Consider the following 56,459-nt stretch of genomic DNA (forward strand, 5'->3'; position numbering starts at 1 on the left):
AGTCAAAGAAAATTATCTGGGGATTATTATGTTCCTAATGACTGTACAAATAACACCAATTGTGGTGTGCTTAAAGGTGAATAATGACACTGGCTTTGTAAGGACAGAGGTAAACATTTTTCTTTATTGTTCTTTGGCCCAGGGGAATTTAAAAGTGCCTTCCCTGTAATTAAACGTATGTAAGCATATGTCTTCATATAAACCATGGTCAAGATGATAATTACAGAATTTCTAATTGGACTTGGGGACTAAAACTTTGGTTCAATGAGAAACTTTTATTTTGATTTGGTTGTATTTTGTCAAGGGGGGCAACGTGGTGGCTAGCGGTGCAGCCCCATAGCTCCAGGGGTCCTGGGTTTGAGTGACAGCTCGGGGGCCTGTCTGTTTGGAGTTTGCATGTTCTCTCTGTGCCCATGTGGGTTTCCTCCAGGCACTCCAGTTTCCTCCCACCGTCCAAAGACATACAGGTTAGGTTAACTGGCCATGCTAAATATGTGTATGTGTGTGTGTGTTGCCCAGCAATGGCCTGGCATCCCATTCTGGGTGAATTCATGCCTTGTGCCCTATGCCTGCCAGGATCAGCTCCAGCTTCCCCCACAACCCTCACCAGGATAAGCGGTTTAAAAAATGGATGGATGGATGGAAGTATTTTGTCAAGGAACCTTTCATCATCACTAGATTTTTAGAGGTGCAAAAGAGTGTGGGTCATCTGTGACATGCTTCTGTTTCCCCTCTAATTCCTCAGCCCAGGGTGAGATGGTTATTCACACTTATGGGCAGATCACAAAATAACTCTTGTTCCGTATCTGATGTGATATGACTTGCTTTACGGTTTGCTGAAATCAACTGTTTGGCTTCCATATTAACAGATTGGGCCTGCTAAGCAGCCGATATGCACTATTTGCTCTATAAAGGCAAGTCAGCACAATGAAAGACCACAAAAACGCAAGATGCAAGACTTCATAACAGAGGTGATATAAAAGAGACCGTGCCAAATACCCCACTTCATACAATAAATTGTTAGTTTTTGTGTGGGTATAGATTGCTTTCAGTTAAAATAGCATTGTGGTTTTGGTTAATAGGAAGTGTTGTTATGGATGGCTGAAAGCATTATGAATAGGGTCAAAAGCCATGCTAAACGATAATTTTTTTCCTATAACAATCTGCCTTCCTGTAAGAGTTTTTGTTTTTCTCTCATCCATGTGTAATGGTTTATTTTTTTAATTGTTTATGGTTTATATATTTGTATATATATTTTTTGTTTGTTGTTTTTCAATCTGTAAAGAGCTCAGTGGCTACCCTATGATGGGGGCTATATTACATTTAAATTGATTAATTTGAGCATACTGCTCTATTTTATTTATTTATGTATTTATTGCAAAACACCTCTCAGTACCGATTGGCACATTAGCATGATACAGATTTCAGTCCTGTCTGTAGCAGACTCCTCTCTCTAACCCCAAAGGTTCAATTGAAAAAAATCTCAATCTTATTAATGTTCTAGCTCCCTCTGCTGCTTACACAAAAAAACACCGCAGCACTCTTTCAGTTTGGAAAATAAATATACTGTGCCAGAGCCACTTGTACAAGAAAAATGGTAATACAATTAAAGCGAATGGGAAATGAAACAATCATCATAAACACTCAATTATCACCCTTGTGGCTAACGGGCCACAATGCATAGCATACACACCACAAGCTTTATGTGTATGCATTTAACTGCACATACGCAACTATTGTTTAGAGTATAGTTGTTCACATTTCCTTCAGCTTCATTGGGCTAATCATTGCGGTCACTTCCTTTGACCCTTTCGGTACATTTTCAAGTTTCGATAACATCCTAAATGGCTAATGCATTAAGTAGCACACTTACAAAAATCACAAAGACCGGTCCCCTGCCGCTTCTGTGTAAATGCTCCAACATGTTTAGAGGGAATGACGTCGTCGTAAAGTGAATTGTCGCGTTCGTCTGCGCGGCTCCACCAATGGGATTGGAGGAATTCTGCAGACCTGCGCAGAACTCCGGACATCTGCGCTACAAGAAAACGACATATTTTACACACTCTGAGCTCTGTTACATTTATATTTATAAATCATTTAAAAGTGCCCTATAGAATGAACGTTTCTGAAATAACATGTAATAATCAACGATAAGGTTTTTTTTGTTGCTGTGCAGTTGAGAAATCCAACAGGTTGTCCAATTACATCGCCGGACTTGAGCTCAGGAGGAAATTGAGGTATGAAATTTACTCCACAATAAGTTTTCTCGTCACCTCGTCTGTCATCTCATGTTTTTGTTTATTAATGTATTCATGTTAAGTATGTAATATCTGTTGCTCCATACAAAAAACAAATACACGACTATCAGTTTGGTCTTCGTCTTTATCTGGCTCCCCACTCGAAATCCTCCATCCCGTCTTTGTAACGGCGGAGTACATGTTCCCGGTATACTTAATTATTTAATGAATTACCTAAATTCACAGTCCCACCATTTAGCCTCTTAATGTTGGTCTTTAAGTTGTAAAACATGACTTCGTGGCAGATGCATTCAAACAACTCGTATCAAATAAAACGTATAACAAACCTTCCAGAAGCATCTCCATTGTTTCCACCCTCTGCCTTAAGCTTCAGCAGGTATAGGGCCTACTGCATTTGGATATAGATTTTAAAAGAATGCCAAACACGTTGCCGTTTTCAAAGCACATTTATATTATTGGTTTTTATGTCTGTTTAGTGCATTTTCTTGTAGGACCCATGAAGGAACTGTTTTTTTAGTTTGCTGCAAACCTGATTGCATACAAAACTAGTTACAAACATCTACCCACTGCCTGTACAGGCATTAGCAGGTGCATTAAATGAGTTCAAGGGTCTGTGCCGTGCACAATCTTTACACAAATCACAAATTAAATAAGACTGATAGTCTAAGCGATAGCTAGAGGTGTAATAAGGTAGATTGTGTGCTGTGAAGTATTTTAATGATTAACAACAAAGTGCAATGCATGTAATAAAGGGCAGAGGTGATGCTGTAGATTGCAGCACTTTCTCAGTTTAACTAGTTTCAGTGTTTGTAGACAAAATCTCTGATCATTGAGTGCTTGATGCATCTTGCCATCACAGAAACGTGTCATACTTTTCTACATACTGATGTATCATGCTGCTGTTTATTAACATAAACCCAAATCATTATTGATACTCAACAATACAGCACACAGATCAGTAGTTTAATGCTTTATTAAATTCATTTACACACTTTGGTGTAGAGACATAAGCCATGAGTGGTCAGGGTTTGTTCTTGAAGCTTGTACTACCCTTCTCCAATCTCTTCTTCCACAGCCTCACACAACTCGCTACACACTCTGTCTCTGTCCAGCGCAGCAATCCCCTGAGAGTAAGCACAAAGATGCAGGTTCAGATAAATAACATTAAAATATGTGTTTATTCTTAGTTACAGTTTGTAAGACAGGATCTTTTTTTTTCACATAATTTGCCCTAAAACTGACTAAATATTGTATTTATTGTAGCAGTAATAAATCAATACAAACTGTTCATAAAATGAATTTTCGAAGCTAATTGCTGGGAAGAGAATAGGTTATACACAAACATACCTTACTCTAGCTATGAAATCACTGGAGAAAGTAAGATCTTTAACCAGCTTGTTGAAGTATCTTTAGTATATTTATTTGTGGGAATAATGAGTTGGCATTACAAATATTATTCTAAGCAGAAGCAACAGATGGGAAGACATACCAGGGGATACACAACAAGAAAGTGGTGAAGTAACAAACAAAATGCAAATTCAAAACTACTCCTATAAGCTCCTTCATGAATCAGTGTCATCCGTTTTTCATTCGATTTAACGGTTACATCAATGAAAACAGACGCTTAAATGTGAGATCTTAATTTCAGCCTCCCAGAACCCCAGAATGGAAAAGCCAGGGAGCTTTGAGATAGTTGCATCCTCATCTTATTATAGGTTACAACATTTTTTAAATGTTACTAGAAAGTGCAAGTGACAGTGTATCTATGTAAAGTTTTCAATATTTTAAATCCCCACCTCATCCCTGTGCAATTCTAACACTGTTGTGCATGCAAGGATTAGCCTATATCTAGTGCCTTTTTAAAGTTTATATTAATGTGTCAGCAGACTAGTTTTGTAACTTACAAGGAGGAAAAGAGGAAGGTGATCTTAGAAGCTTTGGAGGAACACGTGTTCTTTTTCTCTACAAAGAACGACAAACATTCAATAAGACCTGTGAATGCAATAAATTCAGCACATTTCTGGCGGTGTTGTTACCCAGGGTTCCTCAGTGATGGCTGATATCACACTCTTTTTGAAGGAACAGAGGTCCTCCATATTTCCAAGGGTTGTTGGGTCAAAGTATACGCCCTGTTGACAAGATGAGCAATCTATATAAATTACTGTAACTGTTTGCTATTTTTTCTTTTTGTCTATAAAACTAATAAACACGTCTGCCAGACTCCAATGTACACACTCATCAATTCACTTTTTCTACATTATATTTAGTCCATTTGAGTCCATTTGGTTTTCCAGTTTATGGATTCCTTCATTTGCTTCCTGTATCAGGTTTACCAAAAATGATTGGCAGTCCGCCCAGAGAGGCTGTCTGGAAAGGCAGACAGTTATGTCATATTCTGAACACCCTGTGCGTGTTACCTGTGGGTGGTTAGTGACGTACCTGGGGTGTAGAGAGGGTGCATGAACTAAAATTGTGGGGTTGGAGCTGGTTCCTCTTGCAGAACTTCACAAACTGGAGCCAAACCTCATATACGTCTGCTCTGTTCAAGATTTCTTTAAGCTGCATTCCAAAGTCTGAACATAATACAAACTGTCTGTTACATTTATATATTGGTAAAGATATACATCTCTAAACCATTTTTTAAATGTAGCTTAAAGGGTAGTTTAATAAAGATAAGGTTCAAAACAATATTTGTTTTCAAGTAAGCAGTTTATTTTTAAGGCTAGTTTATGCCTAGAAATAAGACAACAGAGAGAACAAATGTAATTAAGTGTTTAATCCCCAGATGTTTCCATTAGAGTTACCATTATCTTAATGTATTGATTTAAACCCTCTGGAGCTTCATTAAACATATCTGAGCCCATGGGTCTTCACTGATCTTTAGGGGATATACACCTTTCTTTGACAAACGTATGGTTTTATTGTTATGCTAAGCCTGCTGTGTCTTATGTGTTTGATTTTGTAAACTTTGAAACATGGATAGCACATTGTTTACCCTGTAAAATGTACAGTGGGTTACTTGAACATGTGGAGGCCACCCTTCCTGTTATAGCGTTATAAAGGTTATACTTTTTTGCAATTGAGGGATATTACGGATATTGACCTTTAATGTCTTGGTCTTGCATTAGGAAGTAGATGAATCCATTCCTGTCTGTCATTACTGCATATGGCAGCAGAATGAAGGGGCTGCTTGGAAGAAACAGGAAGTTCTGCAAAATCTTTCTCCAGTTGTTCACCACTTCGACCTACGTGGAAAGATGATGTGGGGTGACAAGGCTTCAGTCTGAAGGTCAGTTGTGAATCTCATTGTTTGTTAATCACCTAATTATATATGTGATGTGTGTGTGTTTATGTATGTTTATATACATATGGCCTGCTATTTTTTTTTAAATAGTTCAGAGAACTTACAATCCAGTATTAGTTAGTGCTAGTTCAATACAATATTTTTTGGTATTGGTATTTTGGTATATTTTGGTATTATAGCAAATAGGAGCATGGGCCACTTTGTTACATAGCTAACTGTTATACGTAGATTAAGTAATATGAACTGTTAACTACTAAATAGATTGAAAAAATTATGGAGCTGAGAGTTTTTAAATAGAAAAGGTAAAGTAATCAACAGATTTTAATCTAAAGTTATAACTTTAAGACTTGCAGACGAGTGTTTTTTATGCCATTAAACTTTAAAAATGCTGTTCAAGCTTTGTGTTTCGACTTTCCAAACCATTTTTGCTTAACCGTGTTATATCCGGAGTGTATAATTCACAAAAAATATTCTAAATACACATCATATTTTTAAGTTATAGCTTGCTGTTATATCAGGAATGCAGATGTTATAAACCTGGACAAAATGAAATCTGAAATCAAACCACACTAAAGATAAAAGGTAAAAAATACGGTTAAATAAAGACATTACAGTTAAACTGGGTTTGTCCCTATGAAGTTGAATACAACATATTACTGCAGTTGGACCTGTGTTCAGTTCGTGCAGCAACAGGGGCCTGACATGTCAGAGGGCTGACCTGGTTTCGAACCAGGATGAGTTTTTGATCTGATGCTATAAATCTGAAAGTTAAATGTGTCTCATTAGCTACCTGTTCACCAGCCCAGTTAATAAGTGTGAAGTGTAAATCACCAGATAGTTCACACTGCTTCCCTTAGTCTGAAGCTGCAGTTCCCTTTACAGTTGATAGGGCTCCAGTGAATTGAGAAAATAATGAGGCAAATAAAAACCAGGATGACAGGGCGTTAGCATGCTAATGACTGTCCTTAATATTCATGAGTAAATATTTTACAGAAGTAATTATAGCAATAACTTGTTCACTGCAGCCGTGTGCAACTAAAAAAAAGCACCCTACTGTTCTATAAGGAAAGTATTAGGAATCTTAATTTATCATGATTATGAAATTGCAGTTTTGGGGGTTGTACTGTGCAAATGGAAGGAAAAAAGATTAATATAGCCAATAACGTTAAATAAGAAAGCAAAGAGCAGTTGCTGTTCCTTTTCTTCCAGCACAATTATTTTTAAATTTATGGATGTGATTAGTTTTATAGTTTTGTAAGATTTTTTGGCATATGGGCAATAGATGGATATATCCAAGCCCATATCTGCAATAGTAATGACAAACTATTTGAATTTCAGCCCTCTATTCTACTGCTATCTCTTAATGTATGAGATTTGCTTCCTGGTTTAGGCTCTGCCAGATTACAAAAAAAAGCTTGGATTGTAATCAGGGCCTCTGATTTAACCCAATTTCTACCCCCAAACATAATTTTCGGTACTCAAATGCCATTTCACCCAAATTCTTTTATTTTTTTTTCCCCATTTAAAAATTCTATAGAATAAAAAAATAATAATAATGAACCCGAATTTGCAAACAAAAATCAGCTGCAAATCAGAATCCCTAATTCTAAAGCAGCATTACACACTATTCTAGTAGACTTACAGTGCATCCGGAAAGTATTCACAGCACTTCACTTATTCCACATTTTGTTATGTTACAGCCTTATTCCAAAATGGATTAAATTCATTATTTTCCTCAAAATTCTACAAACAATACCCCATAATGACAACTTGAAAGAAGTTTGTTTGTAATCTTAGCAAATTTATTAAAAATAAAAACAAAAAAGCACATGTACAGAAGTACTCACAGCCTTTGCTCAATACTTTGTTGAAGCACCTTTGGCACCAATTACAGCCTCAAGTCTTTTTGAGTATGATGCTACAAGCTTGGCACACCTATTTTTGGGCAGTTCCTCCCATTCTTCTTTGCAGGACATCTCAAGCTCCATCAGGTTGGATGGGGAGCGTCGGTGTACAGCCATTTTCAGATCTCTCCAGAGATGTTCAATCAGGTTCAAGTCTGGGCTCTGGCTGGGCCACTCAAGGACATTCACAGAGTGGTCCTGTAGCCACTCCTTTGTTATCTTGGCTGTGTGCTTAGGGTCGTTGTCCTGTTGGAAGATGAACCTTCGCCCCAGTCTGAGGTCCAGAGCGCTCTGGAGCAGGTTTTCATCAAGGATGTCTCTGTACATTGCTGCATTCATCTTTCCCTCGATCCTGACTAGTCTCCCAGTCCCTGCCGCTGAAAAACATCCCCACAGCATGATGCGGCCACCACCATGCTTCACTGTAGGGATGGTATTGGCCAGGTGATGAGCGGTGCCTGGTTTCCTCCAGACATGACGCTTGCCATTCAGGCCAAAGAGTTCAATCTTTGTTTCATCAGACCAGAGAATTTTGTTTCTCATGGTCCGAGAGTCCTTCAGGTGCCTTTTGGCAAACTCCAGGCGGGCCGTCATGTGCCTTTTACGGAGGAGTGGCTTCCGTCTGGTCACTCTACCATACAGGCCTGATTGGTGGAGTGCTGCAGAGATGGTTGTTCTTCTGGAAGGTTCTCTTCTCTCCACAGAGACATGCTGGAGCTCTGTCAGAGTGACCAGCGGGTTCTTGGTTACCTCCCTGGCTAAGGCCCTTCTCCCCCGATCGCTCAGTTTGGCCGAGCGGCCAGCTCTAGGAAGAGTCCTGGTGGTTCCAAACTTCTTCCATTTACGGATGATGGAGGCCACTGTGTTCATTGGGACCTTCAGTGCTGCAAAAAAAATTCTGTACCCTTCCCCAGATCTGTGCCTCGATACAATCCTGTCTCGGACGTCTACAGACAATTCCTTGGACTTCATGGCTTGGTTTGTGCTCTGACATGCACTGTTAACTGTGGGACCTTCTATAGACAGGTGTGTGCCTTTCCAAATCATGTCCAATCAACTGAATTTACCACAGGTGGACTCCAATCAAGTTGTAGAAACATCTCAAGGATGATCAGTGGAAACAGGATGCACCTGAGCTCAATTTTGAGTGTCATGGCAAATGCTGTGAATACTTATGTACATGTGCTTTTTTGTTTTTTATTTTTAATAAATTTGCAAAGATTTCAAACAAAATTCTTTCATGTTGTCATTATGGGGTATTGTTTGTTGAATTTTGAGGAAAATAATGAATTGAATCAATTTTGGAATAAGGCTGTAACATAACAAAATGTGGAAAAAGTGAAGCGCTGTGAATACTTTCCGGATGCACTGTATGCTTTTTTCTGATATACATTATATACATTTTTAAAAGTAATTTTACCTTTTAATCAGTACTTTAACTCTAAAAGTGATCATTCAATAAACAGTTCAAACGTTTTCTTGTATTTATTGGAAACATTTACATTTAAGTAAATTAGTGTTGCAAATATATATGCACATTTCCATACCTGTTTAATGAGGAACTTCTCCTTAGTTCCCAGGTCAATGCCCCTATACCAGCAAGAATTCAGCTTTTGGATGATGCAGAAGTTACCCTTATTCTGGTACCTGTAGTCACTGCATGTGGATGGGGTCAGGGCCAGCTTCACACCATCTCTCTTAATGAGGGGGGAAGAAACAACAACATGGGGCCAGGGCCATATTTTCTAAATACACATGGAAGATTGAAGAAAGTATTATATGATTTTGCATTTCACGTACGTTTTAAACAATTCAACTTACCATAGTGACCAAGACTTTATTATCAAACTTCTCAGACTTGGCCTTGGAGAGAACCAGTCCAGAATCCATCAAATAGAAGTAGTGCTTTGAATATGTGTGTAGATATGCTTCCCTCAGAGAATCGAGAAACCTGTGCGTGTATTCCCTCTGAAGACTCCCGTTCTTCTCCTCGACTGACGGCTTGATGAAGGTATCAGAAACAGACTGCTTCTGGTTCGCACTAATCGCATGTCTTGAGTTAGCACTTGTTCCTTCAAGGCTTTGAGCCATGGGTTGGCCATGTTCTTCATCACTCCTAGTTTTCTCATTTTCAGACATCAAAGCATCTCCTCTGTGGTTGGCCACCTCTTCTGCTCCATCTTCTTCTTCAGCCTCCTCATCTGTTCTTTCAGGTTGTTCGTTGGCTGCTGAATCTTCAGGAGAGTTAGTTGACATATCTGTGTCTGAATGAAATCCCCAAATACTGGAGGATTCACAAACAACTGGGCTTTCTGCTTTAAATTGAACATCTGCAGAGGAATCTTCATGGGAAGTTTCAACTGTTGAACTTCCAGCAACAGCATGTACAGTTGGAGAGGAATCTATCTCTCTTCTTTCATCTGGCGTAGTTTCTTCTGGTGCCAGGTCATGATTCTGAATGATTTCAGTGCTTTCTTCTTCCTCGTTTGGAGTGATACTACCACCGCTGGTCTTGTATTCACAGTTTGGCACATAAGCATCCTTCTTTCTTGCTTCATTCTTCGTGGAATACGTTAGTTTCATGCCTTCACACTTGTAAAGATTGCCAGATGAATAGCTGACGGCTGACTGTATCATCTCAGTTGGAGAGTTGAAGGTCCCCACAATTGAAGGTACTTCATTTCCATGTGTAGGGTATAGCTTGTCATTCCATTCTTCTTCAGTCTCTCCTGACTTCGGAGGAAAATGAGTTGCAGTGACCAGAAGCCCTTCACGGGTTTCTGGTTTCAGCTCGGTCTCAAAGATCCCTTTGTTTCCAAGGTCCCATACTTTGGCAGGATAATTGAGATTGTCACTCAGATTACTTAGCCTGGGCCCAGTTCTACAATATTCATTATCACCAGATGCTTGCTCCACGCTAAGGTCTGGTTCTGGTTGACAGTTGGTTTTAGTAATGGACACTATTCCAATGTGGGGATGGCTTTGAGAACTTCCTGAAGGCAATAGAGCTGCAGTGACATCTCTTGCACTTTCCGTGGTGATTGGAGACTTAGCATCTGTGATGTTGCCATTCATTTTGATCTCTTGGTCCCTCTTCCTCTGTATCAAACACAAAACATTTTAAACTATTTTAGTATTTTAATATAAACATGAAGATGAACTAATATATATATATATATATATATATATATATATACACTCACCTAAAGGATTATTAGGAACACCTGTTCAATTTCTCATTAATGCAATTAGCTAATCAACCAATCACATGGCAGTTTCTTCAATGCATTTAGGGGTGTGGTCCTGGTCAAGACAATCTCCTGAACTCCAAACTGAATGTCTGAATGGGAAAGAAAGGTGATTTAAGCAATTTTGAGCGTGGCATGGTTGTTGGTGCCAGACGGGCCGGTCTGAGTATTTCACAATCTGCTCAGTTACTGGGATTTTCACGCACAACCATTTCTAGGGTTTACAAAGAATGGTGTGAAAAGGGAAAAACATCCAGTATGCGGCAGTCCTGTGGGCGAAAATGCCTTGTTGATGCTAGAGGTCAGAGGAGAATGGGCCGACTGATTCAAGCTGATAGAAGAGCAACTTTGACTGAAATAACCACTCGTTACAACCGAGGTATGCAGCAAAGCATTTGTGAAGCCACAACACGTACAACCTTGAGGCAGATGGGCTACAACAGCAGAAGACCCCACCGGGTACCACTCATCTCCACTACAAATAGGAAAAAGAGGCTACAATTTGCACAAGCTCACCAAAATTGGACAGTTGAAGACTGGAAAAATGTTGCCTGGTCTGATGAGTCTCGATTTCTGTTGAGACATTCAGATGGTAGAGTCAGAATTTGGCGTAAACAGAATGAGAACATGGATCCATCATGCCTTGTTACCACTGTGCAGGCTGGTGGTGGTGGTGTAATGGTGTGGGGGATGTTTTCTTGGCACACTTTAGGCCCCTTAGTGCCAGTTGGGCATCGTTTAAATGCCACGGCCTACCTGAGCATTGTTTCTGACCATGTCCATCCCTTTATGACCACCATGTACCCATCCTCTGATGGCTACTTCCAGCAGGATAATGCACCATGTCACAAAGGTTGAATCATTTCAAATTGGTTTCTTGAACATGACAATGAGATCACTGTACTAAACTGGCCCCCACAGTCACCAGATCTCAACCCAATAGAGCATCTTTGGGATGTGGTGGAACGGGAGCTTCGTGCCCTGGATGTACATCCCACAAATCTCCATCAACTGCAAGATGCTATCCTATCAATATGGGCCAACATTTCAAAAGAATGCTTTCAGCACCTTGTTGAATCAATGCCACGTAGAATTAAGGCAGTTCTGAAGGCGAAAGGGGGTCAAACACAGTATTAGTATGGTGTTCCTAATAATCCTTTAGGTGAGTGTATATATATATATATATATATATACACCGATCAGCCATAACATTATGACCACCTGCCTAATATTGTGTAGGTCCCCCTTTTGCCGCCAAAACAGCCCTGACACGTCAAGAAATGGACTCCACTAGACCTCTGAAGGTGTGCTGTGGTATCTGGCACCATGATGTTAGCAGCAGATCCTTTAATTCCTGTAAGTTGCGAGGTGGGACCCCATGGATCGGACTTGTTTGGCCAGCACATCCCACAGATGCTCGACTGGATTGAGATCTGGGAAATTTGGACACCAAGTCAACACCTTGAACTCCTGATTCATCAGACCAGGCCACCTTCTGCCATTGCTCCATGGTACAGTTCTGATGCTCACGTGCCCATTGTAGGCGCTTTCGGCAGTGGACAGGGCTCAGCATGGGCACCCTGACTGGTCTGTGGCTACGCAGCCCCATACGCAACAAACTGAGATGCACTGTGTGTTCTGACACCTTTCTATCAGAACCAGCATTAACTTTTTCAGCAATTTGAGCTACAGTAGCTCATCTGTTGGATCGGACCACACGGGGCAGCCTTCACTCCCCACATGCATCAATGAGCTTTGGCCGCCCATGACCCTGTTGCCGGTTCACCGCTTTTCCTTCCTTGGACCACTTTTGATAGGTACTGACCACTGCAGACCGGGAACACCCCACAAGAGCTGCAGTTTTGGAGATGCTCTGACCCAGTCGTCTAGCCATCACAATTTGGCCCTTGTCAAAGTCGCTCAGATCCTTACGTTTGCCCATTTTTCCTGCTTCTAACACATCAACTTTGAGGACAAAATGTTCACTTGCTGCCTAATATATCCCACCCACTAGCAGGTGCCCTGATAATGAGATTATCAGTGTTATTCACTTCACCTGTCAGTGGTCATAATGTTATGGCTGATCGGTGTGTGTGTGTGTGTGTATATATATATATATATATATATATATATATATATATATATATATATATATATATATATATATATATATATAAAATGAACACCTGTAAAATTTTGCAGAAATAACAGCACTGTATTATAACATTGCACACCCTTAAAAATGCATAATTTAAAATGATAATCAATTGAATATAAAGGCTGTTTCTGCTACAAACTACTTTGATTAGTGTTTCGATATAATTAGGCTAAGATCATTATTTTAAGCTGTGCCCAAACTTGAGTTACTTAGTTACTCATTACGTAAAAATAAATCGATAAAAAAAGCAAAAAGTATAAGACTTCCATCATTATTTAAAGAAACATGTTATTTATCGTATATAACTACATGTAAAGAGAGGAAAGGGGATGACGTAGGCCTACACATGAATAGACCTATTCTAAAACAGTAGCCTATACTGTAGTTTGTCACCCATGATGACATATTTTGAAATGATAAATCCTGCTACGTTAATAACAACTGAAAAAATGTATATTCTCCACTAACTCAACACGAAAGGGAAAGTTTAAATATAATAGTACGTATTTATGTATAAAACAACAACAACATACCAAAAGCGAAAGTTAACGACATGTTACTTTCTGCAAATCGACTTGAACTTGAAGTGAAACTCTGCATCCCCACATTTGGTAAACCCCCTTCCCCCTGTGAGTTGTTGTTGTTTTTAAACTTACCTTTTACTTTAAAAAACAACTTTTGCAAAGTCGATCCCAGCTCGATCGTTCACATTATTACATTATTACCGCGAGTATTATTACCGTCTATTGGAGTCTTCTCTTACAGAAGAGCCAGGTGCAGTAAATGCCCAGTCGCCTTCGTGTAGCGCAGATTTGCGCAATTGTGCGCTGCTCCACCAATGGGATCGGTGGCTTCCTGCACATCTGCGCAGCACTGCGAAAATCTGCGCTACAAGAACGCGGAAATTAGTTCAAGCAAGCTACCACTCAGAAATCGCGATGTCTCAAGAGGGAGTTTTAAAAAGCGGAACTGTTCAAACAAATGGTCATTACACAGAGTACTGTACATGAACTTACACAATGCATTTTGATTAGAACCTTTCCAAGTGAAACATTCATAAGATGCCTTGAATAGTATTTAAAATAATTTCCATAAAAATATTGATTTCACAATTTAAACTACTGCTTCCAGAATATCTCAGCAGGTGTCTTGTCTTTTATATCACATTGCTTCATTTCTGCCTCAGAATTGAGTTCTGCATAAACAGTATATGCGCGAAATTGTCATGTTGTGCCAGTGTGTATTTTGATTTCCACCCTAGTGCCACAGTTGTCAAAAACCGGGGATAACGGCCACCAGAGAGCGTCAAAGACCTGGATTTCGTGAATGTACATTCTTGCTTTACTGCCATTTGGATAGGGTGATCATATGCCTCCATTTCTTCCATCCAGTTTGTAAGGTTGGCTTTAAGGGCTTTAACATTTAAGTCGGCACCCATTGCTAAATTAAGTCCAGTTGCACCTCACTGAAAAGAACAAATACAAGATGTTTGTATCAAGATGTAAGTATTCACCCATCTTATATATTTTGTGTTGTTTGCAGTGGTTAATGCAGTGATGTCAGTGTTTATCTCCTGTTAATTAATAATACATTTTAAAAAATAGAATTCTGACTACTACACTTAAAAATAGCTGCAGCCTATTGAACCAGTAAGAACATGAGTCCAGCTGTAGTTCGTGCAGAATGAGAGTAAGGTACCACAGAGTAAAGGAGAGATAGGGCCTAATGGAATACATTTTCAGTCTTTCAGAGGTGATAGGGCAAGTTGGGCAAGGGAAGTGGTTTTTAATTTGATCATTTTAATATCACAAAAGTGAAGAAGGGCACTATGAACCATGTTAATTAATCCACAAGATGGAAGTTTCATTCTCTACACCAAGGTGGAGATTGCAAGGTCTATGCATTCATTAACCATGTTAAACCATGTATTCTACTCCCACTGGCTGGTTTAAATGCGGTTATTTCTGCATCTGCCTATTAACGTAGTAATAGTGCACCTTCAATTACATTAAGCCCAGGGGTTAACGGTCTTGACAACTACCTGTCGCCCTGACTGCTGAATTCTCCCACCCTTTTAAACACTGTGCAACCACCACCACTACCCCCACCCCCTTTTATAATTAGGCTTTCATTAGTTCTAACCTCTAAACCTCACAAGGAGGTAAACAAGCAGAAAGCTGCTTCCCACTGCTTCCATTTCAAAAGCCCCCCCCCCAGCTGGATGTGGTGATTAGCATGGGAACCGATTGGCACAATAAAATACAAATAAAATGAAATGCCTTTATTTGCGCCTCAGAAGCTGGTGGTATATATATAAATATATTATATTTTTCCCCCTAGAGCGGGGCTGCCACTCCTCCTTCCATTGGCGAACATGGCAGCACGTAGCTGTCGAATCTCACACCTCCCGCTCTGTTACTTTGTTGTCAACTTGTAAATGTCTTTAACAACCCTTGCTTGATCTCTTTCGCTGAAGTCCCTGCTTAACAGACCAGTGTGAAGCAGGTTGAGGTTAGAAAGGCTGTGTATATGCTGCCGTGCATGCATGTGTCACCATTACAAGGGTACATGGTGTTAGACGTACTTCTAGAGCTAGTAAACCATTTGGACCTCAACATCTGTGGTTAAAATCTAAAGACTGGGAATCTGACTTTTTGTCATTTTCAAGTGTTTGTTTCCAAACGACCAAGAGAGAGCATGCTTTCAGTTGATCTCAGTTCAGAGGTGCTTATCTACTGTATCTTTAACTACTGTAAACATCATGCATAGGTCCTGTTTTAGCCAAGGTGAATTATTGAGAGAAGCTTTGTTTTCTTCATCTGTTTTGTTGGCTGGTGATATATAAGAGCCTGTGGAAGGGATATGTTCAGCTTTTTAACAAATGTCAAACAGTTGTTTTTTCATATACGTAAAATATAGAAGAAAATATACAAGTTCAAAAAACATCTAAGCTTAACTGTTTTCAGACTTAAAGATTTTTTAAATAAAATCCTATAAATGAAACATGCAGGGTTACACTAGAGGGAGCTCAAGCCATGTGCATTGGCTGGTGACTTTAATACTATACACAGGCTCTTGCTACAGCCTGTTCTATAGTTTACATATAGGATTTCCGCTACATTAATTGATTAAAGTGCAAGTTGCAGAAACATCATGTAGTGGAATTAGGACGACAAGTGGACAGTAGCTTTGGGATTGAAAAAAATCAGTACACCATATTCCCAGTGCACGTCAGTTTTTATTTTTCCCATTAAACCAGGAAGGTGCAGGAGGTATAGATATCTCATTGATCAAATACAATTTTATTCAACCTAGAGAGAATATTGTAATGAATTTCAAAGTTCTCCCTTATTTAAATTATATTTTTGATTGAAAACATGATGTCTTCCAAAACAGATAATTAACTAATTTTAAAACATTGTCTTACTGTTTTTGTTTTTCTGGAAACTTTTTCTTCATGTTTCACATGCACTACTACATGTTCCTACTATAGTCACAGTGCTGTTTAGACCTGAACTGCTGACTGATGCTGGGAGTGCTAAAACTCATGCTATTATTAGGATTAGTAGGAAAAGTTATCAGCACAACAATACAAATGTATTGCATTACATTTTATATGTGTAATTGAATAGGAAGTAGGAATTATATGAATGATTAAATATATTTGGTTTTGCGGTTGATTCAGTAAACTGAAGTGCTGCAAGTCTCCCATGTTTATAGAGCCATGTGGGTTACTCTAATACAAAGTCTGGTGAACTGTTGGGAGTTCTGGGAAGGGGTTTGCCCTTTTCACCTTCACAACAGGTCAATGAAAAGCAAATCACCAAAAGTAAGCCTATACATTAGTAGTTTGGCATATCTCTGAAATTAGATGTCATGCAAAGTACAGTCTCAGGGAAAGTACTCCCTGGAAAAGCACCCTTGTGAAAACCCTGTAAGGACTGACAAGTGTAACAGGCCTGTGTTGTGTTACACGCTGTTACAAGGTGGCACAACTCTCTAGTGAAAAGCCATTAGTACTAATAATGGCTTGCTTCCAATCCACTGAGGTGAACAATTCATGCTTCCCTTGGGTTGTGGCTGTAGTTTCTCAATACCATAAGTCTGACTGTTGCTGGCTGATTCCTATGGTCTCACACCCATTTAAAAATGTCAGAAATGCTGCGGAATGCAATTTGCTTAATATACCTCTTCCACAGTTAGATATTGATCTGTCACAGAACAATCTTTCAAAGCAGGCTGCACATTCATAGCATCCAATTAAATGTTGCCTCTCACTTTAGAGCTAAAGTGCAGGAATGGGGGTGAGTTCAGAAAGTCTACATCATTTATTTCTGGAAAGTGGGAAAAGAGGCATGAGACTACCAGGAGTTAGCTACCCCATTAGCCAATGCGTATTGCTGCACTTGGTAGAATGAGATTCAAATTGTTCTAGAGGCATGGAATGTGTACTGAGCACCAATGTGACTGAGAACTGCATCAGTTCCTGGTTACTGATTGTTCAGGATGTTCTAGAAGTTAAAAGAGGCGGGGAGTTGGGTCTCCTGGATCCAGTAAAAAGTTAATTTTATTGATTTCCATGCAACAGTCGTCCCTGTCTCATGCAGAGGGCAAGAAAGGAGCAGTTAGTTTAATGCGTGGATCTAATTTTAATTTCAGTGGGTGCTTGATCTGTTGTTTTACTAAGGTATCTGACCAACTCACAACAATACATTTTAAAATAATAATAATAATAATAATAATAATAATAAAATACACTGTAATAATGCCTATTAAACTTTAAAATGATCCAAATAGTATTCTGCAAGTGATATTCCAAAGGTAGATTATTTGTATTGTTTTAACATTTTGCTTTTTGAGGGTGGTAACCAAAAAAATAAGAAAAAAGCTTAGTGTGATCAATACAGAGCCAGCATCTAAAGTAGGTACTTTGTAGTAGACTTTGAAGTCTTTAACACTCCAAGCCTCCTAACACACATTCACTCACAGATGCGTGTATTTGTGTGTGCGTGTCTATATGTACTAGGCCTAAAAATCTCAAGCAAATGGCGACAATTCACAACTACCTGTAACCCTTCAATCAGCGTAGAGAAAGAAAGCACCAAAAATCTGCCTTTCGAATAACAATACCTGCCGTTTCCCAGCTTCTTCCAGATTCCCTATTCAAAGAGACCCAGAAACAACATTCTTTCCCTCAGTCCTTTGTTGAGTTCTCTGCTGTGGTCAGTAATTGCTGAGTCTGCCCAGCTTTTCCTTTCATATGAGTTAGACACTGCATTACTTTGACACTTGGAAAGGCAATTTGCAACACTTTAAAATAAAAATAAAAATGCAATAACCTGTGACCTTTTGACCGAGGGGGTGTTGTCAAGGTAACGTCTTGGCTTTATTTTTATGGCAAGGGTCACCTGTGTGGAATAAACTTTACACTGTTACATTGGTAATATATGTGATGTTAAAGTAGACTGTGCTGGTTTTAGTAGAATCAGGATCATTTTGCTGGAAGTGTTTCATTGAGTATTTATTTCCCTTCTTTTTTACTTGGCCATTGAAGCTAAAATGAAATGCTTTATCTTACATGTCTCTGCAATCCTCCAGACGCTCTGCCCAGACACACTGAGAAGAATTGTCCTGTTGAGGGGCTGAAAGACAAAATAATACATTATCGTCTCAAGTTTGTTTTGGAGTCATGAAAGGTGATAGAGCATGGAATAACTGGTCTGGTTTGCACACATAAAGATAAAACACGGTGTATGTGCACTTTGGTTCTTTTTTCCACTCAAACTCAAAACATTTTTTTTGTGCTGATTGTTTTCCTGATAGTAGTGCTTAAATGCTATTTAGTGGTAATAATGATAAAATAGCTTAATATTTATGCTTTTGTGCATTTGCCGTAGCATTTCCTGGGCATTTTGTTAATAATCTTTGATGGTTTACTGCCGTCATTCCACATTCTGCATTCTGTATTTGAAAGGTTTAGTTAGATGTAAGTAATAGAAATATACATCTTGAATAGTGGTAAAGAGAAGCATATTAAATTAATTTATCTGAGAAAGGGGTCAAATACTCATGCAAAATAAATGTAATCTGTTTTATATATAGTTGAAGTAATAAACTGGAGCTAAGAATATAGTAGGCTATATGTACAATTTTGGATAGCTAAATGTTCAGATTTCAGTTACTTGTGTATAATGCTTCTCCAAACAATTTTCACTTCTCCATTTTAATGTGTTTATCGTGTTTGATGTTACAGTTCAGAAATATGTTAAATAAAGGCTCAGAGATTGAGACTAAATTTGTGGAAGGTTGCATAGACTGCCTTAAAATCTCCTCAAAGTAATAGTTGCTGTGAACAGGCAGTCACATTTTGGCCATCAACTGCCAAGACAAAGCTGCAGTTATTTTGTGTGTATGTGTGTGTGATAATGAGCCCTTTACTGAAGGTAATTGAAACTGCCCAAGAAAAAACTTGCCATCCTCTCAACAACATATCCTATCAGATACCTTCCAAAGAAATCTCATATGTATAACTAGCTTAGGAGGAAGAATTTGCCAGAGGCTAAATTAGCATTGTGATTGGTAATGTCTGGGGTTTAGATGTTTGTTTTTCTCCCCCCCCCCCCCCCCCCCATCAAAACATGAAAGCTGGATTGGCATGTTTTTGCCTGATTTTTTTTTTCTTTTCCCCATTGATATATTTATACCCATGAAAACACCCAAAGAGTCCAGCAATGATAATGATAGTTCTGAGAGAGAGAAAAATGAAAATCAAGTGGATCATTTTAACCTCAACTAAGGTGAAGGATGATAAAGTGACATTATTAATAATACACAAAACAATCCCTTTGACTAACAGTGACATTTTCAATCCTAATTGTTTTCCAGTATTAGAGCTTCTTCGAAGATGTATACTGTACAGTATAATTTTGTTTCAAAGAACAGTTAATTTTAAAATGTGTAATATAGTTTTTACATTTTTGACATGAAGGAATGGGCACAAGCTATTTTCCATTTGATAACTTCTAAGGTCCACAATAATTACCTAGGATAATATCACCACAGTGCAAAGGGAATAGTGCAGGGTCTCTACTAAAGCTTTTGTGCACTAAATAAGTAATCAATTCTACTTTAACATGGCTTAGAATAACTTCTTGTAAAGTATGATTACCACATGTTATGGTTAACATTTTCTTTTACCCCAGAGCAGTAATTACTTTTTTTGTCTGAAAATAGGCCTGGGAAGAAATATAGAACCAGCCTGGGTTGACAATGAGTGTGGCATTCCCTCTCTGCACAGTGCTAGCAGTCAAACCAGGCCCAACTGAGTGGGGATATCGCACCTCCTTCAGAGAAACTTTACAGAGACTTTCCACATTGTATACTACACATCCAAGGCCTTAATTAAGGGAAGAACAAGAGATCACAATAAAATGAGAAACTATATAAAGTAAGAATATGTTGGTCGATTATCATCTTCCCCAGGAATGTGCAGGCAGAAGGCACTGTCACCTGATACAGATTGATAATGCCACCGTGTTACAGTTAAAGTGTCGGTTGTGCACTTGAAAAGGTTGGCAGCAGATAAACAAAGGTCTATTTATTGCTGAAACCTTTTTCTTTTGACTTTTCTTTTTTTTTTTTGGTAAACCTGATTTAGAGGGCCATTGAACTTGCACTGGCTGAGACTGAGTCTTTTCAGGCTGGCTGTCAATACTGAACACAGGGGAAAGGTTTTGCCTGGATGGGGTTACCGCTTCTGTTACTCCGGTAACCAATCCTGGAGCAGAGAGACGCGTCCTACTTTCTCCCAATCCACTAGTATGAAAAAGCTGCTAATCAAATTAACACCAGTAGCCATTTAGAAAATCCTGAATGGTGACACAAGCTTTGAAAGGCAGTGTGGTTTGTCATTTTGAGTGAGGCCCTAGGTAAGTGCCCGGAGATGTGGTAGGATACTACATTCTTCCTACTCTGTAACCTCACAAATATTCTAGGTTTGAAGAATCTGATATTTTCTATATTTTGCAATGACACTGAACCAGTGCTCAAGTTGAGTCTATTCACAAATGTGTACCTGAATCATCATCAAGTAAAATCATCATTTAATTCCAAAACAAAGGATACATATGAGTGGTTGATCTGCACACAGTCTATAACAACAATAGTGCTAATTAGGTATTGACTGTATTCACAAATGCTTTCTACAAATGTGCCATCTTAATGTTGCTTGAAATATTTGTCAGTGTGTGGCACACGTCGCAACATCAGAAGAGTTGTGCACCTTGGGCTTATTGTTCCAATGAGAAAAGCTTTACATTTCCAAAGGTGATAATAAGGAACACAAACAAATATAATATAAATTAAATTTTAAAGTGCCTTCAATTACAAAGCAATTGCAAATTAAGACTTCCCCAGTACAGCCCAATTGTTGTGCACTTAAATAACAGTCTGACTGCACTTATGGGATGTTGTTTGGGCTAATTTGCTACACGTTTATTGGAGTTTGGGTAGCTTTTGTTGTGCGTAAGGGTCAGTTTACCTAATGATGAACAGGTTGAGCTATAGGTAGTGGGAGCTCACAATAGGTCAGGAAATCACTCATCAACCCCTGGGGAAAGCCAACTTAACACCTCTGACATGGCAGCATGTTAACAGCCCCGGGTCAGTACACATACCTGTCTGCATGCACATCTTTGGGAGCAAGCAGACAACTTGAGCCTCAGGCTTTTTGGAGGCCTAAAACAGTTGGCTGCATCATAAAAGCTTTTAGATAGTGTTTGGGAGCTACATGTGGGAGCCACACACAGTTGCTGGTAAACCAAATAACTACAGTCAATCACAAATACTTTAGATTTCATTAGGATGAAATTGTTATTTTTGGTTGCTAATAAATAATGTCCTGAATTGGACTTGTTCAAAGACTGAGGGTGATAATATCCCGTTTAATGCACAAATAATTGTCCCAAGAGAAAATTAGTTGAAAATGCAATTGGAAAGTTCACCACAGAAAATGATTAAATGCTTAAAAGATGGTGGTTTCATATTTTGTATGCAAGTATCAAAATGATGCTCACTTAAATCAGATATAGCAATACTTAAGGCTGTTACAACTGAGCAAGAAACACCACTGTATAAAATGGTTTGTGCTGACACTAATTACTGTTTAAAGCAAAGCCTTACCTATCTTTCCACTTGCCATTATCTTTTTTTTTTTTTTTTGTCATCACAAAAATCGTCCTACAAGAAAGCTGAATTGAAAATCAGACAAAAGGACAAGCCAACCTCAGCTTTAAATTGTGCTTCGGCAGCACACTTATTTTATTACCTCCTGTCAATTTGCTGTTTTGTCCATTTATTTATATATATATATATATCTCATTGTCAGCAGCTGGCACTTTTAGCTCAATCTGAAACCCATAACCTTCAGGATGAAAAACTTACGGGAGGGGTTGAAGAGAGGGGAAGAAATGGAGAGCCCCTGACAGGTTTGAACACCATTGGAGTGTTTACAGGAAGGCGATACGGGGCGTGTTACCCAATATCTTCACCTTCAATATCTGTCTGTTTGCTTATCTCAGCTGTATGTAATTTATTGCTCGTTTCTGTTTGTATGCCCCTTTTTACTATTCACTGTTTACAAAGCACCTGTTGAGCCACCCTTTCCACCCCCCTCCCCCTGCAATTGATCCTTGTGGGCATGTGAACCACTTCATTGTCAAAATAAGAAAACAGACAAGACAGGAGTGAAACAGAGGGTTTCTGGCAACACAAAAGGAAACACCTTTTCAGGTTATCAATTAGAGGAGAGCTCTGCATTCCAGGGGCCGATTCACCCCTGATCCCCTCCCTTCCATCTTTCTGTCGGGGTAGGTGGTTTGTGTGAGGTAGTGGGTGGGGAGAGGGGGCGGGGGCGGGAGCATCGAAGTTTATGGTTCATCTGGGTTTCACACAATACAAATAGATCACACGAGTTTGGTTAGTGAAAGGGCCGACGATCAAAGACAACTCCTTTTAATTTATTTTTTTTGGGGGTAAATTATCATTCTCCTTTGCTCTTATTTCCATGCTTACCATTTAGCACAAAAAATTGCCTCAGAAATGCAGATGTCATCCAGCTTGAGTGGCAAAGCAAAAAAGGAAAATTAAATAAAACATTATTTCTGAAATGAGTTAGTAGTAGAATCAGCTCTTCTTACATTTTGTGCTCTAATTTCAGTTTTTCAATATATTACTGCATGACATTGTCATTGTAGCTCTTAATTCACTATCCGAAGACAGATCAACTTTTGTCACCATTAGCTGATACTACTTTTCAGGATGATATATTATATGAACTGTTATATTAGTTGGAGCTGCTTCTGGTAATTTTCTCTAATTCACATGCTGTTGAGTTGGGTATAGAAAGCATTGCTTGTTTATTTATCTACGCTGTAAATGTCAGTTGGAAATTGCAAAAGCCAAAAACAGTATAATTTTTACAAACAAGTATACATGAAAACGTTCTCCAGAAGAGTTCACTGGATTCAGCCCTCTTCTGGATAGTTCATTGGGTGTCATATTCTCTCTGGATGTCACAGGAGCCAGAAGAATGTGAAGATGGGGTTTATTATTTAGTGATCAAGATCTTTGCTGCTACTGTTCCAGAGCCCCTGTGTAGTATACCTATCAAACTGTTATCACAGTGACATGATTTGCAAATAATGTACTAAGCAACTGGCTTGGGAATTTTAGTTGGCAATACCTTTCAGCTACCCAGTCCCTTTACTGATAATCCACTTTCTTGCTAAGTACATCTCTCTAATCCTCTGATCTTTTACCATTGCGGGTGCTCCTATAATTTGGATTCTAATGCTCTTTAACTCCGGTAGAACTGTACTTTAAAGTGTAGCCGAGACTCGCTTCACCACCCTGATGCCGGGAGAACTATGTAGCCACCTCCCCCACCACCCACTCTCCTTGACACACACACTCCCTCACTGTCTTCTCCAAACACGAGAAGGGAGACAGGGGCTTAACACTGGCTTAAACCCATGAGCTGACAGCCACTGCAATCCGAAGAGTAACAGGTCAATCGGCTGATAGTGATAGCACTGATAGGCTATGTGGATCACACGGAGCAGCAATTAAAGCACAGCCCAGCCTGTGTGATAAACTTGCTCATGACAGAGAGAAGACAGCTCCTCACTTCCCAGCCCCTCCCCAAAAAGTACCCTCTTCTGCGTCAGTTGCTTACATTTTCTGTTGTCATGTGCTTTTGAAAACAACTCAACATGTGTGACAATTTAAAAAGCGGGCAAACTTTTTTTAAGGCGCGATTTAGGCATTGATGCTGTTTGTTATAGTAGAATCTTGGAAATGTAATTAAAACTGTCATTTTTGAGTTTATTTGGTGTTCTTTCTGCTTTCAGTCTAAGGCTTTTTAAATCTCCCCCCCCTCCCCAAGAGTACCAGTACCAAGAGTTCCCTGTCACCATGTGTTACTAGACATCCCATTAGACAACTTTTTACTTCGGGCCCCTACGAGTCTTGTGATTCCATGATTGGTTGTCCCCATCAGGAAGACTGAGGCATAAGCTAGGGACAGCTCATCGTTTGTTGTCTAAGAACAAACAACAGTGTACACAACTCATGTGTCTCGCTTAATATGTGGCTCAACAGTCAATAGCGCCGTATTGAGCTGCAAATGCAATTTGTTTCTTTAATATAATAGTATAATGGCATGGTTAACCTCAGTCCTGAAAATAAGTTTTAATAAAATAAAACAGAACATTGTAAACACAATCAAATGGCAACATTATGTGGGCAGTTAATTCATTATTAATAAATAATTATTCTTTTTTACTGGAGCCATCTGAGTAAAGTAGCTTGCTCACGGTACAGTAGTTGGGTCTCACACAAGGTTACAAGTCCAGGGCTTTCTCTACAATGTCTGAAAACTGGGTTGTGATAACATTTGTGATCAGTAAAAGGCAGACAAATGGAGGATGGACTTTGTAAATGTTACAGGTAACAAACCATAATCTTAGTTCCCCTTGTAATATGGACAACACTGTTTTAACCACCAATTGAACAACAGCAATCTGGCCTGTGAGGAAAGTATGCACTGTCATCCACGGGTTGTATTTTACTGCTTACTGCTGGATGCAGCACTCTGAAGAATGGGGATTTGTGGAAATGCCACTTATTTTAAAGCTTAGGCCAGTATGATAGCATAAAAGTACAGCTATTCCCTTCACTCATTATTCTGGCTTAAACTGTTGTTTTTCCAGTGCTGTTTTCTCTGACAGATAAGTCATTTCATGCAGATAACACATGGGTGCCTGTGAGGCGTCTGAGTGAAAGAAAGGCCGGGGACGGCTAACGAAGAAGACCCAATAAAATCCTAATGAAAAGATTGAAAGCAGTGATAGTGCCCGAGTCCCACTCTGATCTTCCTGACACTACTCCTTTGGGGCCCCTCTCTCATTCTCTCTGCCACTCCTCCCTTCAGAGCCCTCCAAATAAATAAACAAGTATATTTGACAACATATTTAGGTTCACACTGTTCACTTAAATGGGTGTTTTTAAGGACCCCCCTTCACCGCACCACATACACACACACACGCACTCTCAATCCAAGGTCAGTGTGGATTGATAGATGGCTGGTGTTTACTCATCTTGTCAGCTTGCCAGTAACTTGTCACTCCCCAGGCCTGACTCCCGCTGTCAGCCTTCTGCAAGCAAAAGACAGGCTCCCCATGGAGCTGGAATGCCTAATAAAGAGGGTCCCCGGTGCTGATGAAAGAAATGAAAACACTTGGTGCTCACAGAGGCAGAGAGGGCAGAGCAGTCACAGTCCAGTTCAAGGTAGCAGAGATGGGATTGCAATCACCAGAACTCCCCCTTGTGCTACAGGCCAGGGTGTTTGGGGAGAGGAGATGGTGGGGGTTGACTCGGAGGCCTATCCTATAGAGCCCACAGGTATTTGGCAGATGGTAGAACATGGTAGTACATGAAATCCAACTTTTGAGTCTTTTGTGTCCAAACAGAACATCATAAATAATACCACATCAAGTATTATCTATAAAAATGCATAGTATGGTTTGACAGTATGGATGCATACAGTTATATTTCAGTTTAAATTGCTATCCACTAAATCTCACTTGGAACTATATTTATATAGGGGAAATGAAGGACTTTTTCTGTCAGTCTCTACATTCAAGCATTTTCTTTCACAGATCTTTCTTCTAGTTGTATCACTTAGTTTGCTTCAGCTCATCAGCAAGAGTTTTTGCATATAGACATAGTTGCCTAGTTTTCAGGTCATCCCAGCATGCTACAAAGTGTAAAGTGAACAGTTCTTTGTCACTGTCACCACTCACCTCCACAAATTCCAGCACCCCCAAGAGAACTATCTGTACAATGTAGGGTCTATCTGTGGAGAAAAAAAATCTATGCCAGACATTTTCTTCAAGGTTTTCATGCTTATATGGTACTGGGCCTTAATTGTACCTTGTACCTATAATTATTACAGACATCTGTTTCTTTCATAACTCACCATGTGGCCTGATACACACATGTCTTAACTACTAATTTATTGGGTATAATCTGTGATTGTAACAGCTCTGACCAACCCTGATCCAGGATGGCTGAAAACCAAAAGGTATTTTGGGTAATCCTCAAATCATCACTTTGAAAATAAACATGGAGCATTTAATTGTGTTCAATTCAGTCTGGAATGAAACCTTGCTTGTTTGCCATATTTGCAAAATGTCCAAAAGCTAATGCATGTATTTAATGAATTAAATTAATATAATATGAATTAAACATAATATAGAGATAAATACTTTGGAAACTGAAGAGTTGTTAGACCATTCAAAGTGCTTTGCTGTTGTTTCTGAGGAGATGCTCCCCTCACAGGTAGAGTCCAGCTTAGTGGAATAGTGCTAACTCAGATTGTCACTCCATTAGGTGGTGGGATGACATACTGCCTTTAACAGTTGTCTTTGATGTAACTTTTCAATTTAGATAAATCCAATGTCAGTGAAGTAGAAAGGAAACTCAGCTGGGGTCTAATGAAGGGAGGATTCGGATGTAGTTGGCTGCACTCAGTTCCCAGAGTCCCATATCTCCCCTTAATTTTAATTGCAGTGAGTGGTCTCCCATTGGTGTGAGACCCAGCCTTCAGTGCCAAATTGAAGACTAATGACAATTGTGAATGATGCATTTGAGACATGGAAAAGCTTAGTTTTCCACTAAGAGGTCCTGATTGGGTTAATGAGGTGCTCACTCTTTTAGTCATACCTCTTCTGAAGTAAAGGAGTGCTAAAGATTTACTCGAAGATGTTTTCTGCAATTTTGTATTAATATATTTATTCATTACTATATTTTTTATTGTTTTTACAGGGCATGTAAGAAATTGTCCATTTGGAGTTGCAGGTCTTTATTTTAAGCCTGCTAACACAAAATAAACCATGAGCAATCTTTTGGCCAGTTTTACCAGTGTCATTGTGGGAGGCGCGTTATTACTGTAAAATGTTTGCTCTGTTTCAAGTATTAATAAGATGTGGAATACCAGTCGTTTGGGAGTTTAAGGTTTAGTGTCTTTAGAGACCCTTTTGCTACAGTATACTCTGATCCAGTCCATTGGATTAGAGTGCCTTTTAGGCCCCAATGACCCAGGAGAATACTCTGTGTGGTTCTGGAATGCCGAGACCACTTGGTGATGGCACAGGCTGAGTGGTGGATAGACCAACTATTATCCCTGTTGGATGAATTCAAGGATTCATGGTGTGGTCAGCTGCATTGAACTCTTCAGCTCACCAGTCGCCTGGCTGTGATGGTGCAAGTAAACTCATGTCTGATTTGTAGCCTGAACAATTGACATAACTTCTCTCTCTGCCATTGCACAGACAAGCACCACTGTTAAACTGATTTTGAAAATAAAAGAGAGAGAGGTATATGCCAAGCATGATGTTTCATTGGCTGCCTTCACTGGGAAGAAAAAGTGAAATGAGCTTTCTAAGCGCATTCAAAACAGTCTTGACCGCAGCAGTCCACTATTGGTGTCAATAGGTTGTGACCAGTTATCTGTCTTATTCTAGGACACTTTGACAAGGTATATTCAAAGTAGATTAACCAATATTAATCTTTTCTATCATTCTGTACTTGTGGCGATATACATCGTACACAGTACGAAAACTACTTCCTATAGCAGTTTTTCTCTGGTGGCCATAAACCTTAAGAATTAGTATTTTAACCATAAGTGCTGATAGTTCTTTAACATGTTGACATAAGCAGTCTGCTTTATCCACGGCATATTATAGTTGCCACAGACTGAACTCAAACTACATAACTTATACCTTTGATACGGCTGGTGAATTTATAAATACAAATGTAAATAACTGTAATGTCAAAAAATATAGTTTTTACTGGCAGTGTTAGTTGCAAATAAGAACCAGTCATCTTGAGTGCCGATGTTATGTGAAAATGGGATGCAAAGCGGTTATGCACCTCATCAATAACTGTATGCATTGCTGCATTGGAAAGAAGTGCAAAACTCTTGCTGAGACTTCAGTGCTCATGAACAATTTTAGGTATGGGTCCGTGACAGAGTTCACCACATACCTGTTGCTACTGTTCCAGAGAGAGAGAGGCAGTGCGTATGTGCGGTTGCCACAATTGTGAACCCAGAGGACCAAGCATGTATCATGTCTTCCGGATACTTTATAGCTTCAATTCACTTGTAGTGGTTGGATCTCCTAATTAAAAAATAAATATGCATAGAGTGGCACATTTCTAGATATAATTTGTGGATGATGAAAACGATACCATGCCTTTTTTGCCCAGTTTATAGCTTGAAAAAGAAAAAAAATCTAATTGTGCAATATCAAATTAGCACAATAAACAATCTAAATAGTTGGGATTACAGAGGCATCACTTATTAAGCAGAATATGCCACAAATAAGAAAAGATAGTGCAGGAATTTGACAGCAATATAATATATAGTCTTAGCATCTGAAACATAATTTCTCTCCAAGGACAAGCTATGACATAAAGGATGAGTCAATGCTTGAAATTCCTCTGATAGGCTGCAGTGTAGGATGCACCCCCAGCACTCAAATTCCAAGGCAGTAGCTGTTATAAGCAGCCGCCTCTTTTTAGCCCAATAGTGCTCTCACCTCTCCAACATTCACAGAGGGGTCGACACTGGCAAAAGTAAAAGTAGTGGTAGGCAATTCATTTGGGACAGATATGAAATGACACTAAGTGAATTCAAGGTACTAAGTGACATTTGTGTCACAGTAACCCCATGTTGTCTCCCCCTGTAATTGTATTCCAGAATTGCCAGGATTGAAAGTGACCAAGCTTAATCCATCTGTGTCCATTCAGGAAAATGTAGTGTTGAAATAGAAACTGCACTCATCTTTGATTTCAATGTTTCCATGTTTACAGTGGAATTGTGAGGCAGTACTGCACACACAAGCATTGAGTTACCTCCGCAGCTTAACACACCAGATGACAGATTTTAAATGTTTTTTTGTTTGTTTGGCTTAGCTTTTTGTCGATGAAAACAAAATGGTTACAGGGCCCAGCAGCAACAAAACAAGCAAAGAGTTAGCACAGCTAAATTAATGCATCTTAGATTGAGTTACAGGTCATAGATGGTCTGAAAGAGCTCCCTTCTGTCAGTCTCTTTGCCTTTTCTAACCCACTCATTTGCTAATTTATCAGATGGAGGTCCCTGGCACAAAACAAAATTCTTTCTTTAAACATAGCTTTGCCCGTGCTAGATAGCATGCAGTACATCATTTTTAATGAGGTGGGCTATCATCTAAAGAGTGGGAATGTTTGTGATAATGGATATATCTTTTGCAATTATCCCAAGTGGTAATTGGGGACAGCAACAGGGATATGGAAAACTGTAGATGAAGAGGAGATGTTCTAGAAGACTGTCCTTCATTCTCATAATTCATTAATTCATTGCTACCAGTTTTGTGGTCTGTTGTAAAGTAATACAATTCGCAGTCATTAAAGGCACAAGGGCACACACTAAAAGGAATAAAATACAAGGAGTTTTCAAACCATGAGCCAGCAGTGTTTTATACCAACATTTGTGGGGGGAAAGAGTTTGTAAATATGCTTGAAGTGTTCTTACAGAATAGACAATTATTAGCATTGTTTTCAAGCACTGCCACAACAGATTGTGATAACCTTATGCTGTAAGTAATTCCACACCACAAAAGGCAACCTGTGCAGGAAAGACCACAGTTGAAACATGTGCTCCCTGACCGTTTCCTTTACTTTTCTCCCAATTGTGGCAATGAAGTGACAAACAGAAGCGCAGGAGGGGAGCAGCAGGGGCAGGGGTGATGGCCATCAACCCAAGCCCTGTGACCTGCAGTGAACCCTGATGTTTGTGGTCCGTATTTAAGGCCAGTCTAAACAAGTGAAGACTGCAGCCAAACCCCACTTTAATCCCCTGCTTTTCCACTGACCAGCTCCCAACAAACACAACAGCCATTGTCTCCCTGCCATGGGCCTTCAGATTGACTGATTGGGATCTAAGGCACCGACCAGTAATCTGTATGGTTTAGGGATTACTCGTTTTAAGGCAGGTAAATAATAAAACATTTTACAGGTAACTAGAGAGCCTGAGGCAGGGCCCCAAGAAGGTTATACTGTGAATGAAATCAGGCATGGGATACAAGTTTGGAGGCTTTATTGTAGTTAGACTCTGATGCAACCAGATCTGATGCATGAGAACTTTTTTTTCTGATTTATGTAATATATCAAGAGTAACAGTTCATCATTTTGTTCAGGGCCCACACATTGTGAAGATTCAGAACTATTTGATCTCTTTAAATGTCTTGTTTTCTATTGTGAGAATTGAGAATATTTGTAGCAACATGAAATGTATAACTTAGTTATTTATTTCTTAATACAAAGGATGACATTGTAGTTCCAAGATGCCCATACAGGCTGTTTTTTATTTTTGTTTTGTGGTTGTGTTACTTTGGGAGTTTGGTTCACTTTTACCCCTAACATGTTGTAACCTTAACAGCCGGCAAATACTTCACAAATACAGCCTCTAAAATTGAATCATGTTTTATATGCCCATTTAAGTATATTTAAGATATCTGTATTTCACACTACAAATGACCCTCCCTCTGTGTATAATATATATAATATATACTCACAAGAGAATAAATAATATATCATGTTCAACCTAAACTGAAAAAAAATATACAGAACCTGCAAACAACACAAAGAAGCATGGAAAGATACATACTTGGAATAACAAGAAGGGACAGAAACACAAATAAATAGATCCGAGAACAAACAGATGTATGTGACATTGAAAGAGTGAAAATGTTCAAATGCCAATGGGCCGGACACATTGCAAGAAGAACAAACCACAGATGGACAAAAGAAGCTATAGCATAGATCCCAAGAGATGACAAAGGACCTAGAAGATGACCACATAAAAGATGGAAGGATGAAATAAGCTTTGCTGGTGAGACCTGGAAAAGAGGGAGGACTTCATCCAGCAGTGGATCGATAATAATGATGATGATGATATATTGTTTGGATTATATTTTTGTTAATTTTCTTATGACAGAATAATCCCCTCATTACCTGGACCATGTGGCTTTAAGGCATATTTAGGAGTAAACAGTGTGATACTGGGATAATCAGAATAGGTCATTTTCTTGTGTAGCACCCAGTTTGTGGAATTCAGAGCCAGGATTAGTCTTCTGTCCAAACAGATTAAGGTGCTAACCAGCTTGTTTTAACATGAGCGGCTTCATGACACATCCTCAGTGGACACTTCAATAAGCCAGTCTCACCTTTTTATCTGTAAATTGTGTCAATTAAATGGACAATTGAAACGTCTGAGCGAGCAATGGGTAGATTTCTGTTGACCATGTAGAGTTCGAGCTAACTAACACGCCTTCTGAAGGATTCATTCCAATAAGATGAGTCTTTCCAACACAAAATATCTGGAAAGAAATTAGCTAAACTGTGACATTTGAAGGAAAAATTCCAGTGAATCCTTTGGAACACTATCAAATTCCAATCACTCTCATTAGTGATGTCATTGGTCCAGTTGCTGTGGCTTTTCTTGTAGAGAATCTGACGGGTTAGGCCTCTACAAGGAGGCATTGAGGTAGCCCTAATTCAAACTATTACTTAACCAATTAAAAGATGCTGGCTGTGGTTTAAGAAGCAAATGCTTCAATCATTCCGCTAAGTGTGGTGAGATAAGGAGCTGACCTTTAGTTGCTGGATTGAATGTGGCCTCCTCAGGATTCAATATGGGGGCCAGGCCTCGGACAGGTTTTGTGCGGCCCCGGCTGTCCACCGGCCACACTCTGAGCCCTGATCAAAGAGCATGAGGGAGGCAGGTTGTACAACAGTTTAAACCCTGCTAATCTGGGGATTCATGGCCTGGCTTTAAGCTCCTATTGTGCTGGGGGAGCAAGGAGACAGTCTCTCGCGCCAGAGGTGGACAAGACTGCAGAGGGATTAGCGAAGAGAGTAAGGCAGAACAAAAGCCCCTCATTTAGGATTGGAAATAATTAAAGCAATACAGGCACCAATGTAAGGCACTGCTGTTTGGGTGGAAATCCCTCACTCAGGTTTGGAGAGTGAAGGCTCGCTGTGCCGGAAAGCCTGGTGCTGGCTCTGAGGCGGCCCAGCGGAATCAAGGGAGGAAGTGTCTTGTCAACCTGAAGTCAATGAAAAAATGAGGCGTAACGAGGGGAGATTAGTGATGTCCAGGCCGTGGCAATCACCTCTCAGACGTATTTCTGCAAGGCCTGGAAAATCCACATATCAATCTGTTAGCCTGTCCATCTATGCTTTCTTTTCTCCACTTCACGCACTCACTTCAGTGGCTCCTTTGTCCTGTATTATTTGTTGTTGTTTTTTTTGTTCCCTTCACCACTGTTATGCCATTTCTCTATTCTTACTTCCCAGACTGATATTTTATTAAACCCTACGTGAGTCACATGCGTATGTATTGGATGCATATGTATGGCTTGCTTTTTCAGGTGCTGTGAATAGGTTCCAAGATACTTTCACAGGATTAGACCAGCTCCAAAATAATAAATAATTTAGAAACATGATGTTGTTTAAAGAAGTATTAATCCTGGTCTCTTTTTCTTTCTCCCTTACAAATCTGACTTAATATATACTCGACGTGATCCTTGGATAATTTAGTTATTGGACACCAAACAAGCACGATGGGTCGAATGACCTCTTCTCATTTGTAAACTTTGTCTGAATTGTGCAAGACTGAAATTATATTATCTATCCAAATATTTAAATCTCCATAGTAGAACTTCTTGTTCTAATTTGAAGGTTCCATGTTCGCAGTAGAGGAGCACTGTTTTCAGTCATCTACTCAAACCAAATATATAGAAATTCATCACCTATTCATGCTTTAATAATAATCGTATGTCTCTAGATTTGGCATCTCTAAATTGACTGCTCGTCAAACTCCGAAAGTATCTGAACACTTGTTCATAAGGCATTTTTAATTTAGCTAATTTTTAGTTTGAAGTCCTCCCATTTGCATTTCATTGATGCTGAAACACGATTTCTTAAGCCATACAAGAATAGAAAACTTTTTTCTAAAATTGTGCAACATGTTGAGAAATTGAATTTTAAAAGTTTATACTCTTTACAGTTTTATGTGAGTGTGTTAATATGTATTATTGCATCATTACAAAGTCCTTGGAAATTAGATTTTGCTTTTGGTTCATTAACGTGTGGTTGGGAATCTCTGAATTCCAAGCATAGCCCTGCCATTTCTTCTGGTACACAGAACAGGTGAAAGCAGTGGTTAGCTAACCAAGCCACATAAAGCCAAAAAGCATGGAGGGTTGGGCAGAGGAATTAATCCACCTGTGAAGTGATACAGAGCTGATCTGCTTTTTACGAGCCATTATCCCAGCTCATCTTCAAAGGCCACTGGGCTAAGCTTGGAGCAAAGCTTTCTGCTGGGCCACTTTATCAGTGAGACTCCTGGATCAGAACGATGCTCTTATAGAAGGGTCATCTTACACTTCGACCCCTCTCTGACCTTAGATTCCTGAACATGCATAGCTTATGTAGTAAAATGCACAGTGGCCATCAGAAAATATCAATTAAGCACCTTTTGCATTGGGGCTCAAGTCACTTGTCTGTGAGGCATGCCCTGTGATCTTCCAAGTCTCTGTTTAGCACAAAACATGACAGCATGTTCTAGATGGATGCATTATTTCAGCACCTCTGGAAGAAAATGAATCCTGTCTTGGCCTCTATACTGAGCGCTCCTAGGACTAATTGCTCTAGTTAGTTATAATTTTGCAACCACTTAGTAGCTTAAAAACAACATGAAAAACTATAATATGGGTATACTACTAACCTATACTTACGTCTATAAACTACTTTTTTGTTGTTATCACATCTGATGTGTAAAATGTTATTTCTTTTTCTCTCTGACTGCTGATACTCCTCTCTTTTTTTTTCATGTTGTCATTTATTTTTGCATGTACAGTGTTAATTGAGCCAGTATGAACTCATATTATTGCAGTTTTCCCTCACAATTGCAACTGCACAAACATCAAATTAAATTGCAGAAATTAGATCTCCTTGGCTTCTCGAGAGATTTTTGGCCTATTAGCTGCAAATTGATTCCATTCTGCTGATCTCTATTGGGAAAAAGTGTTAATGCTACATTTCAAAATGACTTGCTGTATATCGCACTGTATTTGATGCCAGTGTGAAAGAATATGTGTATTTTAACACAAGGGTCCTAAAGGTGACATTAAAACATCCACAGGTTAATTTGCAATAGTGCAGCTAAATCTGTTCAGGCCACACCACACTGTACCTGGTCAGTGACTATTGTGCCAGACACGGCCAAAGCAAACACCAACCATGACGTCTGTTTTGACAAGAAGTATTATAGAAAAAGAAAAAGGAAAAAAAATGCTGATACTGCTGGCTTGTCCAAACATGGAAGGCAAAGACCAAATTATTTTCCAAAAACATCGATAATACAATTTTATTTGAACAGTAATTTTTGATTAATTTGGCTTTATCTGCAGAAAATACTGATAATATAGTGTGTTTACCCCTTTATTACCTTTCATAATTTAAATGTATATTTTAAAAAGGTTTCATAGCAATATGTGTGTTCCAGGACAGCTGACGTTTACATTGTACAGAATCTTATATAAATCTTATAAATGAAGTGGGAACAAAATGTTTGGAGAAAACATATTCCAACAAATAGTATAGAATATATATATATATATATATATATATATATATATATATATATATATTGAATTGCATGCATTAGAATAGCTCAGCTGCTGTTATGTATCTACATTTGTGGCCATAATGTGCTGTGACTTGAACAACTAAAGAAAATGATCCCTGACAGGAAAAGAAGCTGTCAGCCCCTGTGGACATTCTTGGAAAGTTTTCTGTAAACTTCACTTCTTTCTGTTCATGAAGCAACTCTCTGCAAAAGAGTGCTGCTATCTTATCTGAGATAACAGGGCTACTGCTCGAAGCAATTAAATCTACATAGATAATGCTACAAGAGAAGTGTCAGTCATTGGCAGGCCACATTACACTCGGATTAGCCAATTGATGGTAATCATATAGCTCAAAGATAGTCTCTGATAAAGAGCAGGACTTTAGGAATCTTTCTGTTTACATTTTGTCTTTAATTAAGCCAACCAGTGCATCTCCAGCATCTGTAACGCTCATAAAAGAATTTACTGTACATCCAACAAACAATCTTTGTGAGTGACTGACAGCTGTGTTTAGTTTTGACCCCTTCTGTAATCCCTGGGGCAGTAGTTTTCCAGTGCATTGGAAATGTTCCCTTTTGCTACTTGCAAGTCAATTAATAAAGCTTGCCAATGCATCACCACTGAATTAAGGAGGTGGTTTTGAATCTTTCCCCCTTAAAGAGACCGTATTTTATCACCAGACATTCTAACTTTGAAAATGTATTTGTAGTGTCCTTATTTATAAGCTACATAGCACCCCTTACTGTGTTTGATTTTGTTCCCCCTTTCTTTAAGAGGAATATAATGAGCTGCATTTATTACCAATGTAGTAAATATTTATATTTACATTTATTGGATTTCATTTTTTTATCACATTAATAAAATACAGAGCAAATTGGAGACCCAATATAGTATTTAACCATTATTATTTGGTTACATATAAGAGTTTGTGATTGTATTGTTGTTAATATAAACCGCTTTTGATTCAGTGACATTGTTTCAAAATGCTATAAAATGTACTTCATTTTTTGTACTATTATTTATAATAGGGGTTTTAAATTAGTTTAAACATGCTTACATACCCTCAGGGCTGTATTTAACATTGTATACTAAAGAATTTGATTAGTATTTATGAAAACTTTTACATTGAACTTTCATGTAAATTAAAATAGTGAACTTTTTTTGTGTTGCATAGACCTGTGCAGCTCAATGTATACCTCAGTCATTTCTGTGTGTTTTTTTTTTTACACTATCTCTTTTATGTTTCTCTCTAGGCATTTATTTAAACTTTTGCTCTTGCATTATAATGCTGTCACTTCACTTTTTTAAGCAGGGCTAATAACATTGCTTTATCCTCGGCATGGGCCTTTTCATGTCATATTTATGAGGCACAGTCACTTTGCATATCCATTCTTGTGCCGCAAAACAATTGCCCATCAGATACCCATTGCAATGTTTGTGAAACCACACAGCAAAATACTGAGGCAGTAAAGCTGTAAATTGACATTATTCCTAAACAGAGGCGGACTCTATGAGTTTTTAAAAGGGAGAGGCATTCAACCAGCTTGTTGTTTTACTGCCTTATCAAGGGCGGGGGTGTGATTTGAGTTGTGGAAGTCTGATTTCATACCATGTCCAGAAGCTGGTTGCCAATCCGTCCACTTAAAAACTGTCAAGGGATGTCTGCAGCTCCAGCAATCTCCCATACGTTTGCAGTTTCTTCTACCAAAAATGAGTGGAGAGGAAGACAAAAATGGTCCCAGGGAATGATGCATTAATTTTAGGGTGGGATGGGGTGGCTATGACATAATGGAGTAACAGAGGTATAAATGTGGCAGATAATCCTGTAGGATTTTTAAGCGGAAGACCCAACTATGTACAGAGCAGATACAAGTTCTGATAAATGATGGTGGACAACTATCCCATGGATTAGGGAGAAAATAGGTCTCTTCCTCTCTGTTCTGTTGAACTTTTATTTCCAACAAAGATGACAGAATTCAAGGAGGAGGCCATTGAGCAGATCACGCTGCTCCAGTTAGGAAGAGCTAATTGATCTGAAGTCCTTAAAGCTGTTTCTTGAAGCATCCTAGTGAGACGTCATCAAAGGGATAGATCGTCCTGGAGATTTTAAGGCAGTTCCCTGTGTCATCATAATGGTGCAGCTGAAGACAACCACTCTCTACTGTCTTTCAATTTATTCTCACTGCACATGCAGTGCACAAGGGAACTCCTGATGCTTTTGTATACTTCTGCTTTGCTGCAATCCAAACAACTCCTCCCTTGGTTTGATAGACAGCTTCACAGATGCAAGACAAGTGATTGATAAGCTGTCCCTGGCTGTTTTACTGACAGTTCTTGTCAGGCGTCCTGCAGGTACTGTATCAACTGTCCTGCACTGTAGGGGTAGGGGAGTTGATTTTCAACCTACTGTCCTCCTCATCCCTGACTAACATGAAGGGTCAGAAGACTAGATCAACAGAAAAAGAGAAAAAAAACTAAACCTTGAAGTATGTAAGACCCATCATGTGTCTCAGCAAGGCCACAGTCGGTCTCAGCTGTCTGTGGAACTTGTTTACAGGTCTGTAAAGGTCCAAACAAGTGACAGAAAATGTCCCCCTTACCTCATCAGATAAATTAAAAAAAACATTTCACTTTTAAAGCATTGGACAACAACATTTACATTAACTTTGATTATTTCTTCTCAGTTCTATATTCACAAGATATTAAATATAAACTGTTCTGTGTTGTTTTTTTGTTTTTGTTTTTTTTTGTTGAACTGTATAGGTTTTTGTTGGCAGTAAATCTGCATGTGACATTTGGCATAGTTACTGTGTTTTACATCACTTTCCAGGAAAACTGAAGATAATTCATTACTGGAGCGGAGTTCTTATTTTCAGTGCCAGTAAATGGAAGTAGATTTTTTGTCTTCTGCGTTAGAAACTGTTTTTAGGAAATGTAGAAAACATGTGCATGAGAATTTAATTAGCATATTTTAAACTGTGTTATAAAGTCACCACAAAAGGGGATAGTTTTATGTTTAATTAACCAACATCAAACACACGTTTTGAAAACTTCACCTTACAAATTGTTTGATTATTATTTGATATTTCAGTTTCAATTCCTAAAAATGAGCCTCTACAGGACAGGGAATCCAGAATTCACAACATGTCGTCTTCCTTCCTAAATCAATTGCACAGCAGAGTGTTGGAAGTTAAGGGAACACTGATCCTATCATCACCATCTGAATGTCTGAGGAGTTGAAATGCATTTTGAAAGGACACTGCAAAACTAATCCACCTGACCGAGTTGCAGATCTGGTGGAACCATTTCTTTTTAGTGCTTCCTATATGATCTCCCCTCCTCCCCATGCTTGTCTTCCTATTTGTAGAAGAGGTAATTCCTCATGGTCCCAAAACTAGGCATTTCCAACAACTGCAACCTCCTCTTAAGCCTTACAGTGATGGATTTCTAAGCATGGCTATTATTGTTTTCAATAGTAAAAGCTATTTAAAAAATATATAATGTTGCTCATTGGCAAACTATAGCCTGTGGCAGTAACTTTCCATATCTTGTGGGTTATTAACTGTATTATTGATTGTCTCTCCCTGTTGTATGTATGGCACAGTGCACTCATTGATTGCTGTTATACGGTGTCTCTCAAGAAAGAAAGTGGCGGCTTAGGTTGTCATTAGCAATGTAGGCTATTTTGGGGTCTTGATAAAGGAGAGGTCTGCACTCTTGAGAAAGGGGGGAGGATTTGAGACACAACAGGGCTACTGGGGAAAGGTAAGCCGGCCAGTGGTGTACAGGCGAAGGGGTTATCGGAAGAATAAAACCGTCGGGGGGGGTCTCTCTGTCAGCGCTTTGGGGTGATTAACACATCGACGGGCAGACAGTCGGCAGGGAGAGGTGGGGTGAGAGAGGACAGATAAGGTAGCTGATTGACATCCAAAGAGTGAAAAAGGAAAAAAAAAAAAAAATGTGGAATGTGCCCTTCTCCATCTCTCACGCTTTCTCACGCTGTCTAGCTGAAAATTCCTGCCGGCATTCCGGGAGAGACCACCATTCCTTTCTGAAATAGAACCGGCGCGCTTTACTTACCTAAATAGGTATTTGGGCTGAATTGTTCCCATTCAGTTGTGGTATGGAATCGGGCTTCCAATTCGTGTGGTTGTCAGTGACCTACAAGTGGGGATCTGTGGGTTCCAAATACAGGGCTTGGATGTTTTTACGGAACACGCGGGCAGAGAAATATTGTAAGTCCTCTGCACTCGATAACCACTGATGCCGATGGTGTAGGAGTTGCAGTTCAGGAGAAATTAATAGAACATTTCAACTAAAATGTCTCCACCCAAAAAAGAACAAAACCAAGATCTGGCCTGCTTAGACTGTGGTATATTCAAGAACGGTTTATACATAGAGGGAGCAAATTTAAATGGGAAAGAGAGTGTTGAGGTATATGGGTAAGAATCCTTCTATGTTTTATTGGTATATCCTGGACATATTTATGTAACATGTAAGCGGCTGTTCTTATCTCTGTAGGAATGTCACTCATGAAAAAGCCGGTGAAAACTTGGTCAGCTGCTTTCATTGCTATGGATATATATATATTTAATCCACTTATCCATCCTTTGCAAATCGAAAGATGAACAGCTCGGCCTCATTGATTTACAGTGAGGTTTTCAGGTTTTCAGAGTCACTTTAAAACATCTGGATAGACTCTGTTGGTCCAGAGTCTACTGATCCTCCTCATCACTGTTAAATGGACACAGAACACATTTGAAAGTGTACCCCCTTCTATTGTAACAGCTGTCAGGTGACTCAACAATGCTCTTTATCACCCTGAATAGAAAAGCCCCTCATTTCCCACTTAATTGGACACAGTGCCTATGTCCAGATAAGCACAGATCTGCGATATCTAATAAACTGGCTATTCAGACCCTGTTATCTGGTGGAAAAGAGTGGATGGAGGCACATTCACTTGCTAAACAAAGCCGGTTTGCTATCAGTCCTCTGGGGAAGGGTCCCAGAGCTACTTTGCTAAGTCCCTGTGGCGCAAACCAGGCAGGTACAAGGTCATTTCAATCGTGAAAAGGTTAACCCACAGTACATGAAGCTTACAAGCTCACCCACTCTTTTTAATTGGTTCTCCAGGATTGCCCAGCTGTAGAAGTAACATCTTGTTTCCATAATGCTGCGACCTAGATTTACAGCTGGGATGTGACTGATGTTTCAGAAGGTCAATCTGGGTCCTAGGCCACCAATAGATGACCCCTCTGGAGCTATTGTAAATAAAGCTGGGGTCAGGTCAATTTTTCAGGATCGATTGGAGTGTTTATAACCCTGCATTGTCCACTGCTAACAGGCTGGACATAAATAAGCGAACGCAGATTGGTTCTTCACATTGTTTTACTCCAAATACTGTGTCAGCTGTTTATTTCTTACAGGCACATTTATGTATACTCTGGAAACTGTTAAAGTAAAGTGTTTCCATTTTATTCAAATTGCTGATCTCTGGTTCATCTTTTTTTATAAAGTAGCAGTTTTTGGTCCTTATGATGAATTCCTGACTATTCTTCAATTGATCCAGTTAAGGTGTATACATAAATATGTTTCTATATCTTTTTCAAAATATAAAGAGAGATTAAGCATCCTCGGTCTTGCCAAAGACCAAGTACATTAGTTGTCTTCGGTTTATAAGGGTTTTAAACAGGAATGGATGAATGTCACAGTGCCTGCCGCACAACTGACAGAGCACCAACCTTAATGATGTCAATACCAAGATCAAACACAACCAGTAGGCAGGCAACTAACTGTTGTCAATAATAAACTTCATCACGCCTAAAGAAATAATATATAATTGTATAACTGTGATCACAAATTACAATTTTACAGGAATTCTAGGATCCTTGTCACTTGTTTGTTTGTTTGTTTGTTTGTTTGTTTATGATAACATCTTGAACCGAGAGCATGCTGAAATCCCAGCTCGCAAAGGGAATTTCATAAAGAATTATCACACCGGAAGCCACTTGGTGGTTTTCAGTCTTCAGCAGTATTGTAAATGGAAAGATTTTTTTTTTCACTCCAATGTTAGCAATGCCTCTCATCCCAGGTCAGCCACTTAGTCCCTCAGTGCTCTGGGAAAGACACATCACTTGACCTCCTCAGTACTGCTCCACACCCCACTGAGAAACTAGAACCCGCTCCTTACTGACATCAACTCTCAATGAGATGTTGACTTGCAGAAGTGATTCCCTGCAGATGAATTTGTTCCAGAAGGGGGGGAAAAAAGCTCTGTGCAGCATTAACTGTGGACTGATAAAGATCTGGCTTCACAGGTGGGAATTTTTTCTGCACTTTGGAGTCTCATCAGTCCAGCCTCCCCCCCGGAAAAAATGAATATGATAGGAGAACGAGGTTGCCTTTTTTTTGTGTCTTTTTTTTTTTTTAAGTGCAATACTGAATCCAATGATGTGTGCTGTAACCTGGCAAAGTACTGCACAGACCATGAATTTCAAACCATGCAAGATAGAGCTAAAGAGGACAGATGGAAGTCTGAGTATGTGAACTGGCCAGAAACCGTATCCATGCAAAGGCAGTGCAAAGGAAAACCAAAGCCAAAAGCTGACACACAGTGAGCGACTACAGCAGCATAATTAGAAATAGTTTCTGCTATATTATAAAACTCTTTGCAGAGAAATTCAAACTGCATGTTACTGTAACTGAAAACAGCAGTCTTTTTTCTTTTTCCTTTTAAGACCCCCAAAAAACTAAATAATCCCCTGCGCTGTACTGCTAGAATACTGTATGCCTCATTTTCTTTGTTTACATAAACAGTTATAACTTGGGTACTAGTTATAAGTTATTAGTTTTCCATGTGTATTTGTGTATTTTATTTTAACAAAGCTGTGTACGAATTAAATGGAAATTCACTGAAAGATTATGTTTATTTTAAAACACAGCCTAGGCACATCTTAAACTGTCTTATAAATATAACTCCTTTTTCTTGGCCTGGGTTGTAGCAGTGTTTGTTTTCCTCGTTTATTTGAAGTTCTGCTTTAAGCGTTATATTTGTGTTACTGAAGTATATGTCAGTATGAGCATAGGATTTTATGACAGGTCTTCTTCAGTAAACAAAAAATCAAAGTAAAGGTGGGGGAGTGGGGCTGGGGGGAGGAATAGAATCACTAACCAGCACGTCTAACCTGCAGCCAATGTTATTGCACACAGTATGGAAAAATGATTAGCCTTTCCTTTGAAGAGCACTACATAAACACAACAGCCCTCAACGCACTGCTTTTCTCTTTTCAGCTTTCCTTTTCCTCTAAATTCCAGCTAGACCGACTACTTCTCTGCTATTTCACTTGATTCCACCCCCCACCCCCCTCTTTTGCTTTTTCTCTCTTACTCTCTCTATCCCTTCTCCCTTTGAATTTCAGCTCTGGGGGTGTGTTTGGGGGGGTGTTTGGGTCCCAAGTCGATGTCTGTTTTTAAAAGTGTGCCCGTTCCTGGGGAAAGCCTGTTAAAATATTTGGGCTGAGCTAAATAACCAGTTTGTACCCCTGCCCCGAAGCCAGTCTCTGCAGCCCAGGAATTTGTTGATGACTGAAAATGTTTAAAGCTTTATTCTACATTTTTGTTTTAAGTGGAATTGTTAATGTATCAGTTACCACTGATTCTCACACATCAGAGTCCTGTGGAGTGCTGAAACTAGACCTCATTTAATTTGCTTATCATGGGCTTGCACAAATTGCCACTCATCCCAGTTTCCTTGTGTGTGGAAAGATTTAGACACACTGGGCTTGGGATTTGTTTTGTCCTGTTGGTGATGTCATATGCACACAGGCCCGTCTGCTGTTCCAGTTATGCCTGGTGACCTGCCCCTTTACCAAATGGAAACAGTTTTGTTTTTTTAGGAGCTGCTGGGGGCTCCATGGGTGGTGAGACCCCTTATTGTGCAGTACAATTTAATTACAAGTCAACATTTTTTCGGCGACATAAAAATTTAAGGCAGACATTGATAGAATTACGTGCTGCATTAGGACTGATCATGGCTTGGGTAAATCCACAGCTATGCATGCTATGCACTAATGCAAAGCTGAAGGTCTCGGTCTTCAAGGCTTTTATGGCCCATGAAAATCAGGGACTGAGCAATCCTCTTTAACGGTACGCCTGCTTAAAACTGTCAGCAGGTTAGCAAATAAGGTGTATTTTGTTATTTTATTATTATATTGTTACGTTTCTCACCTGTTCACCATAAAAAATAATTTAAATATACGCAAAGTGTGGACTGAAACCCTGGAAAGAAAATGCATCTTGTTTACCAAATTTCTTTGAACAATTTTTAGAAAATGACCTGGGTTGATCCTCAAAGTGCCGAGCTTTGTGTTAATGCTTCTTAGATTGTAATGATGAATTATTTGGTTGTGGAAGCTTGATTTTAAATGAGACTCTCTCAGCTAACTCTTGAAAAGGTTTTACATGCTGTGTATTGTATATCTGTGAATGTTTGAAATACTCTGTTAGGGAAAGAGCCTCCTTGGAAAATGAATCTTCATTCCTTACTTCAGCTGAATATTGAATATTAGAAATATGCCTTGTAAACACTTTCTCTTCCATTGAGGAATGTTCTATTAATAGATGCTTTCACATGTATGCAGTGTTCTGAATGTGTGCACATTCTACATCAGTCTTAACATTGTACAGCTGCAAATGCTTGGACACATGTCTCTAACCCTACCCCTAATTATCTCCTGATTTATTTAACGTTCTTTCTTGTGGTGCTATATTTTGGATGAAATAAATGACACCAGTCAGTGTTGTGTTGTTCAATTTGATCCCCTCTGCTCTGTTCAACACAGTGCAGCTTAAAATCTTCACATTAGAGTAGAGAGCAATGAACTCATTCCGGACTTTTGGACTTTTGGCATTATACAGTACATTTATCTGAAAATGATAGGCAGCAGGGAATGAGAAGGTGATACAGTCTAGTGCAGCTGTGTAGCACACCTTCTCATTCTAAAGACTTTTACAAGAAAGGTAGTTTTTTGTGAAGATGGAAGCCAGCCAGTAAAAAATGGTCATTGGACAGAAACATGCCCAGACATGTTAAAACTTTTTGGTTGTCTGTACAAAAAAAAAAAAAAAAACAGATCTTGTTTTTGATAAGCCTGCTCCCTTGTTCTCAAATGCATAACCTCTGGATGCTTTTGCTCCAAACATTTTCCAGTATCACACAGCGAAAATGTGTTATAGGAATACTGAAATGAGTTTCAATAACCAGGCATGTAAAATTGTGTTTATAGCCTTCCAGGATTGCTGTGTAAAGTTCGGCTCACGGTGTAATGTGGCAAGTAGTTTTCAACCTGGCAGGAACCTGGACATTTCATGTATAGCAACCTTGGAGGGATATAAACAAATGGAACTTTAAACAAGGCTGCTGAAGCAGATACTTAGTCAACCCATTTGTCTGCTGAGCTCCGCTTGTGGACGTTTTACTTGGTCTGAAGCTTGTTTGAAGTTATGGGTGAATTCTCCCTGGCGCTGAAGGAGCCTCTCACCGACTGTTCCCTGACATTGATAAAGATGCATGGTGGATGCCTTTGTTTATTCAGTTCCTTGAAGTATTTTGGACCTTTTTTCCCCTTTACAGAAAGCTTAGCAATGGGAGTACATTGAACACTGACACCAAGGATATGGAGCTCAGCTGAAACTGGATACACGGAAAGCAGAAAACGCCAATACCTGGTCGGGTGGCCCCCTTTTGTTTCGTGAAGTCAGCTCAGCTGGTGGAGATATAAAGGGTCTGGTTCCCTGTGGGCCACTGAGTTTACTTTTCTATTTTTTTTTCTTCTTTCTTTTTCTTTTTGGTTCCCTCCCTCCCTGGGCTGCACAGCTGTTTTGGCACTGGGGGCCGTTTTCTGCGTCCTGTGAGGCAGTGATTAAAAAGACAAGATTTAAACGGGCCAGGGGATAGGGCTGCAAAACGCATTGGTCCATGCCTGACGCAGCGCAAAAAAAAAAAAGGGCAGAGGGAGAAAGAGGGAGAGACAGAGAGAGCGGGAGAGACAGACGGAGAGTGAGGGGAAAAACATACATCCCATTACTAGAAATTATGTCTACTTTTATTGACTTTGTTAAACCTTTTTCAAAAGTACTTCCTATGTGTTTACAAGACTGTAAATCACACCCCATCCAGAAGACAGGTGATATAAAATCAAGGGGAGCGTTGAAGTCCAAGGAGAAGAGACAGTATTCAGCCAATAATGTTTTTTACTGGGGTGCCTTTTTAGCTGAGCCCCGTAAATGTTTTCCAGCCAGGGGCAGAATTATTTCAGGGTGGCATTTATGGGAGGTTACTCCACCTTTGTTGTTACAAGGCATAGGATGGTAGTTACATCTCTGGGAAGGGGTGGTATGACATCATACAAAATTAAGACTATAACAATGCAATAAGTAATATCATGAAACAAGATACAGCAACTAAAGTGTTTGGGGGGGTGGGGGGGTATTACAGTACAGTATGCCTGCATGGAGAGAATGAAGTAGAAGCAAGAATTACACAAAAACCATGCTCTGGCCTGCCATAGGAGCTCTTGTGAATTATTTAAGTGCTGCCAAGCTACATGATCTTTCATCTGTAGTCCTCCCACAATGTCCAGGGTCAGGCAAACAATGTCTGTAACTCTTATGATGGCTTAAAAAATTAGTTGCTAGCTATTTGATAAAAATAAGAACAAATAAATTGTTGTAAATGTGCAATGGCAGTTCTATCATGATCTGAAATGTGTGCTAATGGTAATGGGGGTTCCCAGCTGATGATGGAAGTAGATACATCATGATATAACAGTTGAAAAGGTGTCTTAAAATGGGTCATGTATAAGCATTTATTTGATTTCACCCATGAAGTTGTTGGCAGTACAATGTATTTTGTTTTAATATGCTACAATATTGTAATTTTGATTAGAAAGATATATATTGCACAATATTTCAGCGTGTACATTATCACTAAGTAATGGTAGATACATTTCTCTTACGTTTGTGTTCATGTTTGTCAAGAACAGGAATTCCCCATTGTGCACTTTGTATTGTCAGGCTGGTTTCCATTCAGACAGGTGAGTCACAATGTATCTAATGGTCAAGCAGCTCACATCTCCACAGTAAAGCAGTCTGAGCTCTAGTGTAAAGAATCATTTGATGAAATTCTGCCTAAACTCCCTCCAACACTAGAAAGCAAACATTTCCTATACCATGACTGAAAGGCTCCATATTTAGCCTGGTAATTTGGCAGACCACCAGGCTTTAATCATGCTAACAATGCTTTTACCATCTGCTTTTAACTGCTCTTTAATATAGTTTTCTGTACTCCACCACACTTCCCTTTAGCTGCGCTTTACTACAGTTAGCTATGGTTTTATTGCGGAATGTAGCTTTTATGAGAGTTGCTATCACAGGACATGCAGTTTGTTTGCCAGCTCCGGTGTTCTGCTTGCATCCTTGTACTTCCAAGCCCTTCACACGAGGACTGCATATATGATTCATTTGGCATCTGAGTGTGATACTCAATATAGGTATGTTTGTGCACCATAGAGCCACAACAAACTAACCAACAAGTGCTGTACAAATTATGTCAAGTAACATGTCCTGCCTTAGTTTTTATAGGACTGCAGTGGCTGTACATGTATCACTCAATATCCACATCCCCAGGGTCTAATAGCTGCTACATATCTCAACTGGTGTTCTGACAATGGGAATTCAGTCATCCTAGACTAAGACCACTTTTAATGCAAATGCAAAAGTAATTCCAGGTCCAGATCTGGAAGTTTCTCCTGCTGCAGCATAGCTCAACTAATGGCCACAAATAGCAAAGCCAATTCCCGCATTTAGTCATTGATAGTTCTCCATTGCTTGTTCGAAATGGAAGTAGTTTACTAAGAAGAGCGATTATCCCAGTTACATCAGGTTACAGAAAGTTGTGCTGCACATGAATGTGACGGCACCGATGTATGACTTGGCTTTCAAATACAAACCGGTATTGCTCACTCCAATCAACGAATGGACAGTGTCACTGTCAACAGTGTCTTTCAGTGAACTAGGACAGAGCAGAGCAGTGAGGCTTTTTCAGAAAGATGTCTTATAGATACCTGAGGGACTTCAACTTAAGAAAATTTAAACTCATGTGTTTAAGAGGCTTTTTGTAGTTTTCTATTTGTAATCTAAAAAATGTATGTAGTGTAGCCAAAAACAAATCAAACATGACTGCTCAGGATGACTTTCATACTGGTGACAATGAATCCTCTCCCAGTCCTGTGATCTCTACCTTTACTTTGCCACACTGCAGATTGCACAAGTGCCCCCCTTCCTCCTCCCTCATGGCAATGTGTATTTTTTAAAGTCCTGTTTTAGCCAGGGGAATAATACCTCTGTAAATTGAGTCTGTTCTTTAGCTGTTTCAGACATTCAGTCACTCCTCTTCTAAGAAATAGCAAGCGCTCGCTTGCCAAGGTTTTTACAGCCCTGTACTGCTGTTGTCTTTGCACTGCGCTGACTTTACGGATTGTAATAGCAGAGTCAAATGTGAAAAACAGCCCAAACCGCAGCAACCTGGAATAAAAAGCACAGAAAACAGGGCAACATTTGAAGTGATTTCAATCCTGAGGTATTCCGCAACTGGACACCAAGCCTCAGACCGAGGTTGTTGTTTTCTTAGTGATAATGAAGAGAGATAGAGAGAGAGATACACCATACCTTCCCTTTGCAATTGCTTCCCAGATTTGACTGCCAGTATAATTTCTATAAGCCACAGCCCACTGTGAAGACTCATCACAGCCAAGACTACCTTACTGTAATATACATTTTTGAAAGCAGTTGCAGGAAAACTGTCAGTCATTATTGGAAGATATACCACAGGAACAACTACCTGTCCTGAGGATCACAGGTATTGTAGACAGACAGATCCACTAAGCTGCATATGTGGATAGCCAAGTATTCAGCTAGTATCTTTTAACACATTTGTATCCCCCCAAATATTACACATTAAAATATCACTTTAATAGTATTTGCGTTTCTGGAATAATGCTGTGGTGGGGCAGTATGATTAAGGTATCCCGTAGTGGTTAAATAGTCAGCGCCAGATGTTTAATTGTGATTGTATTGAGCAGGAACAAGATCTGGGGCTTAATTAATGCCTTTTGTTTTCTGAAATGAGTGTTTTTACCAGAGAAAAGAGTGACCACTAGATTCTCTACAGTCCAGTTACAAAGCAGGTGACCAACAAACTTACTTTACTGTCAGGGTCCTTCACTGGCTAGACTGGCTAGTCCCATATTTCATAGTGAGAGCTAGTTTCACCTTTGTGCCCCACAATCCCTGTTTTCATGTCTCAAGACCCCTTGCAGAAGGACCCACCTGTGGCAGACTGTGTTAAGAGAACTGAGGACTGGACTCAGGGGATACAGGTCATGTTTGACTTGAGAGTAACATAAGAATAGGCCACCAGATGTTAGATTTTTAAAAGCTGGCATTTCACCTCATAGCCACATATCCACATTACAAATATAGACAGTAATTTTCATTTCTAATACAATAAAGAAAGGATTTCATTGGAGTTTGGCAGATGATAGGACCGGATTATTCACTTAAACTTCCAAGGAACATTCTGAGCTTCTCCAGATTTTAGACCCTTGAAAGTTAGGGGTCATGCTCAGTCTGATCAACTGCAGCTAAAGAGTCGTTTATATTGTTTGCATTTTCCTGATTGTTTGTCATGGCAACAAACCTCCAGCAAAAAAAAAAAATGCAGGTTTCAAAGTTGCAAGGATTATGTCATCCCCTGTATTTAATAATCAAGTCAATTCTTTACAGTTTTCACAAGGCTGAATTGGTGTTTAAACTGCTCTGGGAAGATATAATTGATAAATCAGTATAGTTTAATGAGCAATATTTTAATAAACAACCAATAAAAGAAAAACAGTGTCAAGTGATTGTTGTGAAATGGTGTTTCATGGGAGCTGGAAAATGACAGGATAAATGTAGGTTAGCTCAACAGGCTAATTTTTCTTTCCTCTTTCTTAAAACATCAAATCGAGGAGGCTTTGCCGAAGAAGCACATGTTATCACCAAATGTTTTTACAGCAGCTCAAGCAACATCTCTACATGCACTGGCACACACGAGCAGTATAAACCACGATCTGTAACATTTTATGACAGTTATTCATATGGCTGAACAGTTGCATTTTTATTTATTTTTTTACCTTTTTCTACACCTCCTTTGCTGTCTGGCCTTTCACAACCACGGGTCATTTCTTTGCTCTCCGGCAAAATCCCTGAACAAATCTTATTTCTCCCCCATGCTTTCTCTTGACAGGATCACTTTCTCCATCCTCTCGCCAGCACTCTTCCCAGCTCGCCCACAGCCTGCTTCCCTATCCTCCCCATGACGAACACTGTTTTTGTACATCATTCCCTGCACCCCACCCCCACCAGCAGCTTCTTGGCTCTTCCATGAGCAATTTAAATGAATTTGAATCCACAGGACAGGACCCTGCTACAATATCAGCCTGTGAGTTGTGCCAGTCAGTGTTGGCTTTTTGTTGTTTTGTGTTTCATGCAACTGTTCACCACCTAAAAGCTTTTATTGCTAATTCAAAAACCAGTGCATAAAATGAAGTCCAAAGGTATTGCCCCTGCCTTGACCTGTTTTTCAGGAACATGTCCTGTTATTCCTCCACAAATAAAATTTAAATAAATGCATGGATGCAATTTTCCAGGAAAATCAACATTTCAGGAGGAAATAAGCATTTTGTGTTTCTAAATTTGCCTGGAGTGATTGGACCATGTAAGCCCCTGTCACCTGTGGATAAGTAGGATTGGTGGAGGTGTAGGCCTCTAGCGGAGTGTGTCCTGTGTTTCTCTTGTGTGTGTATCATGTGTGGAGGCCTACAGGATTTAGGTGGCAGCAACAGGCTTCAGGATAACTGTGGCCTTCAACTTCTGACAAGCATGACAGCCTCCTAAAGGCCACCCAGGAGCCAGCATTAACCACAGCATGCCTGACATATCCCATTTCCAGTGCCAGCCTGGATTCAATCCACAGCCAGACCAATGTAAAACACCTTTTCTTTCCCCACGTTTAACTCTAACCACTAGCTACTTTTGTGGCTACTCTATTTTCCTTTTAATAAATAAGTGAATTGATAATGACATGCATCAGTGTTTAAAAACTAAATTAATAAGAAGTGGAACTCAGGTGTATAATACTGTAGTCGGACATTTTGTTAAATTAATTGAGACCTGTACTGGGATGTGTATTAGTCTCTTGTTATCTGTAATCATCACCATAGCCTAAATTACCTTTGTACATACACTGTGAAATAAAAAGTCTGGTTATAGGCAAATTAAGCATTTTCACTCGTGGTGTGATACTTCTATATTTGTTAGCTGTTTGAATTAATTTCAGGTTTCACAAGCAGCAAGCATGTGTATAGATTGTACTGATTGGACAGAATGGCAAATATTCACGTACATATTTTAATATTATGCAACATTTGTCTATGCAAGTAATCTCAAAATAAGGTTAGATGCCGTATTTTGTATTGCATTCAACACCCTGCTCCCCAAAAACCTGAAAAAAAAAAAACTGACTGTGAGGATGTAGTTGATTCTTTTGTAAGTATTTAAGACAAAATGAATAGATTGCACACCTACAGAGAGGGACAGCAATTGATGGCTGGGTTGTGGGGGGGGTGAGGCAGATGTGCACACGGGCAGAGGGATAGATGGTGCACGCTAAAACCATATTGTATTACATCTTCATATGGAATACATATTACTGACATATGTTTCAATACAAAAAAAAACTAAAACTATATCAGGGATAACCCAGTGGGGCTGTGAAACTACCACGGATTGTAGTTAGGGAATAGGATAATGTATCTGCAGCTACAGATTTTTATAAGTATAGTCCAGGTAGAGACCTTTTCCATATGGACAGAGCCTTAGAAAAAATCGCAAATGAGCTCAGTGCTTGGGAAAGAGTCTTTTTAACATTGTTGACTGGAGTGCTTATGGGACAGACGGAAAGGATAAAGGGAAGACCAGGCTGTCTGATATCCCTCACAAATGCATGGAGGTTACAAAGTCAGAAGTATTGCAACTTGCTTACTGCTGGACACAGCTCATGGTGTTTTTGCATTGCCTTAAAACACAGTCTGTTATCTTTAATTAAGGAAAACTATGAGACCTTAAATATTTAGTAGGTTTGTGAAAGATTTATGTGGTTAAAACTTAAATGAGGGAGTGGGGAACATATACAAATAATGTTTTATCAAATGAAACATTTTTTGGGATCATTGCCAGGATTATTTCAGGTTTTAGGTCCAGAAGTGATGAAGACATACTGATAGTAAAATGTATATCCTTGTATTTTTATGGATTGTATTGACAATCCTTTGCTCCCTGTTGTACCCTGTATAATTTAATTTACAGGGTTGCTTGAGGAATTTATTAGTGCAATAGAAGTTTTAACGTCAAAATAAGTGTGCTCTTTCGTCACCCAATACCCCACAACCTGGTAAGCAGTCTATTACTCGTAGTGTCATAAAACCTATGTGTTAGTGTCATTTTTCCACTATCATATTGTAAAACCATGCTGAAATATTTTCCAGGACGGTCTGAGCTCTTCTTCAGATGGGGTTTCCCGGTATTCCTGCTAGAGACAGGCTGATGCAATTAGCTTAAAGCCCTCTCGAGACGACCCAAACAAGCTTTGAAGACCAGGTTTATGGAAACTGTTTTACTATGAGGCTTCAGACAAGCTCCCCTTTGAGCGAACATCTCCCACCAGTCTGAAGGAGTGTGCGTAGAGAGGTTATCTTGCTTTCTTTGGATTCTACTGATCATACAAGTGTCCCTGTGTCTTCTAAATAACAACATACGGCTGAAGGGGGAAGGGGGGATTCAAAACAGCTCTGAAGGACTGGCTATCCCTGTGGAATTATACTACGAACATCTTCTCATATTTTTCAGCCTAAATTTCTTTCACTGCTGTTTCCTTGCTGCCTCAGCAGAATCAGAAAGAGACGCATCAGTAGCATAGTATTGTTTAACACAAGGAGCTAATAGTACAGAATTGTCTGTCCTGACTGCTCACATTTGCACAAGGCACCTAGTCTTTCTTGTGCTTCAGTCGGCTGCACTGAAACAATGATCATTTGAAATTCATAACTTATTTACTGCAAACATTGGTCATTAATTCTAAATAATGGGTAAACATAACAGTATTCATTGGGGACATGGAAACTAAATTCAGCAATTAATTGTTTCAAAATCTATACCCTTACAATCTGTTTTAAATAAAGATGGTGATGATAACCATGCATAAAGATTATTTGAAGGGAGGATTTGTGTAATTTTATTGAAGGTTTTTCCAAAATGTAAAGCAGTCGCTCATGCTGGACAAAGAACATAGCAGGTGAGTTGACCTGTTCTTTTTATGTGATATTGTGATACTTACCAAGGAATCCCTTTAAAGTATTCTGTATTTGTTTAATGTGGCTTATCTGAAGAATGAAAGCAGAGTGAATGATTAGTTAATACCTTTGGCTGTGAATGCAAACCACATAATAACAATTGGGTTTGAGAATGACTGGTCTTTGCACATAATGGACATAATGGTTAATAAATGGAAAATGCTTGAGCTCTTCTCACAATTTCAGAATGCCTACATTGCAGAAATACTATCTTGCTTTAGCCACGATGAGCTCACAAGAGGCGATCAGCACTAGGGTTAGTCTGTGTTTGAGGTCTATGTTAGACAGAGCAGCCCACTACGTGTCATTAGTACCATGTTGAAGCGGGATTGACAGGCCTCGCTCTGGCACTCGCAGCTCAGGAGAAGCCTCCCTCCTCCTCAGTGTGTGTCCTCGGGTCCTGACAGATCAGGCCTTCTGGAAGTGCAATCAGACCCCAGAGGCGAGCAGTGGGCGGCCAGCAACCTGCAGCCCGGCACAGGCCCGGACTGCCCTCGCTTAACCCCTGCTGGACCAACATCCATCACAGGCACTCGCTGTTGGACCCCCCGGGGAGTGTCTCTCTCTCTCTCTCTCTCTCTCTCTCTCTCTCTCTCTCTCTCTCTCTCTCTCTCTCTCTCTCTCTCTCTCTCTCTCTCTCTCTCTCTCTCTCTCTCTCTCTCTCTCTCTCTCTCTCTCTCTCTCTCTCTCTCTCTCTCTCACATAGCTGAAAATATCTTGGCTTTTACACAGCAAGGACTGGACTGAATATGTTTCCCCAGAAAAAACAGCACTGAGATCCATCACTTCAATAAAGTACCATCTAAAACTTTAAACTTCAAATGCTCTGGTAAATATGTGTTAAAACATGGGGTTGGTAACCAAATATTCCAGCTGTTACAACACTGAGGAAAACAGAAGTTGAAACATTTGTTACCAAATGGTTTACTTTAGGTTTGTCTAAAGGGCCTGACAAGATGCTGCTAAACTCAACTTAGACATTTTTATATGGGCACTACACATGAAACCCAGACCAGGCTGTAAAAGGAGGGCAATCAAAATACAGGCACAGTCTCAGGGCCTGTCAGCCAAACAGCAAGACTATACATCAGCAGCCAAGCCTGTTCCAAGTACAGTGGTGGATGTTGCCTACACCCCACAACTGTGCTTTTATTTTTGATAAAACACCAGACGATTCTGGAATATTCCCACAAAGCATGAGGTGGCAAACCATTTTTGGGTGGAAGTAGTTTTCACAACTTGATGTTAATGGAATGCCTTCTTGAACGTGACAGCATTTATGACACTGAAATGTTACAAAGCAAATGTTTTCAAAGTTTAACTTTGAAAAAGAGGATAATGTGGCATGTTGGGGGGGAGTAATGAAAATGGTTCCTCATCAGGGGGGGCCCACCTGGAATTGCCACCCCCGCCTCATCTAAACACACTACATTCCATTGGCCGAGCAAGGAGGGGCTACAGCCATAAAAGTCCAGGTGGCAAGTAGTGTGACATCTTGATCACATTTGTGTTGTCTTCACTTTCAGACCTGCACCTTGGCTCTATCAGCCGTGGCATGGTTTTAATTTACCATGGAAACCCTTTGCATAGCTGTACCACCATGTCTTAAGCTGCTAGGAAATATCTGTCTTATTAAGTGTACAGAACATGACTGTGAATGACATTTACCATTGAAGTTCTGTTTTTATACCCCTGCCTGGTCTATTGGTACAGCTCTAACCACTGTGATGTTTCTGTTACCAGCTTTCCATATCCAGTTGGTGCTTTCCAACCATCACTGTTGGACTGCTTTCATGACAGCATGTATCTTGTTCTGATTGTGTTTTCACTTGAGCGAGCCCTAAAGCCAAGATCTTACCGGAACCTGGAGAGACCGACGTATTTAATAGTTATGCTTTACACCTGGATTCCCAAATAAAAAGAGGCAGGATGCTTCAGAAGGCTCAAATCCAGCTTTGAACTGAGCAAGAATAAAATCAAATAGAAAGAAAGACATTTAATAGAGTATTTTTTGGACATGGTGCTGGAATTTAATCAGTTATTGTATTTGTGGTGGAGAGTTCGACTGTGGGTTTGTTCGCACTGAGAATTGTTTGTGTGTGTGTGTGTTGGGGGGGGTTGCATATGAACCCCACAGTGCCCCCCTCCTTGAGTGCCTAATGTGCTGTGGGTAGAAAAGAAAACCCAATTCCCATGTTAGTCATCCTGGGCTGGTTAGCCATGGAGCAGCAAGGAGGCAACTTTGGGGGTTAATGGGGAGCCCTGGTCGGCCTCAGGCTATGCAGAAGTGCTCAGCCATGGCGCATGAGTGTTGACTTTTGAATGGGCCATTAATATCAGGCCACTTGAAGAGAGAGAGAAAAAAAACATACACATAAAAAACACCAAACTGGGCTTTTTAAAGAAAGCAGCTCTTGAATAGAGGAAGTTGCTTACTACAACTGTCATAAAATCCAAAGAACAAGGCTGCATGATGGTCTTACTGCCCCTCCCATCAGGGCTCTCTCATATTGGTGTTCAACAATGCTGTGATGTGGGCCACCCACCCGTTTTAATGTAGTTATCTTTTTTTTGTTTTCACAATTTGCCCGTGAAAGGCATTTACAGATGTGTACCATAGGAATTGTAAAGGTGACATGCTTTATATGTCAGTTGAGTCAGTGTTGAGCAAACAAAAATGCATGAGCTAATCGAAATATTTGTTTTTTTTCTCCATAGCATCAATTTTAAGCTCTCTAGCTATTATGATGAATGGTGACTTTCTGATTTACTTAAAATGATTCCATTCTGGCGTAGCTAGAACTCAGCAGTCATTTCATTTCTAATTTCTTATGTCGTCTACTTTGGATAGAGAGAAGCTTGAGATTGTCTTTGCTTTCGAAGGGGTTATTTATTAACACTGTAGAGCAGTTTTTAATTAATTCAACTGAGCGTGAGAATAATGCAATACATGTATTATAATTAGTTTTGTTACAAAGTTTCTCAACTTCTATGTTAATACGTTACAAAATAAGTGTACGCAGCAAAGAAGAATGACATTAAATAGACCGAGATGAGAAACCTGTTTTTTGACAGGCATGCATGAGATATTATTCACTATACATTTATTTACAGCCTGCTGCAGCGAGCCAACAGATAATTCCCTGTTACTGTAACCTAGCTCTGTTCAATGTGTTTTTTAAGGAACAAGTGAAATAAAATAATTTCACATTACGTCTTTGATGGTATATTCACCGGCATAGAGACTTGTTTTATTGCAGCGCTTACATTGTTAATTGACAGCTACAATTGATCAGACATTATCTGAAAGTGCAATAGATGTAACTACTGCCCTCTCGCGGACAATTTGCATTACTGCATTTTTCAGGTGCACCTAATTTATCTTGAAGCACCCCAGGGTTAGTTGGAAGAACTTAATTGATGGAAATAAAATGTTTTGTGCTCAAACTGCTAGATATGTATATGACTAGTTTATTGGATTTTTTTATATTATTGTGTCTATTTAAACCGCAGACTAGCACATCTGTTAGCTATCCCCATGATTTCAGCCCACATTTAGATTTAGCGGCAGAGGGGCGGAGCGCCAGCTAAGTTAACAAAGTACCCGTGATCTAAAGGTTAATTTAATTACCTCCCCATTACATGCTCTCCAGGTCTATAGCATATAGAGACAACTTTGAACACTCAGCAAGATACCCCAAAAATGTATTCAAGGAAAAGAAAATGTTGATTCTATTATTATTATTATTGTTGTTGTTGTAGTTGTGTTGTTTTTAACGCTT

General features: G+C 39.4%; 1 protein-coding gene and 1 long non-coding RNA gene across 4 annotated transcripts; one reads left to right on the plus strand and one right to left on the minus strand.

Annotated features, from left to right (window-relative positions):
• Positions 1 to 3,215: 3,215 nt before the first annotated feature.
• On the minus strand, positions 3,216 to 13,699 carry LOC136716035 (uncharacterized). 3 transcript variants are annotated; one of them, XM_066693506.1, is made up of 8 exons: positions 13,613 to 13,699; positions 9,288 to 10,565; positions 9,014 to 9,163; positions 5,362 to 5,503; positions 4,698 to 4,831; positions 4,295 to 4,387; positions 4,163 to 4,220; positions 3,216 to 3,382 (listed from the first exon to the last, which is right to left on the minus strand). In XM_066693506.1, exons 2-8 carry the CDS (start codon positions 10,539 to 10,541, stop codon positions 3,348 to 3,350), a joined length of 1,866 nt encoding a protein of 621 aa, XP_066549603.1. In that variant the 5' UTR covers positions 10,542 to 10,565; positions 13,613 to 13,699; the 3' UTR covers positions 3,216 to 3,347. The 3 variants fall into 3 exon arrangements, with proteins under 3 accessions (XP_066549603.1, XP_066549602.1, XP_066549604.1); XM_066693505.1 differs by having other exon boundaries at positions 13,529 to 13,677; XM_066693507.1 differs by lacking the exon at positions 4,163 to 4,220 and having other exon boundaries at positions 13,529 to 13,676.
• LOC136716037 (uncharacterized) lies at positions 5,459 to 52,535 on the plus strand. Its single transcript, XR_010805110.1, has 2 exons — positions 5,459 to 5,547; positions 51,814 to 52,535. It is a non-coding gene; the product is annotated as an uncharacterized LOC136716037 (long non-coding RNA).
• Positions 52,536 to 56,459: the final 3,924 nt, after the last annotated feature.

This window comes from Amia ocellicauda, chromosome 20, assembly GCF_036373705.1.
Source record: "Amia ocellicauda isolate fAmiCal2 chromosome 20, fAmiCal2.hap1, whole genome shotgun sequence".
Classification (NCBI taxonomy): Eukaryota; Metazoa; Chordata; class Actinopteri; order Amiiformes; family Amiidae; genus Amia; species Amia ocellicauda.

Excerpts from the sequence above, each read along its gene's own strand:
- LOC136716035 (XM_066693506.1), bottom strand. The coding sequence starts at position 10,541 with ATGAATGGCAACATCACAGATGCTAAGTCTCCAATCACCACGGAAAGT. Across the intron at positions 9,164-9,287 it reads ATAAAGTCTTGGTCACTATG|AGAGATGGTGTGAAGCTGGC; the intron begins GTAAGTTGAATT and ends CCCCTCATTAAG. Across the intron at positions 3,383-4,162 it reads ACCTTCCTCTTTTCCTCCTT|GGGATTGCTGCGCTGGACAG; the intron begins GTAAGTTACAAA and ends GCTTACTCTCAG.